The sequence below is a fragment of the Odontesthes bonariensis genome, chromosome 3 (assembly GCF_027942865.1).
Source record: "Odontesthes bonariensis isolate fOdoBon6 chromosome 3, fOdoBon6.hap1, whole genome shotgun sequence".
NCBI classification, from domain to species: Eukaryota; Metazoa; Chordata; class Actinopteri; order Atheriniformes; family Atherinopsidae; genus Odontesthes; species Odontesthes bonariensis.
This window is the reverse complement of record NC_134508.1, coordinates 17,237,495-17,293,622: the sequence shown is the minus strand read 5'-3', so window position 1 is coordinate 17,293,622 and position 56,128 is coordinate 17,237,495. Positions and strand designations below refer to the sequence as shown.

The following is a 56,128-nucleotide window of genomic DNA, read 5'->3' as shown; positions in this document are numbered from 1 at the left end:
GCCAATAACCTGCACTTTGAAGTCAGGCAATTATTCCATCCATCCATGTTTTCATCCTGTCGCTCAAAGGAAAGGAGGGGGCGGGTGCGCAGTGTTTTTGGTGCCTGATTTTGTTAAGGCAGTTGCCTGATAGAGGTACTTTGAAGTTGATGTGAAAAATGTGTGACTGAATTATTACAGCGCTATCAATGTTTGGTGTGCTTAAACCCATAAAGTGACTTACTTTTATAACAATATCTGGTGGAGAAAAAAAAAAAAGTCCCTAAAAATCTATCCAGGATACGAAAGTAAACTTAGCACAATTATTATTTACTAGACATATCACTAACTTTGATCCTTGAAAGGCCACTATCATTATTTCACTTTGTTTGTTGCTTTTCTTCATCCTTCCTTTTTTTTTTAAGGCCATTTTTGTGGTACTTGTATCTTAATTGCATTATACTGGTTTGTTTGTAAGCCCCAAGATTCTTGTTGCATCAAGGTAATTGAAATGTGGTGGTTAAATCACCATGGTAACCTTTTTTTCCTTTTTTTTTTTTTCAAACTGGCTGTTATAAACTTCGACATTAAGGCAATGAAAAACAATCCGGCTCACTTTCCACTGAGCAAGCTGGGGGCTTTGGAACCAAATGCATCCTATTAAGTTTATACACCAGCTTGTAAAAAGTCTGTGTGTGTGTAGTATGTAAAGAGAGGGAGGGGTCTTATTTTATTCAATTATAGGACTCCTTTCTACCCAAATCAAGGAAGGAAGCTGTCTTGACTGGCAGTCTGGCTGACTGTGGTGAGACTGGAAACAATAGTTTACACATTCAAATAACCCAAAATATCCCAAACATCCTGCACAATTACATACTGTAGAGCAGCAACACATTTATCAAAATCTACAGCAATAATGGGGAAGTTATTCCTTTGAACTGCAAACACTTCTTTCTTTACCAGAAAATGTCAGAATTAGATGTTGCCTTTCTAGGAGCGACCACCTATCTGCTCTTAAAGATGAGTGAATGAGTAGCTGGAGCAAAACTCACGGCTCACAACGTTTTTTTAATCATGTGTCTCATAATTGTTTGTATTGATTTGCAGTTTAACAACAGCTCAGACAATATAAGCAAATGTTCATTAAAAATTATGTAGAATACAATAGCACGGTAGCAAAATGTGATGTGGTGGAAAGAAACAATTTTTGCTCAAGTACTGTCCGTGCACAGAAGACTCTTTACTGTACTCTGGACTTTTGCTTACTCCATTGCACGTATTTGTCATTGCAGATTAGCACTTAGTTTTCAGACTTAGACTATACGTGCTAAAGATGTAAGATAGAATTATCAAAAGTTCCTCACAGACACACAAATTTTCTTAATTAAAACCCTTACTGCTTTACACTGAGAATTTTATTGTGCTTGAATGATATATTTCAGCTGGCTTTTCCATTGTGAAAGATGAATTGTGGTATTGATGATATAAAAGTGAAGTATTTGATCTAAAAAAAGCAACACGAGGAGAAGAAGAAACAAAAGGAAAAGCAAACATCTTGAATTGTTCGAGAAACAGATGGCCTATTTGACATTAAGAAGTCGCTTTGGCATTTTGGTCTCAGAATGATTTCCAAGGAACTTCCGCAAAGCGTTGTACAAACCCCGCAGAAATTTAAGCAATATCCATAGCAATTTACTGTTTATTTACAAACTGAAACATATGTTTCTAGACCTTTGCAGCCCCCTCTCCTCCCATATCTGCCCTATTTCCACCCTGATTTACTCATTTCCCTCACACTATTTGCTGTTCCCTGTGCGTACTTTCCGCCTTCTTCTCTTTATGTCTGTCTTCTTCTATGACTCATCAGTCAATCAAATTCATTTACCGCCAGGCTTGCCTGTTGACAGCACTCAAGAAGCCCAAGCTTTACTGTACGTTCAGCTATTGTGTGTTTCTGTGTGCGACGCTCTCTGTGCCTCTGGGACCACTGCGCTCTCGCATCTGAAACATTTTAGAGAGACACATATTTGCTGTTCTGGAGCACAAAGGGATATGCCATGGCGGAGGCTGTTTGAAGTGGCTTCACAGGGGGAACCAGAACCAGAACGACGGATTTGAGAAAGCATCGAGAGACGTTAACGCAATGTAACTTTGCTAGGGCCATCTAATCTAATGGAAGCAGATACTGATTCAATGTGAAGGCAGGGCCCTTTGAAGCTGGCTCTGTTGATGTTTCTAATGCAACAGCCCCTTTGGTGAAACGCAGCATTCCTCCCTGCCTCTTAGGCAGTGCTTTGCTCTATATGCTTAACAGAACTGGATGCGTGATAGTGTCTAATCCTGAAGATCCCAGGCTGCATTGCTTCAAGGAACATGAAGTGAGCAGTTAGACAGCAGCATTTGACCTCCTGGCAGGCTCCTTTTCTGAGGAAATAATGCGGGGGGTTGATTGGTGTTGTGGGTGTTGGCTTTCTAGTTAAGAGCCAGACAGGTGTTTAATTGCCTTGTAACATCAAGGTATTCAGTGTTTGAGTAGGCAGTGGGTTTAATGTGCATTTCCCATATGGTGAAAAGCCATCACCGTGTCTCTCTGTATTGTTGGCAGCATCCAGGTCCAGGTGTGGACGTTAGAAAATGCTCCCCTGTCAGCCTTTCTTGATGAGCTAAAGTCTGAGGTGCAAGCTGAAACAAACTTTTCCAACCCAAAGGGCCTCGTGGTTAGCTCTGATCTGCTGACTCACTAATAGTTTTTGTTAGTGTTTACAAAGAGAGAACATTCAATGTTTTAGTTTGAGTGGCTGACTCAGCAGAGAAAATGACTTTCGTGTGTTGATTTGTTAAATATAGATGGCGATCACATCAGCGCCTTTTCCCAGCTAAGCTGAATTAAGCAACAAGTTTTTGATCGTTGTCCATGATTTCTATGGAACTGCATACTATCTCTTCTTATCTCCAGTGAGATTCACATTCAGTTGCGTTTGTCATGCTATGCCCCAGTGTCACACTTACCGTTGGCACGTATGAACATGATGTAAAACTGAAGCAACATTTCACAGATGCACGTACACACTTTTAAAAGGAACATGTATGCATATTTGTAGCTATTTGCACTGCTTTTTTAAATTGAGACTACTTCTGTATGTATGATTGTATGTGATTAGTGTGTCTGTATGGGCATTATTTCATAGTTTTGTAAATAGATTATTGTTATTGTCTTTTATTTGACTAATTTCATTGCATTGATGCCGTATTTATCACAGCGTATGACTAAAAAGCTTTTGACCTTTGACAAGACTAGTTTCTTTTAATGAATTTTGTTTTTGTGTGAATTTGGTCACCGCTTAATGCAACATATGTCAAATATTTGTGTCACATTCCTCTCTGTAAGCCAGAAAAGATAATAGTCCAGCTGGTCGACCACGTTTTGTAACCATCGTGCACTTCTTCCTGGGTTGTCCCAGAAAGGGCCATATGAGTCCTTATTCAGGACCTGCTGCTCAGTGCACCAAATCCCCGGCTCTGCTGTGAGCTCTACTGGGACTATTTCTAATGTGCCTCAGACGAACCCCAGCACTTTAACACTGTAATCAGAGCCAGAGCAGGATATTAGCTAAATTACACATGAAAGTAGGGATATTTAAAGGAAGCTTGAGGACTAAATATTATGATAAATCATGGTCTAATATAAGAAGGTACTTAAAGAATATCACAGGCTTGCACGCATCAGAGAAAGGGTGATTTTGATCTTTGACTGTACACTTATTAAAAAAAAAAAAAAAAATGTCCAGAAACGTTGGGCCAAAAAAATCTCACCTCAAGATCTCCTTAGTTGATGCTCTAGGGTTTTAGATCATATCACATGAGCCTCATCAGCACATGAAGCTAACTAGTTGTTCAAATTTCTATTTCTATTTGAGCACATCAAAGCATTCAAAAATATTTCACTTAAAGATATTCAAGACAGATGAGGGAATGATCAAAGTTAAAGTTTAAGGGTAAATGTTTTGTCTTTTTTTATTTTTTATTTTTTGAAGTTTTCAATCTTCAATCGCAGCCTTAATATAAATAGTTTGACATTTGTGGATATATCCTAATGTGCTGTCCCGGTGAGAGTTATATTAGAAGAGTGAAAACAAAACTATAAAACTCAACACAGACTGGGAACATAGAAAAACAGGTTTATGTTATTTAAATGATTCAAACTGACCAAGATGGTCTGTTTAAAAAAGTAAAGACATAATGTGTTAAATATGGTGTTTCAGAGATGTTAGTCGGGGGATTTTGTTACATTTGGTTTGTAGTCTTTGTGCTAAGCTTTTTATCACAAGTTACTGAATCATATTAACTGTGCAACATCACAGTGCTGTGAATCACTCGTGTTTATTTCTCCAAAAAGGTGAATGTGTGGACACAAGTCTTTGTCTATAATGAAACAATCATTAATTAAAGAAGACCAATGTGGTCTAGCAGAAAAACACACAGAAAATAATCCTAAACTCTTTAATGGCTCTTTTATTACACGGTGGTGGCACATATTTCACGCCTGGTGCAGAAATTGAAGCCTGCCCATGCAGAACGCAACTCGCTTTCATTTGTTGTGTTATGACATTACCCACTAATCAAGACTTAATACGAAAAGAGTTTTATTCTGCAAGGGAATCAGAACAATGCACTGTGGCAGCGCCACGGAAACAATGTTAATGGTGTGTCACTTAGCAGCTTTTTCACAGTGAACATATGATTTTTCTGGTTCAATTTTGGTCGTATAATATCGAAAAAAAAGTCCACCTTTAGTCACAGCAGGGGTTGGTGGTTATCAAAGAACCACACATTAGCACACTTATGTATGTACATGTGTCGTAGATGTAAATCTCAGACCTTTTCACGATGGTGTCCTCACCTCCACATGGAGTGTGACTGTAGATCAGCTGGAGTGGTTTTTGCAGATTTGATCCCTGGACCCTCCAACATGTTCAAATATCCAGGGGTAAGACATGGTGAACAATTTCCAACCTTCAAATTCAGTTGATTTAGATTTTTAGCTGTCGCCATGTTGGTGTTTCTGTGAACAGGAGTAGTTGAAGAGAATGCTGGAGCTGGAGGCTGACACTTGAAACATCATTGGACAGAACGACGTACCTTTTCATAATGGCCACCAGCAAGCTGATGTGATTCTACGCAGTTACTGACAGTGTAATGACTTGGGGGAAAAAATTACTGACTTACTATCTCATTAGTAAAGTTTTTCAAAGTGAATCTGTAGAAGACGGAGATGTTTTAAGGCGAATTAAACACCAAGCCAATGTTTGGCTGTGGTCAATGCAATGTCATGCTGTCAGAATCCCATCAATTAAATTTTTTAAACTTTTTTTTTCAACATGTTGAATTCAATGTGCTGTTTTGTTGCTCCTGGTGGCGTGCGGACACGTCGCATGGCAATACCGCCACAATTAGTGCGCGAACATGTGTGTGTGAATGGGTGAGAAATACATTGTAATGCTCTGTGTAGAACCTAACAAAGGTTTAAAGCCGCTGTGTGATTGCAAACCATTCCCTGTGCTATTTATAGTCCTAATCAAGAAAATTAAGAAGCAGTGGTTCCAAGTTTGAGTTTATTGTATGTATTTTTGTGGAACTAGGACATTTCAGTGTTCATTGTCTTCACCTTTACTTAGTTATCATCCACACCTCTTGTTGAAACCTTTCCCCTTCACCCCAAATCAAACCGCTCCACCCCACCCACTCCCATCACCAGCACCCTCCCCCTCTACCATGCACCTACACCCATTAGCACATCCCCACCCCCACCATCCAGCCAACCGCCCTGCTCCTCCCAAAACCCTTCTAAGTGGATACCCCACAGGAAGGGTTTCTCTGGGAGGGGGAAATGGGTCCCAGATGTCTGCCTCTGTGTCACTATAAGCTCTTGGGATGGAGCCCTTGAAGGATGAGTATGTGGAGAAGGAGGGATTGAAGGATGGCAGGACATGTGTACGTGTATGTGTATGTGTATGTGTATGTGTATGTGTTGTGTGCAAATGTCAAAAACAGCAGCCCAGAAGGGTGAGGAAACACCCAGGGTGAAGGTGAACAGGAAAGTAATGACTGGTTCCTTTTGCTTGGCCTGCATGGATTTCCAAACACATCACTTATGATTGGCCATGCTGCCATGCTCCTACCAGCTGATGTCACCACAACGCTTCAAGATTTTGTTGTATGATGGAAATTGAATTGACTGCATTCCGAATTTTGAACCCCCCCCCCCTCAAAAAAACTTCAAAGTTTAACATGGCTGCTCTTCGGAGCAGTATTTCTGTCAGGTCAAAGCCATATGGTGTAGAGACAGAAATAGACAATACATCTGCTTTTTTTTATATCCAAGCTGCCCCGTGTGTGCATGTAAGTCTATATACTGTATATTGATATATGTACGATCTAAATTCGGCTCCACAAAGGGTTAATTATGACCCCTGTGGAAGCAGAACAAAGATGAGAGCAGGGCCTAAGTGTTTAGTGAAACATTATGTCAAGACTCTGACAAGGAAATGAAATGTGCAACATCAATCAGCCTATGAGGATCGAGATCAAACAAGCCTCCACACTCCTGCATCTGGTTCTGTTTGGACAGCCTCACTTTTTTCCCCCTTCTTCTTTCTTCTCTTTTTCCTACCCATTTCTTATTTTTCTCTGCTTCTCTCCCTCTTTTCCTCCCCTCCTATTCTTCTATGGGCCACAACATTCCTGTTGGCCTACCCGCTATGTTAGCTCATTTTTTCCATCATGGTGGCACAGAGCCACGCTTTCGTTAAAGGTAAGCAGGAGCTCCTGAGATTAGCACCAGCAACAATGACTTTCCTGTCCTTCCACTGTCTCTGTCAGAGCTCCCAATGAGCCTCTTGACTAACACCAGTTAATCCTGGTGTTGACTTGGCGTGTTATGTGAATCTAACTTCATATATTTCACCGTCTCCATCCACCCTTGCTTTGATCGTAGCCATACTTTTTGACTCTCTCTTCCAAGTTGATTGAACCCAACTGGGATTGAACTACTTTAAGTTCAGTCCTGCTCTATATGAATGAAATGTAAACCAGTGCAATCACGGGGCTCATCAAGATTCTCCTGAAGCGTTCTCCACACATCCTTCAAACCCCTCTGAAATCACACCCAAATTCATGCCTCAAAGATTTCAGACTACATCTAAAGAGGGACATGAAATGTAGTTACAACACATGAAACACTTGCTTATACACTAAACCATTTTCTTAGTATTTCTCCATATTGCCTTGACCTGAACTTAATTTAGGCGAATTTCCTTCTTTTGGAGATGGATGCGCTCAAACATTTGGGCTACCAAAGAGTATGCTGTCATCAAAAAGTCCAACATTTCTACAGCTTAGAGCAGCGGAAAACTCCCCTCAAGATGCTCTGCAGTGATCTGCAGATGAGTCACTGGGTTGTGACGCATGTAGGTATAAAATGGTTGCTGTTGGGAAACTGATAGGGATGCAAGGATGGATTCATACAAGATTAAGTTATTAGTCAAAATTGTAGGTTGCACAGACTGAACAAACAAAACTTTTTCTCAGCAGGGCCTACCTGCTGTGTCATGGCTGCCAATGTGAGGAAAAGGAATCTAAGCTACTGCAGATCCAGATGGGTTGGCGGTGTGGGGGTAGAACATGTGCTGGGTCTGCCTTGAGGCCATGGACGGCACAATTAGGTACTCTCTCACCTCTGCAGGCTGAGGTCCATGGGCCATCGAGGTCAGGGGTTACTTAGGGTCTTGTATGCACTACCTTCCGAACTCAATGCAGAGGAGTCAGACAGCTGATGATGGAGAAAATTGAGCAAAAAGAGCTATTCTAAAACCAAGAATAGCCAGGTGAGGGAATGGACTGAAGAACGTCTGGTTTGTGAGCATACTTTAGGGTTTGAAGAGACAGTGAAATGTCAGGAATGAGCATCATTTTAGATAATGAATGTGTAATTGATACATACATATTTCACATCACTGTAGTGCATTACTCCTTTACTGAAGCATGTTTTAATGTCAGTTTTGTGATACATGGTTGAGATGTGGAGATTGACAGTCTCATCTGGACCTCTTCCTTTAAAATTGCGAGATAGGGCACTGGCTTTAGAGAAGGACTGAGCTCTCTAAGAGCCACCCTATTTCAACCTATAACTCTCCTTTATTCTTTTTAGTTCACAGTTTTTTCATTAAGTCAGTCCACCATGTGTCCTATAGTTCCACAAATTTGTTTTTATAGTGTCTGGTCATCAGCGAGATGGAAATAATGACAGACCAATGTTAGTGTGAACGCATTCCTGTTCTCAAAGGAAAATATTTAAACACTGAGTGTATAAGCTGCAGATTTGTTAAAAATATTGTAACACAATGTCTCTGTGATAATCACATAAATGAAAATATATCAAGTATCATGCATTAAAGCGTACACGAGGTGACTGTCAGAAATACGGGGTCTGTGTAGACACGAGGATGCAGGCGGACTGAGGGTGCAGCCCAAATCTGGAACCCATAAATTCTCAGACATCTCTGCAACATTAGACACAGCGCTTCTTATTGGTTGAAAGCGCCACTTACCCCCTTTCCCTATCACCCGCCCCACGAACGCACACTTCCTGCTTTCATGGTCGTCCCAGGCTGAACCACACCCCCTAGAAGTCTGTTGATCCAATGAGAAGTGCACGGCAGCTCCGGGTTAGCGTTTGCCTATAAAAGAGGCAGAGGTGGACCTGCCTGTCAAATGGTTTGTTGTTCCTCTGTCTGGCAGGCTGAGGGGGAAATGTGAAAGTGAGAAATTCAAGAAGGTAACCAGGAAACAAGACAGCCAATCTGATGGAGCTTTAGCAGTCGTAACTTTGTTTGACGGAGAAGAAGACGTTTGTTACCAAAGTTTGTCAAGCTGAGGTTTGCAGAGGGTTTCAGTGAAGACAACCTGTAAAAAAGAGCTGTACATAATCCTGTCTTTGCTGTGGAGGTTGGAAAGTCATCTTTGGACACTACAATGAGAGAAGAGGTGTCCTGCACCAACTCCCCTGAAGGAGGGCTGGGGGCCAGTGAAGAGGAGCTTGAGAGAGGATCGAAAAAGACCACACAACAAGGAAATCGAAAGCGTTCCCCTTATCCTAAAAAGGACAGCCTCAGTCAGGCAGAGGAGAGCAGCACTGGCAGTCCCAGCAGCTTGCTGCCGGCTGGGCCCAAGAAGCCCAAGAAAAGCCCGACGACGGTGGTGTCTTTGGCTCCCTCGTCTTTGGGCCCCAGGCCGGAGCCACCCTTCGAGGAACTACACTCTCAGCGAGTCATTGCAAATGTGCGAGAGCGTCAACGCACTCAGTCCCTGAACGATGCCTTTGCCTCTCTACGCAAAATCATCCCCACACTACCCTCAGACAAGCTGAGCAAAATCCAGATCCTGAAGCTGGCCTCGCGCTACATCGACTTCCTTTACCAGGTGCTGCAGAGCGATGAGATGGACGCGAAGCTGGCCAGCTGCAACTACCTGGCCCACGAAAGACTCAGCTACGCCTTCTCTGTTTGGAGGATGGAGGGGGCCTGGGCCATGTCCACCAGCCACTAGGACCCCACAGATCTTCTCTCCTATACCCTCTTGTTTCCACAACTCCACCCCCACCCAACCTGTCTGTATTAGCATCCATATCCTGACCTCTGACCCTCTGAATTCTTCCCTTATGGTCTGATCCTAACCTTTTCATCTAAAACCTTTGCATACATTTTTCATCCTACGTGACTTCTGTGCTGCATAGTAGTTCACTCCCTTTTTTTTTTACAGCTGAATATATGTCGCTGCAACCCTCCACTCCTGTTTTCCTCCACTGTTTCCACTTCTGTCCCTTGTCTGTCCCACAGTTTTGTCCAGTGCAGCGTATCAGGCCACTGCAGCCCCTAAGGTATGAACCAAAAACCCAAACACACATTTAGACACAGAAAAAAAACCAGGAAGAAAATGTTGAATTCATGAAAATTTCTCTAAACAGTCTCTAAATAGCCGTAAATTGAATTTTTTAAGAGTCTTTCAGCTCGATCAACAAATACTGGAAACAAACACTACACACACACGCTCACACACAAAAATTTAAAAGAAATAAGTGTCCGTATAAAATTAAATGTGCATTTGTTTTATCAAGTAAATAGCAGCAAGGAGACAAGTGATTTGAAATATTGATTAAAATATCTCAATAGAAAAGTATGCAGTTTATATTTCTGGCAATGCTACATGCTGAGTAGTTCCACGGTCACATGCAGAACAGATTTTGTAGCCAAATTCAAATACAGAACAAACAAAACATCTCCTCACTTTGCCTATTCTTAGTGTTTGAACATTTAAAACTACTGAATATATGCCAAAATGTAGTCCCAAACTCATAAACATTGATATGTTACAAATGGCGAATTTCAACGACTAAACGTGAAAATGCTTTAGATAGTCCTTAGATTATGCTGTAGAGAATTGTACAGTTTTTTTTAAAAGCATCCATTTTCAATCACTGTAACTGCTAAACGATTGTTTTTTTCTTTTTCGCAGATTCTAAAAAATGCAGGAGCATTAATAATTATCTGGGTTCATGTTGTTTGTATGAAAGTGCTGCATACAACTGGTTTGATTTCTAAAAACCCATTGCACAGCTAGTTAGTTATGCAATGAAAAGGTGTTCTTTTCGTACAAGAAAATTAATCAGTAAAAGAAAAAAGAAAGCTTAAGAAAACAAAATGCATCAGAAGACATGAATAATCATTTTTTAAAAATCCATGTAAAATATACTTGCAGGTACAATCATAATCAAACAGTCATGAATTAAATGTAAAGTGCTGAGCTTGTGTAGATTCCTAAATATAAGAAAAAAAAAGGCTTTGAATTATACACCGCAATTTTCAAAACCCAGTTTCTAAATGTGTATGAATAATAAGTAAAGAAAAGTCTTTAGATTCTGTCAAATCTCTTTCCTTATAACACTTTCATGAACAACTCTCTATTTACAGTACATGGATACAAATCACTATGTGGATTAGTAATGAACCTCCGTGTATAACAAACACTTTGATCAGCAGAAATAACTTTTGTGTAAGTATGTTTCCCCAAGCTGGCAAGACCTAAACGATCACTGCAATAAATAATAGAAATACAATTAGTTTATGCAGTAGCAAGACTCAAAATTTCACAAAAAGCCTCTCAGTTGTTTCACTTTATGAACTGAAATGAACTATTATCACCATCGTAATCTAACCTCTCGGGCTCCCAGTGTTTGACAGACCTCTGATGAATTTAAGACAAATGTTTTCCCCTACAATCTCCAGGGTCTGTTTTCTTTTTTCAATCATTTTAACAGACACCAGATTCCTGCACAGGTACAGCATGAAAGGAGGGAAAGAAAGGGAGAGTGGGGAGAGAGAAAAAAAAAGTGGAGGCACATCACTCCCTCTCCCCCTGCAGCCTTGCCCTCTTTCTTTCAGGATCCTGTATCGTGCAATCAGGCCTCGCCGGGGCCCAGACAAGCAGGAACCTTTAGATTGGAAACAGTTGCGAGGTATTAGGAAGGTGTGTGTACCAGGCTTAGGGTCAGGCGCATGGACCTGTTTATGTCAGTGCATGTATATGTGTGTATTCGTGTATGTGTTTGGAGTTGAGCTCTAATTAGCTGTGCAGCAGTGTGTGTGTGTGTGTGTGTGGCTGCGTGAACATGTGCATATATGTAAACAGGAATACACTCGCAGATGTTTTTTCAGTGATTTTTTATCTCTCTCATCTCCTGGTTCCAGTTTTGTGAGACTTGAAGTTACATTCCTTCAGAAAGGGAGACAAGAAGCCCTTCAAACGGAATTATAACAAAAAAGTAGTGGGGGAAAAGATGAGGGGCAGAGAAGGTTTAGAGGTGAAACTGAGTGTCTGTACTGCACTCTTTTTCATCTGCTAGTCGACAGGTCAAGGCAAACACCTTTCAAACAGGCTTCTAAGCGACTGCAGCCTTCACACCGTTACATGTTTTTCACTGCAAGAATCAATGAATCACAGATTACAAGACTACATACAACATATACACATAACGTTGTCCAGACACAGTCACACAAGCAGCTGCCGCCCATGTGCACACTGCAGGTGTTCTACTCTGAATTAGTGTTAAACCTCCAGTGGCCTCTGCAGCAGACGTAGATGGGCTCTGGTCAGCAGTGCGAATGCAGAGCCAAGGCTCCCGCATGTGACGCCAAGTGTCCTTGAACGCATCGCTGCAGCTATTACCAACCACTTTGCTTGCTCTGCCTGCAATCATCCGCTCTGCGGGGGCCACCACGGAAAGTGCTAGAAAGTTGGGGCCCGCAGCTGACCCGAACCTGTAATTTTAGGAAAGAGATGAGGCCACAAAGGATCGGGAAACTTCAAAGGCAGGAGCATGAATGTGCGTGTGATCGAAACAGGGTGCATATTGATGAGGTCATACAAATGAGGACATGTGTAATACACAATGTGAATATCCTCAGAAAAAATGGAATCAAGTATGGAATTCCTCCAGGTTTTTGAGGAACTTTTTAAGTTTTCTGAAAGGGTTAGAATAAGAAGAGTACTCTTAGCTCCTCCGTGGTGGATGGTACAGTATGCAGGAGGTGGACGAAATAACTGAACCACTTGATATCAAATCAGTGGTTGTAGCGTTGAAATTTTCTTGATAGTCAGCCATCGGGATTTAATTATGCAATCATGTTACGGTTATATTGTACAACCATATTGTATTGGACTGCAGAAAATCACATGGGGGCCCTGTTACTTTGTCCCCTCCGAAATTTATTTTTCACTTGATCAATATATGATAAGAACAGCAGTGCCCTTAAAATCTAAAAAAACGGTTGAATATTTTTCTTTAGCAGCATGCACACACATGACCGTAAGCGAAACTTGTGCGGTTTTATGCATTTCAAAATGACGTGTGGGTATCTGGCCCTGCTTGAGACCGTGAGAATAAGAGAACTGTTCTGTTGAGGTTGAAGAAAACAATACTCTCTCCTCTGTTTATATCATAATCAATGATTCTCACTGCTCCTTCCTCTGCCGGAACTCCTGGCCCTGCTACACCCGTGCGCGTGTATATGTTTTACATTCTGGACTGACCAGCTGTTGGATGCTCTTCTGTGCATATTGAATATCTGGCTTGCACTCCTGGCCAATCGAGGACCAGATGTAAAGTCCTCTGTGGTTCATCTACATCAAAAGCCTCATCCAGAAGTTGCGGCTTCTGATAGTGATTTTTATTTTTAGAGGTCCAAATTGAAGGCCAAGTGCAGGTGGGAGGGTTGTGTGTGTTATTGTGTGTACATTTGATTGCTGTAGGGGCCTGAACTTTTCTTCATATGAATGGTGGCCAGATGGCTGCAGGGGTAGAGGGCCGGAGGGGAGGAAGGACTTCTGTTGTGACACGTAGGCAATAAAAGGCCACATCACTTGGGCCGGAAATACATCAGGATCTGTCAAACATACTCATGCAATTGAGACTCACAGGCACAGAAAGGAGGTAAAATAAAAATGTGACTTTTCAAACAACTAAACAATAAAAGAAGAGAAAGGACATCCCATTCTTTTTACTAAAGGTTTTTACTTTAAAAAAATAGATCGTTAGACAAAGAAAATTCTGTTGTTTTTCAATTCACACAGTCATGCTTGAATGGCATGATGAAAGTCATGTGAACTGGACTGTCTCTGGATGTGTTTTTGGAAGCATGGAAAGGCACACTGTAATTACAGAGAGCTGCAGATGAAATGTTTGCTTGTTAAAACAAGAGAAGTTGAAGTTAAAGAGCTGCAGGGATTTTTCCACTTTCCGCTAAACAGAAGTGTTTGTTTGTTTGTACACACATTTTTATGACCTCAGCGCAGCCAGAGTCCAGTCGAAGCAAGTGTGTGTTGAAGTTTTCTTCTGGGCCTTGAGTCTTCAGTGTGTTACATTTACTCATCTTTGTGTTTCTCCTCTCTACAGATAAATTGACAAATAGGAAATTCTCCAAACTCGAAGAAATTTGCTCCCGCCTCACAAGATTCTCCACTCCCCCCCCCCCTCATCTTTACAAATCTTTTTTCTCTGGACATGTGCTTGACTCATGACATGGTAACGCAGCTTTCACTGGAATTCCATGTGGAAATGTGACAGTCCAGTGAACTGCTGAACACTCTGAACGATGGAAAAAAGAAACAAACAAACAGCTGGCCTGCGGTGACAATGAAACAAAATGGCTGCTGGTTTGAGTGCCTTCGGTGACACCACGATAACCATCATTCACCATCGACCTTTTTTGCTGGATGACTCACTGCCTGACAGACATTAAGATGACTAATGATAATGGCAGAGTAATGGTTAGAGGGCAGTCACAGCCAATGAATGTTTACAGCTAAAATGCTAATAAGCTAATCGCTCTGGCTCTCGAGGCGGGAGGAGGAAGAACTCTAAGAATCTGACGCAGATCTTCTGCTTTGTTGTGCTGCAGTAACTGGATAGCTTTCTGAGTATTTGGGGAGGGTTTGAAGTGTATCTGTTTGTGAATTTGATATATGCACACTGTATTACTTAAACCCTGCTTATGCTTTATTTACTATGCTTTTGACGAGAAACCACTGATCACAGTTCAGCCACTTGTTTATTTTCAGCTCAGCTTGTTCGATATTAAATGTACAGAAAGCTGTGCTGAACTGCAGCTATAAGATATCTTTTTGAACGGAATTTCACTGAACAACTGAAATATAATGCAGTGGAAAGCTTCTTAGAAAACATGCCAAAGCGTTGATGAAGTGATTACACATACAGTAGAACAGATTAATTTGGAACTATGTAAGTAATTACTGTTTGATCATGTTTCTTTTGTACTGTTTTCATTTCCTTTTTATCATTTGTCATGTTTCATCTCCTGTGGACAATAAAAGCTTGCTCAATGCTATGCATAAGTACATTATTTTCATCGTCAAAGGAGTGATGCTTTCATTTTTGGCACCAAGAATTCAAAGGTTTGGGGACAGAGTGATAAATTTACAATCATAAAATTGTAAAGGATAAACATACAAACAGAAATACATAAATGTCATCATTCAAATGTATATAATTTACCTTTATTAAGAATTATTTGGACACAAAATAGTAGAAAAGTCCAAAAAAAAAAGATAGAACAGACGTTATTATTTACACTGTACAGAAACAATTCAAACAGTCAGTTGAGATTAAACCAAGCCTGCAGTTTTAATTAAGCTCCACATTATTAAGGCTACCTGCACACAGGTTGATAAATTCAGGTGATAATTTGGTCTCAAGGTATACGCAGGCTTAATTTTTTTTTTAATTCTTTTTGGTCAAATACAAAAATAGATCATTTCTAATAATTAAGACAAAAAGATAAGACATCAGGTTTGTCAGGTTACTGTCATGCAAATCCATTTAAAGCTACACTCGGTCGTCGGGCCGTCCAACCTTCAGACACTGCTGTACACCAGCTGTTCGGTCGCCGTCATGTGTTTTCACATTTTCACTGCATTAACATGTAATGGGCAGGTTTGAGTTTGAGTTGCACGAACAATGCAACACAAAGAAAGAACTAAACATTAAAGAAAGCAAACTTTCTGTATTAGCACCGTCGTAACTGTGTTAAGACACGCAAAGGGCACTTCAAAGACGAAAAATCTGAAAGTATAAATACACGTCATGTCAAATGAATTTGTTTATATATCTGTGCTTTTGGTGCTTTTTGACTGTTTGGAAAGAGAAAAGAGGCATTCACAAACTCTTCAAAGTCTTTGATGTTCTTTAGGCCATGCCAGTCCAGGGACAGCACGTTGTTCTCATAAACTTCGGTTGCGTTTAACCTGTGTCCAATTGCATTTTGTGGATATCACTGACTGTATATTCAACCACCTCCAATGTCATTTTTTGGTCCAGGGAGCAAAACGCCCCTGACGCTGACAGTAAACAGAGCAGCGCTTGGTAAATGAAGAACAAAGGACAGATCAGATTGTCCCTGTTAAGATAAAAATAGGAAAAGAGACACTGAACAAATACAGCAGGAATGCTCATCCACAGGAAGAAACACTGGTCCACTTAACGACAATATCAAAGTTCAGAATTTGAGACCAAAGTTATTCAGACCCTCTACTCTGAGGGCAGTCTAAGTGCACTTTGTGTGTGTGTCTGTGTGGTTGTCATAAAGGTTTTGGATCCATTCTGTCATCCAAAATGTGATCTGCTTTGTCACATATACAATCATTACTGAGTGGTCATGCTGCACGGAGGCATCATGAGGGATCTCTGTCTCCTGTTATATTGATGGCCCAGTGGTTAGAGGTATTAGCTCTTCATTGTGACTAATGCCATCAATGCAAACTACAGTATGCTTATATGTTTAAGATGCACTCTGTCAAAGACTGACGTGTCATATTTTCTCTGTCAGGGAGTGATAACAGTAAGTGCAGCTATCTAAGGTCTTGCTGCATGTGCTCGCCTGACAGGCCAAGAAAGAAAAGAAAAAAAAGAGATTCAAGAAAATATGTGTGGACATAGAAAACAATATGAAACATATGTATCTCAGACTTCATTGTAGCTTCACTCTGGATTACTGGAATCTTTAGAAAAAAATAAAAATCTCATGCTGACATTCACAGAAATGTGTGCCATAGGTCAAATGAATGAATATTCAAATGAAGTAAAACTACAAACAAACAAGATGTTTGATTGTCAATGTGCTTCTCTTCCTTCTTTTCCAGTTGAATAATTATACAGTGCAAGATGATCAGAAAACCTTTGATCTTTTTCCTTCGTTGGATCTTTGTCACATGCCTAAAATAACATAATCTAATCATGTTTTATTAGGTGTAGAGAGCATATCTGCTCTCCTTCACCTGTCATTTACCACTTTGCCTCCGGTTCACCTTCAAAATGGCAAGAGTCTGAGTGGTCCTTTTTCTGGAATAATGAACAAAGTCAATATCTAAAGTCACAGGGCTGTGCTTTCTTGTCTTTGTTCATGCTACGTCATGGCGCTACAAGAGAGTAAAGATTCTTCATAAAGTGAGCGATGACCCCTCCAGGAAAAGCCTGCAAGGACCTCGCGAGAATACGAATGCGGCCCAGAAGACCACTGTTCCTCAGTGTGTGTTTGAATCTGAGTGGCCATACAGCAGCCAGTAGTAATGCAGGAGTTTATGCGACGTGACATCTGCTTCCAGTGATGGTCCAAATGCATAGCTTTGTATGTGTATGTGTGCGTGTGTGTTTCCACTGAGACTAGTTTAAAGGCAACAGGCAGTAGACTCTTTCCTCAGCGAGAGTCCTTTTTCCCCAAAATGTTTTCTGGTTGGTTCCTTAAAAACAGGAGAAAGAGTTTTGTTACACATAAAGTGCAGTATTGTTGTGAAGCACACGTGGTAGATATTATTCAAAATGTTGTCGCTACCTGTCAGATGTGAAGGATCCCATTGACAGTGAGGCAATGGCTCTGACTGCCTCGCTGTCCGAGTCTCGTCGGACTCTTTGTCTCTGCGCCTGCAGGTAGGACAGATCCACTGTGGCGGCTGAATCCCTCACGCTCTGCCAGTACTCACCTGCAGGAAGCAAAGGGATGGAAAAAGAGGGAGAGGAGGAAGGAAGCAGACGAGAGAAAGATCAATGGCCTCAGTTGCTGGTGCTGTTCTCATCCTGAATTGTTCCTTGAGGGAAAAAGGATGCATTATTAAAAAGAACTAGTTGGCTTTTGATCTCCTAGTTGTAGCCGTTTGATCTGAATCTAAGCAATGACTTTGGAATAAACAGCCTTTTAGTCTAAATATCCGTGTTGATCATTTCAGAACTGCAAACTCAGTTTCTGTCAGTTCTCTCAGGGCCCTCAGTCCCGTGTCACACACTGGGGAAAAAAATATATAAAATCAGTGATTGCAAATGTGTTCATCTATAAGTGTGTGTGTTCTGGCTCTGCATGCAACTCTTTACCCAGGGCCTGAATTATGGGCTTAACATTCCTGTGGCTATTCAAATATTTTTAATTAATCTAATTTGGTTGGGATAACATTTGTGTGCAATCAGGAGGGGATGTTGCGAAGGTCGTGTGCCAGAGAAGTGTTTGAAGATAATTGAAGCCAGGGCGGCTGTGACTGCCTGTATGCGTGCGCGCGTGTGTGTGTGTGTGAGACGGCTGGAGGGAAGGATGGGAGACAGGGATGTAAAGGAGGAGAGGTGGTCAGAGAGCAGGAGCAATGAGGGAGGAGAGTGCTACACAGAGTAAAAACAGAGAGATAGAGATATAGAGAACGGAAACGCAGAGAGGACGGAATCCTCACCTCACAAAGATAGAATAGGAAACTTGAACTGCAGCAGTCATCAAAACAGAAATATGAATAAAAAATTCACACATTTTTACAAGATATATATTTCTTTCTCGGAAAGCACAAAACGATGATGAAAAATGAAAGCATGCACTGAGAGCAGAAGCAGACACGATTTCAGAGCAAATAAAAGTGTTACACTTTCTATAAATGCATGATGAAAATGAAGCTGAATTGATATCCCCAATTTTATAAGCTATTGTATTATCATAAAATACAAGCATGTATTTTAACCAACACTGCAGAGCCCAAACCACTTGACCAATACAAGTCATCCACTGAAAAACATTTGTTGATGGGAGCATGCTGATTCCCTTCAAACCAGCTGGGGGACATTTATTTTTAGCTCATGTTTATTGTGACAGAGGTTCTGCTAGTTATTTGTAAAACTTGAAGTTACTTTGTTGATGCACCCAAGAGTCGTTACAACAGTAATTACTCAAACAGAGCAGCAAAACATGTCGTGGGATATAACTAAGTACATTCACTTAAGTACAAGCACAAACCTACACGTTTTAAGTACTTAAGTTGTTTCTTTCTCCTTTTGCCATTTCCCACTTCAGCTCCACAACAACACAACAAATATTGTACTTTTTGGCTTTACTACTTTAAACGGGCAGTGTTAGATTCTGATTACTTTACTAGCTAAGTTTTATCTTCACAAATCATTTTAAGAATGTATAGAGTCTGATGTCCTGTGATTAATGAAACTACAACACAGTTTTTACTATAGCAGATCAATTGACTTGTTAGTAATCTGACCATTATGAATTTTTTTAGAGGACAGAATTTGTAACACACTTAACAAGTGGTAAATGAAAAAAAATATCCCTACCGAGTAATTAATTACAAATTCAATCATTAGTTGCAGTCCTATACGTTAATGGTTTCTGATTAACTTCCTCCTACTATACCAGTAAATCTTTACATAGTGATATATAATTGTATAATATTCACAGGGGCATTTTTCATCAGGTCATTTTATTTGTATTATTTTAAGTAATTTTTCTGGTGATTTCATTCATGAGACTGATTAAGTGACTCTGAGTTAAGAATACGAATACTTCCTCAACCACAGTGTTAAACCTTTGGAAAGGTTCTAGGTGCTGTGTTGTTTTCTCACCCTGGACATGGAGGACTCTCTGCAGAGAGCGCACTGCGTTTTCACAAGGCTTCTTGTCCAACACAGACTGGGACAACGGCTCCACCTGAGACACATCACAGAGTCAGCAATTACAGGATGGAACATACCGAATGAATCTGTGGAAATACAACTGCATGTGCTGTATGTACCGTGTGTGCATTCACAGATCTCACCTCCATGCCCAGCAATGCGCTGACGCAAGCCTCAGAGGCATCACAGATGGCTTTGAGGTCATGCCCTCCCTCAAGAGCAAGGACAACCCGGCCCCCTGCCAGAGACATCAGCTGACGGGTTAAGAAGCCAAAACCTTGAAGAGTTCAAAAACACACAAAAATGTGAATACATACAGAAGATGAGAAAGTAAAAAGGAGCCTTATTCACAATGATTACGTGTACGTGAGATTCATAAAGGTGAGTTTTATTCAGTTATAAAAAAGATCTTGTTCAGAAAAACGAGACGCACTTTAATCATCATTTGTTAATGAAAATGTGTGCTGGATGTGAGTCAGAGTCAGGCTGAGCCTTACACTTGGCTGTAACCTTGTAGCCACCGAGAGAAGGCGAATGTCCTTCAACAGCATCGAAGCCAGCTGACACCAGCACCACATCGGGAGAAAACTCGTGGGCAATGGGCATCACCACAGCTCTGAGGACCAAGTGAGGAAACACAATGCCGTAAACCAAATGCTGCATGTCAGGCTCCACTGATTCAGCCCTGTGGTCTGGCTGAAATTTGACAGAACATTTAAGAAGCGGTGCTTTCAACAGGTGTTCGTGATTTGTGAGAAAGTGAGTGAATACGATTTAATAATGTGTAAAGGGAAGTCACAGTGTGATAGAATTAATATCAGAGCAGGTTGAAAAAAAACATTCATTAGTGTAATGATAAGAACTTAAGATGCCTGCACAATGAAAACAAAACACAGTTGAGGTGATTGATTTTCATCTAGAACACTCATGTAATGTAGGACTTTTCTGGATTGTTAACTGCAAACATTTACTTGATTGTACACTCCCTCCATTTGAACATGATGAAAAAAGAAATTATCAAAGGCAGCGCTCAAAGTGCTTGATCTCAGCTCTCGATCCACTCCTGGTAGGCAGCCAACTCTAGGAGGTGGTGCACCTCCCAGGTGTGAATGTGTACAACTGTTAAAATATGGAGCAGAGCCCCATTGATAAAAAGAAGTAGAAGTACTATGTTTTAAATATATATATATATATATACATGTATGTGAGAAGAAAAAAAAACCTCACAATTTAGACAAGTGGCAAATGCTGAAAAGGTTTTTACAAATGATATAAACAGACAGAAATTATAACCTTGGCATATTTTAAGTTAGCTGTACACATACTGTGTCTTCTCCTTAGGGGAGCTTCACCTCTGCTTCTATGCTCTCTATCTTACTTCCTCTTGTTTCCCGCAGCCAGTTATTTAGCAAGAGCGCACGGCCCATGCCGCGTTTGATTCTTTCTCACTCACTCTTTTTCTCTCAGCGGCAGTTCAAAGGCATTTGTGTGCGTCTGGTTCCTATTAGGAGCTCGTCCCTCTTCTCACGTCACTGACAGCCAGCCATCTGGGATCCATTGGGGCTAATTACGCCGCCTTTGGATTCCCTAACAATGCACCCCCCACTTCTTCTCTTCTCTTCTGCTGCACTCTCCTTTCCTCCATAGTTCATTGTTGGTCAGTAGCCACTTGGAAATGCAGAAGAAAATACGAGCATTCGCATACCTACATGTGTACTGTGCTACCAGTGATTAGACGCACCTTAAATTCTGATCACCTTAGTGATCCTCCACATGTACACACCCAGCGTCATGACATTAAATCTTAACGCTGCTTAGCTCTCTCTTGATTGTAATGGAGTCCTACCGCCTCTCTCAACCACAAAATTTCTCCTGTCACTATAACACACCCAAAAACAGACGCACTTCATCAACAGCCGTTTTCTGTTCCATCCCAAAGACACACACACGCAGTCTGGAACACTCTGTCATCCAAATCATGTACAAATTAAATGACAGAACTGGCACTTGGCTAGAAAGACTTAACTGCATAAACATTAAAATCACGATCCATAAAATTTTGTACGTATACCGTGCAATGCACTTATTCACACAATTAAGTCACCAACTTGTGGCATAGTTCACTGAAAAATTATTCAAACGTAATACTTTTATTTTCTAGCCCTAACCCTTACCTTAATTAATATCAACTCTTATTGAGGAAAGCTGCCCCCCCCCCCCCCCCCCACACACACACACACTGACATATGACAAAAGTCTTTTTCTGGATAAGCATCCCGGACATCGCAGCTTCACGGTATGAGCCACAAACCACCGGACCACCAGGGCACTTATCCTCTACAGAGCTTTGATTTGATGTATGTTCCATGGGTAACACACAATACTGTACAGTACTATGCTGTGGTTAACTGAGGAAGTTTTACACATGAAAACACTTGCAATTTCCTAAACTGGATGAAAAATACTAAAACCAGACGCCTGCTCAGGAAAGGACCAGTTGTTTCTTAATTAGCATCCAGGGCTCCAGTAAACACTGGACTTAGTGTTTCCAAGCCTGCCTACTGGGTCGATGGGTTTTACCAGTATGGGTAAGCTCATTAGCATCTTTCCTCTGACGAGGGGCCCACCCACTGTGTCTGCTGCATGCAGCACCATGCAAAGCTCACATACCATTTCATTCATCTGGTGGCAAACCAGTGTTGCTGACAGACACATTCTGTGTTCATTACATTGTAGTGCAGACCCAAACCATATTGATTTAGGAGGAATGAATTCAAAAGTGCGGTGAGACCAAAGGTGTGTCTGGGTATTTGGCTTAAAAATTAACGCTAACATTTTATTACATCAATACAATCTATTGATATCTTATTGATTTATTTCAAATTGTATTGACTTTCTGCAACAGCAGTAACACACTGGCTCATACTCAATATTCGTAGAAGTGATAATGTTAAATAAACCAATTGTGCGCAGACCACGGGGGGCACTGAAAAGAAAAAGTGTGGGCACATGCTCCTGAGCTGCATGCATAGAGCTTGTGTTCAACTTGACTGGTTGATTAGAACGCCAGTAGGAAGAAATCAGTTTTTTTTTTTTGTATTTAATACACAGACTACAACTATACACGTGCTGCCCTTCCATCTCGAGCTGTACACATACATATGTAATGTAAGACACATATCACAAAAACAATGTGAGAAACAAAAGTGCATCCATCCATCTATGTTCTATACCAACTGAATCTATCGGTCGGGTCGCAGGGGGGCTGGAGCCTATCCCAGCGGTCATCGGGCAAGAGGCGGGGTACACCCAGGACAGGTCGCCAGTCCATCAGAGGGCCACACAGAGACAAACGAGACAAACAACCACACACACGCTCATACTCACTCCTAAGGACAATTTTAGAGACACCAATTAACCTAACATGCATGTTTTTGGACAGTGGGAGGAAGCCGGAGTACCCGGAGAGAACCCACGCATACACGGGAAGAACATGCAAACTCCACACAGAAAGGCCCCAGCCAGGAGTTGAACCTGCAACCCACTCGCTAAGCACCACACCACCGTGCAGCCTCCAGAAAAAAACAAAGAAAGTAAACAAAGTAAAAATAAACAAAACATGTCAACTTGAAAATAATAATGAGAAATTAAAAATAACTAGAAAATTTCTGAAGAAATTTTGATGGAGCTGCCCGCTGCCTAACATGAAATCCAACATGAAACAGCTATGGTACGGAGATAAGCTAGAAGATAGTTTGACATACGAGATCCTGACATGCTGTGGTGGAACCTGCCTGCTCTAGGCAGCATGAGGAAGGGACAGCACACAGAAGCATTGTGTAAGCCACAGACAGACACAGAGGAGAACAGGTTGTGCCTCTGAGAACAAACAGCAGTTTCAGAAAAAGTTCAAGTTAAATTGAAAAAGAATTTAAACCTGTGAAGCGCAAAAAGGTCTGCTGAAGACACTGATATAATTTTTATGAAGTTCTTATTTAGATTAGAGAGACCTGATGCTATGGATGGGCAATTAATCTCTTAGGTAGACATAGGGAGCTAGAGAAACAGGTTGTGATGTTGAGTGAGTGTGTATTATGTTCCTTCATAGGGAAAAGATGAGGCAGAGGCAGAACAAAAATTCCCCCTTGAGGTAAACCTGTGAAATCTTTTACTTTGACCGTGAGACATGTATAACATAGCTGTGAAAACTCCTGGTCTGTTCAACTGGGCTCTTTATTTTAAGATGAGAGTGAATAAGCCTTCCTGTTGGTATGTTACTGTAGGTAACAGAGGGTTTTACTGTGAAAATCTGACTTAAGTGGTCTTCCTGTTGGTATGTTCCTGTCAGTAATGTAGGTTTTTACTTCAAGTCAGTGTTTGTCTGTGTGGATATATGTTTACTTCATTAAATGTATGTATTTCTATGTATGTATGAAGGCATCATGCATGTATTACACAGAGATTACCTAATTTCCATAGCACACTATAGCATAGCGAAAAGTCATAGCACACTATTCCCAATCGAGGGACATGTAGGGATATGATTTTTGTCATCATCGTGCGGGACTAGTTACGAGCCGACAATCGTGATAGAAAACGGGAGAATAATTAAGTGGATTAAGTATGCACAATAGTAATATGTGTGCCTTTATGCCTTCGGCATTGGCACCTATAATAAAGACAAGGCAAAGTAAATGCCTAAATCTACAGAGAATTCATTCTTTTATTGTTGTGTCCCCTCATTTAAGCCAAAAGCTAAAGACTTTAATCTTTAATTGATAGAATAAAGGAGCCTGATATCACATAGAATACAACTGATTGTAGGATTGTAGGGTAACCAGGCAAGGAAAAAAATATTTTCATTAATTTATTTTCTCCTTAGAGCAGCTTGACAAATTGTTCAACAAAAATAATCTTCTGAGTTCCTTCCAGATTTTATATAAATCTGTCACAATCAGATTTGGAGTATACCTGGAAATAGGATCAGACAGGGGGCAGCAGGATATATGATGAAGTGGGGCCACAGGATAAGTTCTTTAGTTGTTACCATTTGGAGGTTGTGCCATTAGAGGGAAAATCCTTCTGATATAACATGATCCTTATGTTAGCAGCCCAGTGCAGAGAGAAAATCTATGTGTCTAAAACTTGAATTTACCTGAACGCAGCCAGGTATTCTGCATCTCCCATTGGAGGGTTCAAACCTCCCATCCAGCTGACATTCACATTGAAGCCTTCGCCTGCACCTGCACCCACCTGGATGAAGAGAGACAGGGGAGACAGAGTGAGACCGTGAGAGAGCAAGAATCTCTGAGAGTGTTGAGAAAGTTAATAAGTCCCAGCAAAAGTTGAGAAACTCTGTGACAATGACAGATTTGTGTCAAATGCTCACAAAATCAGCACTGCTGTTGCAAAATTCTGCTGCATTGCAGCAACAAAAGAAAAGTTGCTGCATCTCTTTAAAGCAACACAAGGGAGTGATTATGATTCCTAAATGAAAGACGGATGGCTGTTAATTCAACACCCCTGTCCCTCCATTTTGATTTTGATACAATTTGTCAAATGGCCTTATAAATCACTCTGAGCCACAACAGAGTTACACCCGTTTATGGTTCCCAATCTCTAGGCTCAAGTTTATCTGGGCAGTATTTTTCATTGGGCAATTCTTGCCTGATCTATGAAACAAAAAAAAAGTATAAGAAAATATATATAATTGGAACAACTGTATATTTTTATGTTCTGCATATGGAATTTTACTATGACATGTCAAATAAAACATGGTACACCACTCTGTACAGCTCATTTTACATGTTTTAAATGAGTCAGCGTGTAACCCAAAATGCGCGGAAGAGTTGATGGAGCTCATCTCAGGTTGACCTCACGTATTCGGGGCAGAGAGTGAACTGAGGCCTGGGTCTTGGAAAGAAGTTAGGGATTCTTCCCTCTCTCTTTGTAGTCCTACTAGCAGCCATTTAGCTGTTCTCTAAACCCTTCACCATCAGTCAATGTGTCAGTTTGAGGGGAGATTGAGGAGGTTGATTGACATGCTCTTGGCAACAATGTGTGGTAATTTCCTTTATGTGTGTGTGTGTGTGTGGGTGTGAGAGGATGCTTGAAAGAGAAAGAATGCTGATGAGCATCGCAGAGCGTCTGTCTCCATTCTTCTCAGTGGACGGGATGTTCACAGGGCAAACGAAAAACACATGAGGCCTCTTGTCCTCTGCCAACTGGTAATGTACCCACATGCACGTGCACGTGCACACACACAGAGCAGTGCACATTCATACGCACACAACTTCTGCTATAGCTCCGAGTGTATTGCACTCTTCTCTGTCCTCTTTCTTTCTTTCATGTTTCAAGAGTTGCTGGACTAGATTAGGCTGGTTTCTGTGAGGTACTCAGCACTCTATGTTATGACTATGACATCACAACCCTACCCCATGGTGAGTTATATACCTACATGGGGGACAGCGAGACTCCAAAGGTTTACCACACTGCTCAACAGAGGTTGAAAGTCCACTCTAGGCAAAGCCACATCCAAGCCAGCAAAGCGTTTTATGTACCGTCCCTCATCAGGGGATTTTATGGGAAAACACTGACTATTATTGTGGGGGAGGATGGCAGAGTAAGAGGAGGGAATGTGGGGAATTGAATGGGTGGTGAATGCCAGAGTTGGATGGGGTTAGTTAATCTGACTGGGGATTGTCAAGTCATCAGGTCATTACACTCGGTTTCTGGTAAGGCCACAGGCAAAATACTTCAGTTTCCTGTTTGCAAACAGGTTTACAATACAACTGTTCACATCCTGTTGTAAAGTTTTGACATCCAAGGCCCTGCAGTTACTCCGATAAACTGGAAGTATGGAAAAAAAAACAATGTAAAGAAGTTAACCAAAAGCACAAATCACACTCATAGTGGGTTCACTGCATAAACATTTTTGTGGCTTTTGGGTATCTTGTTTTGAATAAAATGTCACGGAATCAAAGATGACGCAAGAATGACAATTAACAAGTGACTAACATGATACTATACACCATGTTTTAAACTATCCAATGGTAACACAATGTACCCGTATCAGAAATCATTTCAGGGCAAACATTAGAGACACTTTGTAATCTCAAGAAGTTCAAACTGCAGATTCAGATTCAAATGATTCAGATTCTCAGTCAATACAATGTTAAATATAATTGTGACAGCACCAAATAGAGACATAATTTGATCCTAAACCTTTCAACTGCGAATTTAACTTATCTTTAGTAACCTACCTTATTGTTGCCTAAAGAGTAACAACTGCAATCAATAAAACTGGTCAAAATTACCAAACAGATATAATTAGTAACTTGTGTTATATGTAATGTGAATCTTTGCTTTATTGTTACAATTTTTTTTTGTTTTGACAAGCACACGCTGCACACGAGGTCCCTGCTGTCCCCCTGGAATCACACAGTCACAGAATACTTCTATGCCAACACATCTATCTTCTTAAGACATGACTGTCATTAAGTGTGTATCTGGGAAAGATAAATTAGCAATGAGAAAAAACAGTTTCTCAAATCACGTCCTCGACAGAATTTTTTTTTATATGCATTTATATATATATAAGTGTGTTTGGGTGTGTGTGTGTATATTAATTTGTATGTCTGTATTCATACCTCACTTGGATGTCCGCTACCAGGAAAAAAGTTGCCATCATCATAACGATGTAGGGAGATGTACAGAACGCCTGGGTCGTCATAGAAAGCTTCTTGACTTCCGTTGCCATGGTGCACATCCTAAGCATTAATCGGATAACAGGTTAGGAAGTTGTGACAGCTGACGGTATGTCACACCGTATTAAATCTCGAATGATTCATATATTTTTTTAACAAATCTAAATTAGTACCAATTAAGATAAAAACTTTATGAGAATTATATTGCAAGGTCTATTTTGTTACCAAAACTGGAACCAAAGTGTAATCAGAAGACTCTGCAGAACTTCCACATCAATGGGAAATGTATTTTAATCTTTAATTTTGACTTTTTTTTTAACAAAAAGGTTATCACGAATGTTTGATGCAGTAATATGCAAGAGAGCATGCTCTGTGTTAAGACCTTGCGCAGAATCATATACACACACATGTTGAGCAGAAACAACAAACTGGCTGTGGATCAATATCACACATGTATGCGTGGGTGCATTTTCATATCACTGTGTGTTAGTTTGAGTTTGCACAAAGCATACGTGACAGCTCTGCTCACACATGGACAACAGAACTCACAGGCTAAATTATCTAGATGATGATCAGCAGTGCTACTGTACATCTGGGACCTTCATTTTTTAGCCATGTTACATTTTTGTGCCAATGCATTTGCATTTTATCCATATAGTAACCAGTGTCAGTGGTCTTGCTTTGGGTCCTCACCCAGTCCACAATGAGAATCTTGCTGACGTTGAGCTTGTGCTGGAGCTGCTTAGCAGCGATGGCAACAGAGTTGAAGAAACAGAAGCCCCTGTGGACATACAGACAGGAAGAGTGACGGCCACATGTGTTTATCAGAACAGCTTCAGCAAATTAATATCACAAAAATCCCACATGGAGCTTAAGAACCCCTAAGACAGGTCTCCAGTTAGTTGGCTTCATGCTGAGGCTGTGATTGTCACAGTGCTTACTCCTGCCACGTTAACAAGTACCGCAAGTATTTGAGAAGCAAACACGTCTTATTTCAAGTTGTGTTTTTATTTTTCGCAGCTGACAAATGTCAAATGTCTTCTCTTTAGTTTTAGAAAACTATTCTAAAGTCTAAAACCCTGCACTCCAGAGAAATGCATAACCCACAAATTTGGTGACAAACAGAAGACCAAGCTTATCATAAAATTAAATCTACATTCCAAATGATAACATAGTCAGAGTAGCTGGCAGGATGTGAGGGATGATTTCTGAGAAATGAACTCTCAACTTGGTGCAGCAGTCCCCTAAACACTTACTGTCTACAACAAAAGTATGCAAAAAAAAAAAAAAAGTGTTGATGTATGAAAAACAATGGAGGAATGTTGGAAAAGGCAGTGTCAGCGTGGGCCATAAAATGCAAGTGTCTAAATGTGTGTGCGTGAGTGTGTGTGTGTGTGTGTGTAAATGAACGATATAGATTATATGCTGTCCAAACTTTGCTCATAATGAAAAGTCATTATCATCCCATAAATAACCAGTGACAAGCACTGCTGAGCTCACACACACGATCCCAGCTGAATGTGGTTACTTGGCTAATGCCTCCTATCAAAGTCTGACACAAATCAATGCACACAAATATGCACGTCCACACAAAGACATGTGCAGAATACACACGTGTGCAGTGCAGGCATTACTCTTTTGAGGAGCTTTGTTTTGTGTCCTGAAAACTTAAAAGAAACAGCAGAGGAGGTAGTTTGCCTCAGGCATCAGGCAGGTAGTGCACATCACACAAACTCAGACACACACATTAACACATAAGAGTCTTAGGCACTCTCTCCATCTTTCTAGCCTCTTCAGAAGTAAAGCCGATTTGCAATAAATGCTTTGAAACACTTTGCAGGCCCCCTGGTTCCTGGTACATGTGTGTGTGTGTGTGTGTGTGTGTGTGTGTGTGTGTGTGTGTGTGTGTGTGTGTGTGTGTGTGTGTGTGTGTGTGTGTGTGTGTGCTGCTGCTGTACTTACAGAGGGGAGGAATGAGTTGCATGGTGTCCAGGGGGCCTTACCACTGCAAAGCCATTCTGTCAAAGAACAGAAAAAACTTCAACAAATTGCTTCTTATATAACATCATATCCCAAATTTTCACAGCTTTAAAAGATTCACATTTTCATGTTGCAGAGAAATATACATAATAGACAACAGTTGGTGAGCTGCAAAAGATTAACTTAACAGGTAACAGAGGTGATAATGCATTCAGTCACAGAGACACACCTTCAACTCTCTCTGTGCCACCTTCAGTGCCAGGTCTGTGACACACCCTACAGCAATTCTGGAGGCAGCTGCGGTGTGATGTTCATTCCAAACTGTATCAATATCTACCTGTCAGTAAAACAATGAGAGAAACATCACTCACAAATGTTAATCAAAGGTGCAACTAAGACTGAATTGAAACATTAGGAAGTTGCTGCACATTTCTCAATGAGTAAATGAGTGTGTGAATGAATTAATGAATGAGAAACAATATGACACAACGCCCAAATTTCACACAGTCAGCGGGTTTATCACATTTCATTTGGCTAAGTCAAATAAGAGGCCAACAAGAAATCTATTATTAGCAGTTCTGTGTATGAGGATTTATGTGGTCATCCATTTTTTTTGCTTAAGATTGCATCAGAGAAAAAAACAACAACTAATGGCTTAACTATATTCATATAGAGTAATGTGCTCATGGAGCACAAGTAAACGTAATAAAATAATAAGGAATATAATTGCAGAGACTTGTTTGTTGTTTATCAATTGCTTTGTTGCATATTTTGTCAGTACAACCCCATCTTGAATTTCTATGTTACTCTGTGTTTTAAAATTCATCCCTGATGGTGTGCTGCTATACTGCAGAGGAACAATGAAATCAGAGGAATTTCTTTTATCACAGACCTTGCCATCTTGTTCCAATCACCCCTCAGAACCAGCGCAGCCGAAGGCCGGAAATCCAGGCAGAGCAGTCCTCTTATCAACTACCACCCAGCCCCCTCCAAATTTCCCTCCTCTCCTCTTCCTCTCTTTGCATTTTATCTTATTTTCTTCTTCTGCATCTTTGTCTATGTTCCCCTTATGCATTCCTCTAAAATTCACTGCAGCATTTTTTCGTGCATCCTAATTCTTTCCCTTTTCTTTCTTCCCTCATCTAACCTTTGTACAGACTTTGATTTCTGAGGTTTACAAGTTATCTTAGCCAAAAACAATAGGATCAGCAATTTGTAGAATTATTAGCTAAATTGTGTAATGAGGTATAATCAGCCATGTAATGTTTGCTGTTCAGTAATGCAATTAGATAAGTGGAAAGATTCCCACATGACCTGTGATTCAAAAGAGGTCTGTTGATGTGTGCGTGTGGATGTTTATGTGTACTGATATGTGTGCACATGCGCAGCACTCACCCCAACCCCTCCACATGGTAACATCACAAAAATCGGTTGAGATCCTGCAGTGGATGAATTACGGCATTTTCATGTCATTAACATGTTCCACTAATTTAAAAAAAGAATTATCATTGTAGTTTTTAGTGTTACTGCTAATCTTACCAGCGAGCTTGCGGTTGTCCAACTTGAGTCGGCTAAGTGTGTTGTTGCCAAACAAATGCACATGCTTTTCTGAATGGACTGATTGCAGCTCTTCAAGGGTGGCCTTTCTGCTGCGGATAGACTTAAAAACGCACACACATACAGTATATTTGAATATATATACGTGTACTCTCTGAATATATCCATATTTATATGTTTGCATAAAATTAATATATGCATATATAAATTTGAAAAAAAATATACCAAAGTGAGTGCAACCTACCTCACACTGGTTCCTCAGCCCTCTTTCATGCAGTCTGGACCAGATGCTCTGGACCCTCCCTGCATGCTCAGGGTGGCGGCTGTTGTCTCCACAGGTACACTGGTGCTTTTGCATCTGCGCATCATAAACCAAACCTAGACACACACACACACATCACCATCATCATTTGATCTTTTATTCCCTCGTCAATTTAGTTGTAATTCTGTCATACACAAATTATCAGTAAAAAACATAACCCATGGTAATGGTTAATGAGTTCTTCCTGACATAATGATTGGTTTACCTGTTGTGTAGCTTAGCTTGACATCTGTAGCAGGACTGGACAGTGACAGAGAAGGTATGGCGTTGGATGGATGTGAAGTATGAGGCAGGGAGGTGGACGCTGGTAAGGACCTGGACCGAATCACTGGTTGGTGAGACTGGTGAGGCCAAATTAGGGTTGGCACACCCAGTCCATCTGGCTGTAGACCAGGTCTATGGATTACTTGCCTCTGTATTTCCAGATTAGTGTGTAAAGAGAAAAAAAGCTAGCAGTGTTAAAGACTGCTCGGAGTAAACTTCCACACAATAAATGCGGCAGTCCAATTCCTTTCACCAGTAGAAAGCAATTACGAATAATCTGGACAATTTAATTCTGCTTTTTTAGAACAAGCAAGTGATAAAGAAAAGTCAACACTGCCAAGCAGGCTGCAACAACAGTGTTACGTCCCTTCTCTCCAACCAGTATAAATAAAGCAACAGTGCCTCCTGATGGCAAAGCGTAGTTCAGTCAAATAAAAAAATTAGAAAAGGGAAACATTAAAAACATTGTTACCAGATTTGGACATATCATAACCTGTTAGGTTATGAATTGCTTTCATAAAAGAGCTGTAATAAAAAAACAAAGATGCAATTTTGTAGCTTTTAGCTTTACAGAGGTTCTAGCATGTTTTTAAAAATAAAAAAAATGGATCAGTTCCTATAAGAAAATGTAAACATTTATCTTGAGATTTGAAGGAAAGGAAACACAACCTCTGTCTGGAACATTTAGTGTGTGTAAACATGTACCTGACTGAGAAAATGTGACTGCTCGATCAAGCTCTCCCGAGAGGAGGTAGTGGACTCTGTGTCATAAACTGAGTCTGTGCTGGCAGTGCTTTGTCGCCTGCGTTGGCCATCCTCATAAAGCGAGCCTGGTTCTGAGCCGCACACAGAGCCTGTCCCTGAACCGGATCCTGATCCAGTCTCCTCCAGGTCCATGTCCTCTGATGGGATCTGTGTCAGACGGGGCTTCTCAATGGATTTGCTATTTAGCTATTTTAAAGGGAAAATGTTGTGTTGTTGAACTCTTTAAGTCTTAAATACATTTTTTATGCATTTGTAACAAACTGATAATGTTAAACTGATAATACAGGAACATTTCTTTGCCTTATCAAGTATTTTTGAAAGGTAAAACCTGAGCATATTCACACAGAGCCTTCCCCCTCTCACCTTGGCCAGGTGTGGATTCAGCTTGAACCTTTCCAATCCACTCTTGTGGTATTGCTGGTGCTGGAGATGGGGGTGATGGCTTGCATGCAGGGATAGGATTGAGTGGTTGTAGGGAAGAGGCTCTGAATGCGTTCGCTCCACAGGTCTGTGACATGGCACGGAGACTAAGCCTTCTCTTCTGGAGGGTGAGGACAGTTGAGAACGCTGCTGTTGAGGAATGGAATTTAACCCATGAACTGCAGTGAGGAGGAAAGAAAGGAACAGGTTACAATGGAATAAAGACGAGAACAAATATCAGGAAAGAGGGCTGAGGGCACAGAAAAATAACATTCAAGAAAGAAAATGGAAAAATAACAACAGCGTGGAAGGAAAACATGGAGTAGAAGAAAATATTAAAGAGAGTAAAGTTTATATAATGAGGTTATTATTTTGGTGGTTTTGGCTGAATGGTTTATTTATTGTTGTGAGACTGCAACACTGTTCTCAGCTCAATAGAGTGCGCCATTCTGCCATTTATAAATTCAGACAGGACGTCAAACAGAATGTAACATCTTTAAAATTAATATTGTTTTTTTGTACTTCTTTTAACTTGTTTCAGAATAAACAGGACTTGTGCATTTAGATATCAAGTCTTGCTGTTCATGTTATCTGTAAACTGCTGTGAATAATACATATTCAAGCTTTTTTGTCATACTTGACAGGACATGCGAAACCACAACAAACAGAAATGCAAATAAATATGGATTAATGCCCCTCTAAGCGGTACAGATAAGCCATGAAAGAGACCCAGACTAATATGACTTCTATGGTCAAATAGATTAAAATGAGAATGGACTATATAGATGTAATATGTAAAAGACACAAGAGGTCCTCATTTTCATAACATTAGAAAAATAGTTGTCATAAAAACAGTACAGATGACACTTGTTAGATTGTATAAATACTGCAACAATAGCCAAAAAACATGACAACAGCTAAAGCTCTACATATTAAAATCACCATGAATCATTAACACTGTCCAGTGATGGCAGAACCTCCCTCAGGTGGTAATCAGTTAAATTAAAACCTATAGCTCTCATGAAACAGAGGATGTCGGTATGTCTGATTAAGAGAGGTTTTGCTCTAAATGTCACATTGTGTGTCTTCTAATACTGTATGATTAATCTTGTGAATTTGCTCATTATTTAAGAATAAAAAAAACAATCAAAATGATCTATGCTCGACAAACCCGTGCACTTGCGCTTGAATCATAAACATTATCTCTAATAAAGTGTCTCTTAATGGGATCGGTTAAACCTGGAGGTGCATGAGTCAAGTATCACTGGAAATACTGAAAGTGTGAGAATTGAGAAGAAATCAAAGCATCTGCCATGTCCATGATGAGAATAACAGAATTCAAATATGTATACATCTCTCTCTGTGTTGTAACCTCTTCATATTATGTGTTCTGTCCTAAATATGCATACTAAGGTATTTCTATAGTAATGCAACTCACGAGAGACAAGCTGTGAGTGCACCAGCCCAGTGTGCGGTTCAATTATGAGCACTGGCTGCAGGCGTTGAGCCAGAGCTGGACTGCTTCCCTCCAGAGGCAGGTAGACAGACTGCAGAGGCGATACTGCCACTGGCTTTGCCAATCGCAAGTCAGCCTGGGGAAAGAGTAAAGAACAAGAGGGGAGAGAAGATTATGAAAAGTGCTGCAGAGATGACCTCTTATGGAGGCCTTTTGGGTGTAGCTCACACGATTTAGCAAACTGGATGGTTAAATCTATAAATCAAATCAAATTTATTTATATAGCACATTTCATGTACAAACAATTCAAAGTGCTTTACATAAAATAAAAGCATTGCAGCAGGGAGTGGAAGAAGCATTAAAATGCATAAAAGAACATAAAGAGAAACAAATAAAATAATTTAAATGAATTTAAAAACAATATATAGCTAGATAGATCACTCAATAACCATGTTTATACCACCATCGAGGTTGATTCACAAGATATGAAAGCGCCACGAAGATGAGGAGGGAAGTGAAACACTGAACGCACGACTTGTCTCAAGTGTGCAGACAGTATTTAGGACATAAGCTTTACATACAAATAGACCAATACAATAAATACATGTAAACTATATTCTTTAAACTAATGCCTGATTCCAGATTTTGTTTCTCTTTTGCTGTGATATAAAACTTTACCTATTTAAACATTCATTCTCAAGTATGGTTGCTTACTTGCGCAGGAAGTCCAGCAGTGATGCTGGGCATTGCAGTGGTGTTGGAGGGCAGGGTAAAGTGTGCTACATTACCATTCTTCAGCAGCAGCCTCTGTGAATAAGCAGAAACATTAATCATAAAGATCATTTGCACAAATAAACAGGCAAAGATCATTACATGGTCTATCATGAACACTATGCAGGGCCCATGTAGGAAGACAGTCACAGTTATTTTCTGTAGTTTAATTGTCCACCGTAAACCTCACGTGCAGACAGAAGGCTGACTCTTTACGGATGTTCCCTTAACTACTCACATGCAGGCAATAAGTATTCAAATGACTTTAAAAAATCTATTGCTCGTGTATGCCATACACCAGTTTACAGCCTAGGCTTATCATTAGATGTATCATCATTCACACAGGTAACAATTGGGACTTCATGAAATATGTTAGTGTTTATCAGCAAACTCTGGCTATCAGAACCAGAAAAAGATATTGGATGAAATAAAATTCATGTATCTCTGTAGACAGTAGACTATCATGCTTTTTGAAATCTCCCTGTTCGAGTCACTGAAAACCATTACTCTACTGCATTAAACACACAATTAACATCTAATTCTTGGGTATTTGTTAAAGAGAAAAGGTCAAATAAGCAGAGGCCTCCTTGCAATAGTTCATAAAGCAAAGGGAAAATATACATATAAATGATGTGAAATATATTACTACATGAAATATACAAAATTAATATAAATTAGGGGCTCACCTCATGAGCCAGTGAGAGGGACCCGTTATCTGAATGAAGGCTGTCATTTGGTGAGCTGCACCCTGATGCTGAGGTGCTGCTGCTGCTTGGAGAAGAATCTGAGTGACAAAATGAAGAGACACTCAATAATATCAAAACAGTTACACATAACTAAAAGGACAATACATGAAGCTGTTAGAGTAGATACCATGTATGTGTTGCTAAAATGACATCTTTGAAGGAACTTTGAAAATGGCATATCAAAGCAACAATGAGCGAAAAGTGACAAAAGCAAATAAATCAAAAGCATGAGCTAATGAGAGTAATACAGCTCAATGTAGGTGATCATACCCAGAGTTTCTGGTCTATGCTTGACAGCAGGAGGGGCACTGATCTTACGCTGCAGCGGGTTAGGCCTCGTTGAGATGAGTTTCTTTAACTTCAATTTCAGTGTGGGCTCGGAGACTGCACAAACACAGATAGATGTCAAGAAGCGTGTGTCCACAAGCTGTTCCCATAACAGATCCAAGTTTAAGTGAACCGTGCAAATACTTCTGCCCTGGGTAAGATTTAAAACACTTCATGTATACATTGGTCAATCTCCATTAAACCAAAAACAAAGTAATCAATCAGTGGCAGGCTAAGATCAGATAAAAGCTATATTTGTGTTGTCGTCGTGCCAACAAAAACACTGGAGGGTGTGTGTGGGTGCTAAGGGTTCTAGGGCAACACAAATAAATGATGGTTGGTGAACTGGCAGAGATGTACAGGAAGCAGGGAACCACTCCCATTCTCATTCATACAGTAAGGGAGACCTGCTCTGGACTCTCACGCAGTTCATTTTACACATACCTTAGTTACAGTTATGTAACTGTTTTGGCCTTTTTGTCTCGCTGACGCTTATGCTTTCATGGCTGATCAGCCACTCTCTGGCCCTGCAGGCCTTATACACAATGAGTTTCATTCATTAAAATGCAAAGGATACGCAACATTTTCTTCAACATTTTTTCATTCTTTAGTCCAGAAAATGTGGGAAAATTTGTTTAGAGACACTTCTATTCTATTCCATTGAACTACGCAGCGCAGTGAGATCACTGAGCGTAACTCAGATTAAACTGCATACCCCCTACGAACGCATTTTAAAAGGAAAATAACCAGTGATCATCCCAGATTTCAACTCAGGGAGGCAACCCCAATAACAGACACAAACAGGAGCCTCACCTGTTCTACGCAGGGCGAGGTCCTTACGCTGGTCACAGAGTGTAGGCTGAGACTTTAGGGACATGTCAGGAACGGGTAGCCTTAGGAACCAAAACACACAAAAAAGAATACTTCAGCCACGAGTGAGCATGGGAACAGCTGCTCTATCTAATTTCAAAATAATACATTGGATTTTATTTCTTTCAACATTTTCAGAAAATAGAGTTATTGCATATTCCAGCCCTTCAAAATGATTACAATACACTTTTACTATGTTACAGAATAAAACAATCATGATTCTGCAGAGGATGGGTTGGGACTGCAGTCAATGTCCTGCTTAGAAAAATCACTGATGTCAATCTCACCCAAATCCTGGGGGAGTACTGCAGTGGCTGGGAGTAACCCGGTCATGTGCAGGCTGGCTCTTCATGATTATATGCTCCCGGAGTTTCTGCCTTACAAGTGGACTGGCCACAGCACCTGGCAGACAATAACATAAGCCTATGAAGTATGACTGATGAGGAAATATTTTCAAAAGTGAAATCAACTTTTTATTTTCTTTACAGGGAACTGAAAAGCAGTCCAGATATTTCTAAGTAAAGGCAGATATCTCTGTCATTTCCCTTCATGCACTCTTAACGGTTTGACAGTAAGTTTCCTTGGAATAAGAGAATTCATTGCAGACCACAATGGAAATCCCCTTATTTTCTCTGAATTCTACTGTACAGTGTGATGACTAAGATGAGGAACGCATCAACAACCTCAGGGTATTTTAGGAAACTTGTAAAAAATACATGACAGCATAGAGAAACACAATATATAGGACTCACTCTGCTCATTTTTACTTTTTCGAAACAGCTGTTGTAGCTGTCCTCTTTTATCCTCCTCCATCTCTCTTTGTCTTTGTTCAGTGTTATACTGTGAAGCAAAAATTATGACATATTAACAACTGACTTTTTTAGTCTGTGTGGACAACGCATGTGGGGTTTACACAAAAAGAGACAAATACTGCTTCTGCCATAGTCTACAGTGCTAAATACCCTCTCAGGATGTTCACATTGAAGAACACTCGACCAGAAACAAATGTTGAGAAGTTGGTCTGTTTACTGCATACTAAATTCTGTGGATCATTATACTTTGGTATGGCTTGTGGGGAAATCAGCTGGCTTCTACCTGTAGCTAATGTGGCAGGAGCTCTGTCTGCATTACACTCAGGGTTCTTCAAACAAATAAACTGCTGACATTGCGTGATGTGTCAATATGTGAAGGATATCAACATTTCATTGGAATAGTATGTCTATTTATGTGCTGTGGGCTAATAAAACAGAAGCTTTACCATGATGCTTCAAAATGTAAAACAAAAAACTATCAGTCATCCATTTAGTCTATGGCTTACAGCCAGTTTATGTATCTGATCACTCACTGCACATTCACAGTGTTGCTGCATATACTTAGATCTGCTGAGCCTCATGTCATCACGCTCCATTTAATGCACAAGTTTAGCCACACCTGCAAGTGCTGCTGGGAAAACTGAGAGCAATGCTGAATGGTGAGGGGTCCCAGGAAGAAAGGAGGGTGGGGGGATAGCATGGCCGAGTCAGGTCCTGGATGTAACAACCTGTGGGTCACACTCAGGTCCATGGGCAGCTTCCCATTAACAGGTAATGCAACCTGACTGGTGTTGATCACATCCACTACAGGAGGAGACAGAGACAGAGAAAGAAATAACAGTTTATTGAAGAGAAACACCCTATGTGCATATGGATGTAATGATGATTGTAACGTAGTAGAAGATCTCTTTATTTTCCTACTTAAGATATCACAGTACTCTTTCTGTCATATGTGTGACAGAGTACTGTGTGCTGGTTCAAGACAGGTCATGATCACTCACAAAAAGTACAGAAAATGGTGCAAATATTTGATTCCCAGCAGAAACCTGGAAGTCTCAGGAACATGTATGCCATACCAAATAATCGGGAGAAGACACAAAACAAAAACCGGAGAGCCACATACTGTTTGTATTTCAAATAAACCTGAAAAGGAGAGCCCATAGTTTATTTAGAGTAAGTACATGCCGGACGTATACAAAAACTCTGCACCGCTGCAAAGTAATATTTCATTTCATTCAAGCCTTGTTGCCTCAAATGAACTGGCTAATTTTCAATATCACATTCAGTGAGGCAAGGGTGTTTGTGTATGTTGAGGCTGGAGGTGCATAAAAGAGAGTAATGAGAGAAAGTGGGCAAGGAGCTGGATTTGAACATTGTCTTTCAGGCATTTCGGTCAGGTACATCAATCTGTCATTGCAAAGGAAAGAAATATAAACCTAAATTTAGCAAAACAACTGAACCAAACTTCAGCGTCCTTTTACATGTGCAAGGAATAGCAAAAGTTTTAAGTCATTTAACTTAAAGGCCATTGTATCCTCCTTCCGTTACACCTGAGTGCTCCAACTGTGGTATGAATAGCACAAATTTGGCCTGATGGCATGACCAACTGAAGTTAAAGCTTAAAGGAGAGATAACAATAACTAGTAAGAAAACAAGCATGGATATTTTCACAAGTTTTGAGAACAAAAACTAAAACATGTGCAAGCACACAGGTAAGTTGATACTGTTTTCATGTGCCAAAGTGACTGACACCTGAAACCAATAAACATTCAGAGGAATATCGATACTGATACAAAGAGCAGACAGATACAGTATGGAAGGAGACACCCTGCACCCTCTGGGGTAAAGGAACAGATGTGGAAATTTACTGAAACTGCCTGTCTGCATAAATGCAACCAAAGATATTACAACATTAGTCATACAATTCCTATGGGTGGATGTTTCTTGAATTGCAACCCATGCTGAATAAGGTTACCTGTTGTAGACCGCACTGTAAAACACACAAGTCACAGCATTTCTGGAAATGTTAATTCATCGCACTGGTTTGAAAAACTAAAACAAACGGAATTAAAAAGACAAGAGCAATTTGCAATTCAAGATCACGTCCCACAGTTTAATCCAAGCGGACTTCAGTTCAAAATTGTCATGTCCATGGGGTTTTCCCCATGTTTTCAGTCCTTTTGTGTTTTATCATGTGTTAGTTTATTTCATGTCTTAGTTTTTAAGTTCATGTTTAGTTAAGTTTTGCCATTGCTTTTTCCTCAGTCCCCATGATCTGGTCATTAGTTCACTCACGTCACCTGTGTCCATTGTCTTCAGCTGCACCCATTTACCAATCACCCTGTTCAGTATTTAGTTTCCAGGTTTCCCCATTCAGTGAACGCCATGCCACCCCACCCCACCCCACCCCAGTTAAGTGTTGGTAGTTGATAGTTGGAAGTGTGTCATTTGTTGTTTTGAAAAATAAACCAAGTTTGCTTTTCACCCCTGCAGTTCGCATCCATGTCCTGCCAACCCTAACTTTGACAAAAATAACACAGCTTTTTGACAGGGATAGCCCATGTGATCCCATGTTTGCTGTAAGTGTGAGACATAGAAGTGCAAAACAAACAAGGTTTTGTTAAGAATCTAAATCTTAAGTGTAGAATTCCGTGCGTAGCTTGTGACCAAAACACATGACAGACAAAAAAAAAATAAAACCTCATCCTAAATTAACAATTTTCCTGTATGACTACAATCCAACCATGCCAGGTAACAAATGAAGGAAAAGGTATGTCTCACTGTCAGCTGATCCATGCCTAGGTGACTGTACAGTATGCTATGTTATCGAAGTTGATGGTTCTTTTTGTTCTTTTTAAATCTTCACGTTTCTCTTTCACACCATAATAAAAATGAAAGATTCAACAGGAAGAACCTGTTGCAGCACCACAGTATGTATTACCAGAAGACTGCCTGTGTGTTCAAAGGAAATCAAACAAACACCAGAGGAGCGGGACGTTGGTGGTGATGGTGGGGAGCCAGATAGCCTGAAAACACTTTCACACAAACACGCACACAATTACCAAAAAAGTAATCTCCCCTGAGAGAGGGGAAATGATCAGGAAGTCAATCTTACTTCAGATATAAACAGAAAAGAAACACCTGTGGCATATTTTTACTCAGAAAACAGCAAAGGCCATTTTGTAACAGCTACACCAGACTTCCATTGACGATGGACAATGTGTCAAAACATGCTCTCCCACTGACAGTCAAAGCTGTGTCAACTGTGTCAAATGTGAAGGGAGAATTCAAATGCCGTATTAACCTTAAAACATTACAAAAAAACCCAAAACATTTCTCTACATAAAACTGAGAAACAGAAATCAAGATTTATAAAAAGTGTTCAGAAAAGGTGATGAGCCAGTGTTGTTTCCTTTGGATCCCCCGGGCAGTACTGCAGAGATGCTTCTATAGCTGTGATGGCTGCATGAGCTTAGAAACACTACTGAAAACCAGCACCCGTGTACAGCACGTCGCTGCACCCACAAATCCAAGTTGAAACTCTACAATGCAAATTAAAAAAAAAATGAAGACGAAAACTGTCAATATAAAATCTTAAAAGTCTTTTCAAACAAACGTGTACAAGTTTTTGCACTCATGCCAAATATTTTACCGAAGGCAGTTTCAGTGTGACTCATTAAATGACACAAAACCAGCTTGGTCACTGCATTGTGTGTTTAAAGAGATAACTAAACAGCTAAGATCTCTTCTGTATTGACCCTGAAGGCTTTCAAAAGTTATATATATATATATATATATATATATATATATATATATATATATATACATATATATACATACATACTTATGGTATTTTTAATCAAGATTATGTCACAGTCTCTTAATTGACCGTACAAAAAAAATAACAAGATAAAATCCGGTCAATTTTAAGACTAAGAAGAAGTGAAAGTTGATAAGATCGGTGAGCTTCTGTGTGCTTGTTTCTATGCCTCTCTTTTGAGCATTGTGGTGCTAAAAATAGCAGGAGACAAACTTCTGGTTTCTGTAATACTATATTCGTTTCACACCATCATCCTCTTTCTGCGGGCCCTTTGCAGCAACCCACTGAAATACTGACACGAACACACATGCACACACCACGGACACACATGCATAGACTTTACTGCTGTACACAAATACACATGCATAGACACACGCTCACAAAGAAACAGTGACTTCCTGTTTCTAAAGTTAGTCTGCACCATAACATCCTCTTAGTTCATTTCGGCAAGCAAAAGCTGCTATTTTGGTTGAATGGCTTCACTGCAGCTCGAGAGTCACAGATATCCTTCTGCAGTATTTATATCCAAACTATGGCTTAAATGTTCTTTGTTTGTTGTTTGGGTTAGTGGTGAAATTGCATGAAGTCTGGCAGTTACAAATCAGGTTAAGAGCCAGTTATAGTGACTATATTCAGAGGCAAAGTGTTGCGTAAATCTAAGCAAAGAATACGGTTTCCAAATAGATAACGGGTATGACAACTTGTGCTGCATGTAAGTTCAGTGTGCCTACACTCAGCTCTTTATTCATGAACTTGCTTGAGAAGACAATAACACTTGTCTTGACCGTTACTCTGCTAGCCACTTTAAGGAGACCCCCTGCCTGCCACCTTTCCCTCTGTCCTTTACAATGTCCCACCCCCTTCCTTGTAGGAATCCACAGCTGCTGGGCACATTCTGTCCCACTGCTTCCGAGCAGCTGGAGTATCAATCTCCCTATGTGTTCATCCCTCTGTGTGTGTGCCTGTGTGTGTGTCCATCCCATGCACCCCCAAGATATTATTAGCTTGCAGTTGTTTCTTCTGAGTGTACACAGCAGGTCTTTGTGTTTGCATAAGTAGGATCTGCTTGTGCGACAGTTGATGGTGCATACACGTGTATTAGTGCATCAGTGCTAGTGTGTGTTGCCGCAAGTGTATTAATAGTACCCATTTGCTTCTTTAGAAGGAGCCTGTCAGTAATCACTTGTGTTATTGTGGGGAATCATGCAAGTGCACATGTGTTTAGGAACAGCAAATTTGTGCATGGCCGTTCCTCAACATATTAATAGCATTTCCCCATTTGTTTTTACAAGTGTGTTGCATGTATATGTGAGTGCATTAAAGTGTATTAATAGCAATCCCAACAGCCAACAAATGCATCTGTATATGTAAGGCATGTGTGCGAGTAGCTATCAGGAACTTTACCAAAACTGCAGATGAATGTGAACAAGGACGTTTTTAAGGAGTTTATAAGCCAACGACTATATTGATAAACTGATGACATTGGATGAAATTACCCAATTCCAGTAAATAGTATTCATATGACATAAAATCAAGGATAAAAACATCTTTACGTGACGGGAAAGATTCTGAATTTATCTGCAACTGTGAAAAATAGATTTTAATAAATGTTAATTGAGATAGTAATGTTGATCGAAAACAAAGGGTGGAACTTGGAAGTGGTAACTCAAACAGTCTATAGCATGCACAGAGTTGTTGAGCAAGAAACCCAACCAATACTCGCTGCATGAAAACCTAGCATATGGAGGCACTTCGGCTTTTGTGAAGCCGAACTACAATACTTTGGAAACATGACAAACGTGAGAAACCGCATTACATGTTTCCAGTCGGGGAAGTATGAAAATAACCCGGCTATAACTATTGACAACCGGAGGACCATCGAGCAGGAACTGTCAAAGTTTCTACTCAATTTGGAAAGGTACAATATCCCATCTCAAAGATCTTTCATTGACACAGTGATCCCCACGCTCAACAACGATACCAAAACCTGGAATCATAGAAGAAAGCCAGCAGGATGTTTCCAACATGCCACATTGTCACAGAAGCTTATGTCACTGTAACTGCATACTTTATCACAGATGCAGCCCTCTGAATTTCAACTGAATCAAATTAATCAAACTGATTGAAGCTATTGGTTGGTCACAAACATCGCAATGGAAAAAGCCCTCATAATTTGGGCTGAATCAATAATCAGACAACGCTCTGTAAGATGCAAATGGGAGGAAGAAAGGAATGCCCTATATGTAACTCACATGAATACTATACTGAGAATAACGTGTTATCTACAAGGTCAGTGGCTGGAATATTGTGGTGCATGAAAACACGGCTCTTGTTAGCTAATCAAATAAATCAGTCAGCGTGTTAAGTAAACTTTGAATGATCAGACGTCTTTATTTTTTGGGGCAAGTCTCAGTTTTTGTTGGCTTCAGTTTCAAGTGTCCTCAGCAGAGGGTGTGCAATGACCTCTGTCAGGTCCAGACTCCAGAAGCTAATCACATTTCTATTGATCTTCCTCATACTTCATACAGTCATGTCTTTGAAAGTGTTGGAAAGAGCCATGGCCATTGTGTGCTATTTGCCGTTTGGACAGAAGATCAAGTGAGGTGTATCACTGATGTCATCAGGGTAATAGTTGTCGTAACACCATGTCAAACCATTATAACAATTAATATCAGCATCCCAAGCGCACAGCTTTGCATATGACATACTGACAGTGGATAGACTGGCAGTCTAATTGCGGAGAAATGAAAACACACCGTGGCACAGGTATATATAATCACAACAACATAGACCATTTATGTAGCCAGCCCTAATGCAGGAGCATAAATCAAGCTTTAGTCACAAGTGTTTTGTTGTTCTGGTGCTTTCTGTGGACGAATGTTCAAAGTTCACGGTATCATAAAACTTCTGTTGATCTTGTACCCCTAAGGCAGGGCAGGAAAAGTTGAGGGGTCTCTAGTTAACTGTATCACAAGCTTGAATGCTTTTTAATGTGACTCTCCAGCTTAATTTTATACAGACAAACAGACTGGCAATCGTTGAAAAAGAGTTTCATTATTTTGCCTGTGGGTTCGACCGGGTCACAGGGGGGCACATAGCTAAATATGGTCCAAAGTGCTGTCATAAGATTGGCACGAGTCTGAAATTCATCATCACAATTTATGATACTGCTTGAAGACGCACGCTGATGCTTTCATGCCCTGGCAGGTACTTCTCAATCATAACAGAAAGCTGAAACACAGAACATTTGTAGCTACTAATTACACACCACCCTTCTGATACACCACACGCAGGATCAGGTTAACATTGCCCTCAATTATGCAAAGTAGGCCCGAGCCACAACTTGACCTGACGGAAACACCGGCTGATTTCCTTTATGTGCTTAAAAAGAAACTCACTGAGCAGCCAGACATGATCCGATTCAGTTCAGTGGTCTAAGCATGTCATCCCCACCCACAAATATCCACCCCTGCTCTGTGACACCAACATTTACAGATGCTACCTGAGAGAATGCCTTCCACACTCACACATAAACATATTGGCACATACACTAGTTATTTTACATGTGAAAATCTGGCTGGCATGTGGATGATTTGAATGAGAAAACAGGTTCTCATGTCGACTTCCTACTATAAGTCACCCGTGTGCCAGCATTATAATGTCTACAGCAACATTGTCTGTTATTGCACACAAGGTAAGAAGAGCATGTACGCAGAAGGGCTTCTTTGTTTCAAATTCACCCTGCAGTCAGAAAGAATAAGGTTACTGTCTTGTGGTGCTCGCCAGCTTTTACTGCTGGTTTTGATAAAGTTACTGTTCTGTTGATTTCCCTAATACACTTTCTTTTCTTTCTTTCTTTCTTTTTTTCTCAAACACACACAAATACACACTCACATGATAAACAGCAGAGTGATGGTTCTTCTGCTGTGTTTTTGAGGGGCAGAGTGTATCAGTAGTCAGCTGAGTTGATCTTAAATCAGGAACAGGAAATGTGATCTGGGCCTCTGGCCGGTCCAGAACACTGTCCCTATTGTCAGTGCACTGCTGTGGCTCACACTAGGAAAACACTGGGGACTTTTAAAGGTTATCTGTCCTGTGGAAAGGTTGATATTCCCCTATACAACGGTGCAGTACAAAAACATACCCAAAATTGGCATACAGCATATAAAGAACCGATCATCAAAAATGTCTTTGTCTTTGCTATGCTTCTTAGTTTAGAATTAGAAGCCTATCTGTGGTCAATCGAAGTATAAAAAATAGCTTATCTACCAATGTGTGGAGTAGGGATGAACCTCTAACCAGTGACTGATCCTTCCGGTGGAGGGTCCCTTTATCGGCGGTCACTTTAGTCAACCAACAGAATATCAATTCATATCCACTTTAATCATTCTTCCCTAACGTTTAAAAAATGTTGTACTGATCACATTTTGCATTGGTCACTGGATAAAAACAAGTGATCAGAACATGTCTTCTTGAGCTTTGGAAAACAATTTACACTCTGTTATGACATTTTATGGAGAGGGGAAGTCCAGACAAACCATTGTCAGATTACCTCGTTTTGAGAATGTTTTCTCTCGCTCTACTTACAACTCTATAGTAAACACAAATGTAAAGACAATTTTACTTGCCAACTGCCTGTTACTTTACTTCAGCGTTCCTTACAGTGGTCATGTGTTGAACTTTTCAATATATGGAGGGCGTCAAGATTGTACTTAAATAAGCGACCGGCACGTGTGTGCCAGTTAATGTGTGGTAGCGGGAGGTCTCAGGCTAGGTAATGCATGTTTGAGGGGCTCTTGAGTGCAATTTGTTTTTAATTCACATTTGCATGGTCCATGACAATCTCAAAAGAGGCCCACCCCACAGAAGTTGGCTGGTATATACAGAAGTGTAAAGACATAGCTGAAATATTTATCTGTGCTACTTTGGCCAAAGTATGTCACATACCCATTCGTAAGACCCCAGTAAACTGTGACAACTTCTGAGAAAAAGGCCATTATGTCTCCTTTGAATAACTTTGGATTTCTATGAGAAAGTCACGAGCTATGGTGAAACCCTGCTTCATACCTCAAAAGTAAGTCAAAACAATGCGGCATAATAACAACCTATATCACAACAAGACTTCTAAGAATTATATCAATAGTCAGCGTTGCTTACGACGAGTTAGGTTAAGGCGTGACACGCAACTGAAACTATAGCTGAATGAGGAGAGGCGACTTTAGTTGTTTTTGTGTACCTCAGAGAGAACAAAATGTATGTTAACACAAAGAAAAATTCACAGACAGACACTTAAAATGATGAGAGGGAAAAAAGTGAGGGAGAAATTGAAAGGGCAATAGAAAAAAAAAAGAGCAGCAGAGTGCAGGTGGTGTTGATTCCTCTGGCATGGCCCTCATGAAACTAATGCAATTGTATCTCTGCAACAGCACTGAGGCTATGACCTCATCCTGGGCTGTGAGAGCTAACCTGGACACTACCAGGCATGGCTGCTTTGAATATTTACGTGCATGTGGGTTTCATTTGCTGAAGTCTGAGCGAGTTTGGGAGGGATACAATGATTTTTATGACTATTGTCACATACACTTCCCACCCTTGAGTCAACGTCTCAATTAGGGGCAGATGCTGTTTCCAGTGGAAACAAAACACACTCACAATTAGCCCTCAACACGATAATTGCACGATTATTAGTTGCGTTTGGCACCATAAATTAGTTCAATTGCTCCGTGACAGATTAGAATAATTGCTGGGGAGCCTTTTTTTGTTGCAGTCATTTTGCTGTCTTACATTTACATTTGGTATTACATTTACCTACAGCGGGTAACAACCCTGTAGTAAGTTGCCCGGGAGCCCAGAGCTTTGCATTTATTACACAAAATGTTCAAGTGTTAGGTTTGGACATTTCAGTCAGGTGAGGACTTACACCTGCTGGATTTGGACACGAGCCATAGCACCGCAGCGTTTCTTTAATTTAATTCGCATTTTTAACAAACAACACTGGGACACGTCAGTCATTCAGCTGACATGCATCCCTGTTCACAAGAAAGCATTGAAGTAGCAGTGAAGACATGTCACCGCTAAACTTTTGTTGTTGATGTTATAAGAGGTTGACTCGTTACTCAACAGTTTGGGAGCACAAGTAAACACATCCTACCTTGAGGGGAAGTTTTGGTCTTTTCAAATAAATTCATGCGACATCGATGCAGAAGAAGCGGATGTAAACCTCGCCCGGCAGTCTATCCTTGTCATCTTCGGTGCTTTTTGACTAAGCTGGTCGTCACTGTGACAGTTTGCGGACTGTTCTTTGTAATAGCATAAAAAACAAAAAAAAAGTGCCGTTCCAGGCGTCAACACGCGTGCTTGTCGCGAGCCGTAAATAGTTTCCTGGATTAAACCCTGTTCCGTCAGAGAGTGACCGTCCAATTTCCACCGAGCCTTGCTCTGCGTTTGTCCGTCTCCCTGTCGCTGAGCAGAGCTGTAGGTGGCGAAACTGCCCGTGAACCCGGCTGGAAGTCTCACTTTCATCTGCGTGAGTGTGCGTCTTTGTGCGTGTGTGTGCGCGTGTGTGTGTCCGTGCTGCTGATGTGAGGGCTCCATCTGCTGCTGAATTCAACTGGGTAAGGATGCTTGGTGTGTATTGTGTTTACTCTTCACCTTTAGGTTTACTTTTGGCATAGGCTACACGTGGAAGCAATGCAGTCTGCAAGCATACAACTGAGAAGAAAACACATTTCCATTTTTTTTAAAGTCAAAGTTAAAGCAAAGAGGAAGAAAATGAATACATGAAACAGCTTGTTGTGAAACTGTGACATGATTATACTGTAAAATAGCACTTTGCTCCAGATATAGATTAGTCTGACTGCATAGTAATCATTAGAAACACATAGACTGATAAAAAGCCTTGGTTTACCTCCAGTTTTGAGGATTTAAAAGAAATTTTGATGATCAGAGCCTTGGGTAACTTGGCCCCCACAGTGAAAACATCGACTTCCTTCATGAATGTTGGTGGGGGGGTTCAGTGCCACATGTGACTTTAAAGACCCTCTCTGCTTATAAGCTGATACTCCCCACCATCTAGTTCAGAACTGAAGAGGCCTTTCGGATGAGAGGTGAAACGTCTTCAAGATCCAAGAAGAAGGTCCAGTTGCCCTTATTCAAGCTCCTATGATTCCTTTAAAATGTCACAGTTTTCCTAGAAGTTCACATCTCTGTGTTCTTGGATGGGATGAATACTGTGTGACTAAGTCAAAATTAAGTAAATAATGGGCCAAGTTACATTCAGCTATGAAAGCTAAATATTTATTCTAGATATTCAATTTTGGATTCACAAACATAACTTCACCTCTGAAACTTATTTCATGTGGAGCAAAACCTTTTTTAATGCAGTCCGTTTTTGTCCTCAAATCAGTTCTGATTGCAAACGTATGAATTTTCCATTCTAAAGACACGAGGTAACTCCTCACAGCTGCTCCCGGTCGCAACAACAGTAGCTCAATTTCTATTCAAGGAAGCCACTGCGGTGTAATAGTGAGCCAACATCATCGCCAGAGCCATAAAAGTAGTGGTAGTGACAGTCATTTGAATTTAACCATCCCTGATTATGTTAATAATGCCATAAATGATAATGACAATTAATGACAATGGAAAAATATCTGTAGCTACAGTTTTCGGATAACAATGCAATGGAGAACAAACATACATGCTTAGTTACATTCCATATATATAGAAATACAGGTTCTGCAAGAAGTAAGCTCTGAATGAAACACAGCAACATGCGTCACTCTTGATAAGCACCGCACATTCTGTACCTACGAGAACACTATGCTGTAATAATGGCTGACATGAATCAACCAAGACACTGATAAGCATTTGTATGTAACACTTGTATTGTTATATGTAACTAAGCGCTTTCATTAGACTCAATCCACTAATAACAAAGAACTATATTTGGTATGCTGAAGAAACGTCCCACACTCACCAACGCACTGCAAAATAACATTATCTGCCTAATCCTTTAATTGGTACCAAAAAAAAAAGAATAGTTCAAATTAGGTCTTTGAATCCAGTGGTACCAAGCATTTGATATGTTGTTTATCCTTTTAGTTACCGACATACACACATTTTAGTATCTTACTATTTCAGTTTGTAGCTACAAGTGATGACTCATTTTTAAAGATGATTTTTCAAAAAGCCACAAATTGAAACAGAGGCTTGGGTGATCAAAGTTAAATAGCACAGAGTCAAAGTAAGAAACAGTGATAAAGACATTTTTCCAATGTACTTTTTTCAGAGAAAGGATCAGAAACGTGGCTCCGTGACCATGAGTAATCGTGCATCATGGGGTTTTAAGGAATGCCTGTACCATTAATAACTCATGTCTTCTGTCTCTCTTTGAGATGTTTAAACCAGAAATGATCCAACACACGCATACAAGCTGAAATCTCCACCTCTATATGGTTATGCTGAGGACATGACATACTACGGAGAATAATACTCATCTGTATTACTCTCAAAAAGAGCAGGATGAGGGTAATAAGAACCAGTACGGTCCTGTCCCTGTGTTCTGCTTGTTTTCCTTAATAGTCACACTGTTTAGAGAGTTTAATTTATTACCTTAAGACAAATGTAAGGATTATTGTAAAGGGAAGTGGTGTAAAAATGTAAATATGGTCATCGAAATGATTTAGCAAACCACAAATTGTGTGAAAACAGAGAGTTAAGCCAGAATGATGGCTTCAACGTTACATCCTGTTAAAAGGTAATTGGATCAGCTGTAGAGCCCTGAGATGCTGTGGGAACATATAAAACATCTCTTATATCGTAAGGCGCTGCCTTCTTTTGTTCTTGACAGTCTGCTAACTTCCCTTCTTTGTATTCCTATTTTAAGATCTGACCACCATGCAAACTCACTAAACAAGAAAGTTCTGTTTCAGATCACATGAAAGTTCACACATGTAGATTCGGGTGTACACACATTCAAGGAAATATGTTTATACACTGTTTGCTATTCTCACATGTCCTCCTCCAAATTGAGATCTTGTTCAGTCTCACAGTCATCACCCTGCTTGTGGCCAAATCCACACCGAGCCAAGTAAAGTCAGCATGCAACCCTAAAGATAAGTCCTGTTTCGGTGAATATAACTATTAAAACAACAGTGAAGTGGGCCAGTTTTTTTTAATTTTTTTTTTTTATTTCATGTGACTGAGACCAGTCTTGGTCCTCTTAGGGAGACAGTGGGTTTCTCATTGTTAACATAAATTGTGTACCTAAGGGGAAAATTGTGGCCAGAGTTTAAAAAAAAAAAAAAAGAAGAAAATGCTATCAACAACAGAGCGTCTTTTCCCTTGTACTCTTGGCAGTTCATCCCACAGTCACAGGGCTGACTGCGGCCTGAATAATTTGAGATACATTCAAGCAAATTGAATTTCATAACATTCCATTTTGAACAGCACATTCTTGAGACAGTGCTTCTCCCGTCTACAGATGTAGAGAGTGCCTGGAAATGATTGCTCCTGAAATTGCATTTTCCTGAAAGTAGCCAATTTAACATGGTTATTTGAAAATTACATTCTAAATCTAAGAATTGATGTATTTACTTATTATAATTTCATGGGCCATTATGGACATATTATTCTTAGGAATCATGTCAAAGCCAGATCATACTTTTTGCAAACGATTTGCAACAATATCGGTTTATTGGTCACTGTAAAAGTTTATTTGCAGGGCCGAATAAGTTTGCATTTACGTCTACCTCTGTCAGCACGTCATCATCAGGTATAGATGGCAGAGCTCACACCTCCTATCTTTCACCCTCCAACTATTACCACAGTGCCTCTAAATGAGCTGACCTATTTATGACATGTGTTTGAGGTTGTGTTTGTGTGTATAATCAACAGTATCCTAAAAGGAGGAGCTGTCTTTAGACAGTTCATTAAAAACATCCACACCTTTCAGTAAAATGAGAAAATAAGCTAGATTCTGTTGGTAAAGTCGTTCTATAAGTCTTGTCACTATGCTCTCATAGTTGCTCGATTTTTTTTTTTTTTTTTTTTTTTTTTTTTTTTTTTTTTTTTTACTGAATCCCCACAAGGGTTTTAAAACCTGAGAGCCAGAACAGCCAGGAAGAGAAATGACACATGTGGCATATGTGGGTAGGACTCCAAGGTGGAGGTTTGTGGCCAGTGGGGCTCACTCCTCTTCCAGTCACAGGAAGCCGGTAGGAATGAGAGGAATGCAGTCAGGCACTACGGTGATGGAGGAAGCAGCAGTTGCAGGGCAGATTGCCAGAATAAAATGAAAAAAGAAAAGAGAGCAGGAAAAGATAGGGGGAGTCAGAAAGTGATCAGAGAGTGAAAATAATTAAGATGTACAAACTTCATTGATATTCACTATTTGATGTAGATAATTGGGGACAGTAATGGAGGGTCAGTGACAAAAATCACACGGAATATTTCTGGGAATTGTGGAGCGTGTAGAGTTATCAGTTGGACCGATTTCCTGACATTGGGTGGAAGCTGTGGACCCACAAACAAGAATCTGCTCTTTTTGCTATCCAAGGGGTCATCCTACCTTACAGACACATAGATGCACTCAAAAACAGGCCCAGACATGAAAACAGCAAAGGTATGCACACAGATACAAACAGAATGTTACAGAGAAACCTGCTGTTTGCCTGTTTTACTCAAACCCTTCCAGTATCTCTTAGTTTAAAAAAGTTACCTACCCCTCTCTGCGTCAGATACTCTTATTTTCTCTCTCATTTCTTGTCAACCTTTTTGATCCGAGCACATGATCGAAAAAAATGGCAGTTGTGATTGCAGAAGTACTGAACTGCCATGTTTCTTTAGCTCTGATAAGGAAAACATGAGACGCATCAATGTTAATCAAACTTTTATGGGCTATCTGAGAAGAGTCGTCTGGTTATCATGTGACTACGCAAATTATTCAGCTCACTGTTTTGGTTTAATAGATCACAATCCATGTTTAGATTCAGTCTCGCTGCTCGCATGAGCCTGTCTTTTTTTTGTTTTTTTTCTTTCATTTTTTAACCCGCATCAGGCAGACCTTTTTAACAAAATAGTAAACCTCAGAAAGACAAAGACCAAGAAGCTAATGAAAATATAAAGCATTTAGCAGCTAAAAAGTTAGATGGTGTGGTTGGTTAAAATGCCCCAAAGTGTCAGGGGAAAAAAAACTGGAAAAAAAAAGAAACACACCTAGCTTTGAACCATTATTGTGGGTAAAAGAAACAACAAAGACATCCATGTAAACTATGAATCTCTCAATCATTGTCTAGAACATGCAAAAAAATAAAAGAAAATAAAAGAAAACATCTCATTCTACATGTAAAACAGCGGTTTTGGAAGTGTGTAGTTCTTTCATCACTTGAACTCTATAGTAAAAACCATAGCACGTGTTCAGGTGGGTCCCGCTAAGCTAGAGCTCGCAGCTGCGTGGTGGCTTTGAACCGAGAAGGCGCTGGAGGCTGCTCACAGCGGTGGGTGCCCTCTAAAGCCTGTCTGCTTCCAACAGCAAAGCAAAGTGTAACCACAGAAGGGAGAGATAGCACTCAGCTCCCGCTTAGTTTCTCTGGAAACTGACTGTGACGATGGAAAGTGTTGCTTTACGACGCCCTCGCACTCACGTATGAGCAAGTGTGGAAAAAATTTAAAACACAGTGTTTAGAACAACGTGCAAAGCTTTCAAAGGTTTGGCATGTGGCTTTCAATGAACATACACATCAAACTGAATTAACTTTTGAGGTGACAATCTCACTGAAGCAGCAGTAACATTCATTCGTGCTTGCTCTGAGAAGTCTTCAGATTATGGAGGGAAATGTCCAATAAATAAATGTAATGGGACAAATAATGTATTTTTTTATTATATGTCCTTGGTTGTTGCAAGCGCTGTTTCCAACATGATCACATCAACAAGAAAGAGAATAGAAGGCAAAAAAAAAATCTTTTAATGTATCATATTTCCAGCTAATAGGGGCTTTCAGCTCTGTTCGAGTAGATCCTAAAGCTCTTAAGTTAAACTGCCTCCTCTCCACCATGACAATAAAGATCAGCTGCTACTTTAGAATAGATGATTGCAGTAAAACTACTCTTCCACAAGATGGTGGTATTTAAATAAATAACTATTATTTGTTTACTAATCAAACACAAATAATAGCCTTTTAAGATATTAAACATAGAACTAAGCTTATTAGAGGCCAGTCACTGGTATGCCGCACATCACGCACGCTTCTTGAGGGCCTTCCTTATTACTTATATGTACTTACACATGGAGAACCTTCTTCAGACCAGAGCAGACTTAATAACAGGTGATCTGTAGTTCTGATCTACCACAGAGCCAAGTTGCTATGCTGTACTTTAGCAATTTGGAAAATTATATTTTAATAATAACTGGATATAGAAAGCAAATAGAAAACAAAGATGCGCTGAAGGAGTTTTCTGGAGGCAAAGAAATGACTTTTTAAAGTTAAATCCTAGAATTTGTGGTGAAAGTTCAGACACCATTCCCAAAGCAAATGTCTCATCTTTTAAAAGGAAATGCAACGCATTTCAAGTAGTCCCTCTGTGCCCTCGGTGGAAGTGCACACACAGAGCCGTGGTCTGAGACTCAGAGAGGGAGAGTTCATGTCCCACAGGGCCACTTCTGGCTGTCTGTGGCCCCTTAACCTGATGCCCCTCGACCTTTACAAACCAAACAAACCAGAAGTCTGATGATTTATCTTATAGATAGAAGTAAAAACCCTCACATTTTTCAAATTATTTATACAGTTTGGCTGCTCTGACTGACATTTCCTTGTTTTCCTCATTGTGCTCAATGTGGCTTCAGGTTTCAATACATTCTCAACAGGGTGTCAGCTATCAGGTATTTTTCATTATTTTCTAATATAACTGAAGTGCCCAAGATAAAGTCCTCAAATGTATTGTCGCATATGCCCAATTGAAGCCGAGACAGTTTATTACCATAGAAGACAGATTTGGATTTTTTTTCTAACTCTATAAAACATGGAGTTGTTTTCATTACCGCCAAGGCAAAACTAACCAAAACAGTGAATGCAATCATTATTGCCCCCTTCATTTTAAAGAAGACACAGAGCAAAAGTTTGATTTATAGCCCCACAAACCTCATAGACTTGTCTAAGAATGGAGCTGCATAGGAGTGTAAAAATAGAGCAAAAGTGTAGTGTTTTGACCAAGACAGCAAGCAAAAGCTGAGGCCAGCACTTCATCTCTTGAAGCAAGATTCATGTCGGAGCACATAAACAAGGAAGAGCTAAAAAAGCTGCCATGCAGTAAATTCTTTTAATATCATTTCTAATATTGTGGTTTCGAGCATGTGACATGGGATGGGATGTACAGAGTTGGTTGAGTAAATAGATGCATCTCTGAGCAAAAGATGCCCAATCTTTTTCAGTACATGCTTTTTGTTAGCAGTGCCCTTACTTCAGTGATGTGACAACACTTTATTTCATTTTCATTGTCAACCAAACCTCTTTTCCCTTCATCACTGGCGCTCTTTAGTTATTTGCCCAAGCGGTTCAATGCAGTAAGGAGCTGTTGTTTTGTGTCTCCTCTTTTGTTGCCTCTCTAATACTTTTCATGGACACAGCTGCTCTCCGGGGTGGGTAGCTCTGTTTCCAATTTTCTACCTTTCCCCATCCTGAGAAACAACACTTTTTGAAAACCAAACAAATGAAACCAGAAAAAAATGAAGTTCTATTTTGTGCGTCTTATTATTCACCACAGTGTTTGTCCTGGGTGTGTGACTTTTAGAACATTTGCATCAGCCGCAACACTGAATGCAGGAGAAACTCGAGCGTCTCATAGATGAACAAAACCATAACTGACCAATGCCCTGGAGTATCAGTGAAGATGAACCATACCAACAACTGCAGTCTGAAAAAAGAACCATGTCCACATCTGCAAAACTTGCAACTAAAATCTTCTCTTTAGCGAATAAAATATTGACATACTCTGCTGGTGATATACAGTACAGTCACTGAAGAAGGAATTTCTTTACACAGCTGCTAATCATTTCCTCATATATATAAATATATATGACATACAAATGCACAAATTCTTACCGCTTTTCAGGGCTGACGTTCAGGGAGAGGTCCCTCCGAGCTTCCTCAGCAGTCCAGTCAGAGCGGCAGCAGCGGGACAGACTGGTTGGCTTGGGGAGAAGATAGGTCCTGCTTTGACAGGGGAGTGGTGGTACAGCGCTGGAGCCCGTCTGTGTGCTGAGAAACGGAGTCACACAGTCAAACTGCTTGACACTACAAGCTCCCTCTGACTTTTCTGTGTCTTGCACTTCCTCTCATGTGAGCTCAACTAGTTTGTTCTCATTTTTTTCCCCCTCTCACTCGCACACTTAATCACACCCCTTTAATTTTCTTTCTCAGAGAGGATACAGTTGCTCTGCCCTATCATTCCCCCTGTAACTTTCTGGCAGTGCTGCCCCTGCTCTAGAAGCTCTGGGGAGGGAGGAGGGGGCAGTGGAGATTGTGTGCATGTGTGTGTTTGTGTGTGTGCTGTAGTGAAAGAGAAAGAGAGCGCGACAGATTGTGTAGTCACTTGTATCTGCAGACAATGGCAGGAAGTGTAGCTTCAGGATGAACAAAGTACAAAAGACTGCAATAAGAAAAGTACATCAAGCATGAAGCATCTAATTAAGTACTAAAAAACTCTGACACTTTGCTTGATAAAGTGAGACAAATTCAACTAATACAAGTGTTTGTGGGACGATGGCTTTATTTAATTTAGTTG

At 40.3% G+C, this 56,128-nt stretch overlaps 2 protein-coding genes across 4 annotated transcripts; one reads left to right on the top strand and one right to left on the bottom strand.

Annotated features, from left to right (window-relative positions):
* The first annotated feature begins 8,763 nt into the window (after positions 1 to 8,763).
* On the top strand, positions 8,764 to 14,908 carry LOC142377747 (twist-related protein 2-like). The gene is made up of 2 exons (XM_075462056.1): positions 8,764 to 9,913; positions 13,985 to 14,908. Exon 1 carries the CDS (start codon positions 9,010 to 9,012, stop codon positions 9,580 to 9,582), a length of 573 nt encoding a protein of 190 aa, XP_075318171.1. The 5' UTR covers positions 8,764 to 9,009; the 3' UTR covers positions 9,583 to 9,913; positions 13,985 to 14,908.
* Positions 14,909 to 15,083: 175 nt separating this feature from the next.
* On the bottom strand, positions 15,084 to 55,795 carry LOC142376902 (histone deacetylase 7-like). 3 transcript variants are annotated; one of them, XM_075460578.1, is made up of 25 exons: positions 55,447 to 55,795; positions 38,150 to 38,334; positions 37,471 to 37,558; positions 37,006 to 37,120; positions 36,662 to 36,741; positions 35,792 to 35,905; positions 35,462 to 35,559; positions 34,719 to 34,811; positions 33,987 to 34,140; positions 32,492 to 32,727; positions 32,069 to 32,314; positions 31,305 to 31,512; positions 31,022 to 31,155; positions 30,760 to 30,880; positions 30,616 to 30,659; positions 29,450 to 29,557; positions 29,203 to 29,258; positions 27,934 to 28,021; positions 27,184 to 27,303; positions 24,690 to 24,787; positions 20,032 to 20,150; positions 19,678 to 19,811; positions 19,484 to 19,568; positions 17,436 to 17,583; positions 15,084 to 17,343 (listed from the first exon to the last, which is right to left on the bottom strand). In XM_075460578.1, the coding sequence occupies exons 2-25, from the start codon at positions 38,279 to 38,281 to the stop codon at positions 17,301 to 17,303; spliced, it is 2,862 nt and encodes a 953-aa protein (XP_075316693.1). In that variant the 5' UTR covers positions 38,282 to 38,334; positions 55,447 to 55,795; the 3' UTR covers positions 15,084 to 17,300. The 3 variants fall into 3 exon arrangements, with proteins under 3 accessions (XP_075316693.1, XP_075316692.1, XP_075316691.1); XM_075460577.1 differs by lacking the exon at positions 55,447 to 55,795 and adding an exon at positions 47,502 to 47,861 and having other exon boundaries at positions 32,069 to 32,275; XM_075460576.1 differs by lacking the exon at positions 55,447 to 55,795 and adding an exon at positions 47,502 to 47,860.
* Between the last annotated feature and the right edge of the window lie 333 nt (positions 55,796 to 56,128).

Bases quoted from the DNA above. Each gene is read 5' to 3' on its own strand.
- LOC142377747 (XM_075462056.1), top strand. From the start codon at position 9,010: ATGAGAGAAGAGGTGTCCTGCACCAACTCCCCTGAAGGAGGGCTGGGG.
- LOC142376902 (XM_075460576.1), bottom strand. From the start codon at position 47,538: ATGAATTTATTTGAAAAGACCAAAACTTCCCCTCAAG. The intron at 32,728-33,986 runs GTGAGTTGCATT...TCCTCACTGCAG, and splicing joins GCACTCACAGCTTGTCTCTC to TTCATGGGTTAAATTCCATT. The intron at 28,022-29,202 runs GTAAGTACAGCA...GTATGTCCACAG, and splicing joins GCAACTCATTCCTCCCCTCT to GGGCTTCTGTTTCTTCAACT.